This window comes from Spea bombifrons, chromosome 1 (genome assembly GCF_027358695.1).
Source record: "Spea bombifrons isolate aSpeBom1 chromosome 1, aSpeBom1.2.pri, whole genome shotgun sequence".
Taxonomy (NCBI): Eukaryota; Metazoa; Chordata; class Amphibia; order Anura; family Pelobatidae; genus Spea; species Spea bombifrons.
The window spans coordinates 100,585,814-100,647,680 of record NC_071087.1 but is presented as its reverse complement, the minus strand read 5'-3'; the positions used below and the strand labels follow the sequence as shown (position 1 = coordinate 100,647,680).

Below are 61,867 nucleotides of genomic sequence, written 5' to 3'. Positions count from 1 at the left end.
TAACGCTAAATCCTGCCTACAGAGGTACTAAATTAACCAAACATCAAATCCAAACACACATCAAAGAGACATACCTGTAGACTGCTGACTGAGACAAATAGAACACACGGGTGGGGGACACCTTTTAAAGGAAACAGAGCTGAAGCAAAGAGCAAGACTAGAATCAAGGAATCAGAGGTTCACGACAGAACATACAGAAATCCAGAAATGGACCACAGAAAGACAGGGAAACAAAAGACATGCAGCTCCGCAGCCTGGGTAGAGCGTGACAAAGTACATGTGTGGGAAGCAGGAACCTGGGCGGGAAAAATAAACATTTTTATGCACAGTGTGCGAGCTCCAACGTGGCCCACCGGGAAATCTGCAGCACCAAGAATATTGCACAATTCATCACCCAGAGTATGACAACCCAAGGGAGACCTTAAAAACATTATAAAATAGACTTTTAACCTGTTTCGTTTTTGGTCCCTGGGGTCAAGCGATAGCAGAGAAGGGTGGGCCTCTTACTCCACTCCATATATTCTTGGCAGCCGTACAAATAGTAATCTAGTTCAGGATTACTACTGGCCACTGGCTTTACTCACCTGCTCTGCTAATTAATAACTCATAATATAACTTAATAACAGGTGCCACTAACCCTAGGCTCACCCTTGCTCTCATAAGGTGCTTATCGAGGCATCATAAGGCAGGGATGGGCATAGGGCGAGTTGATGGGAGGGGCATAATGGCCAAGACTTTCAAGTAGAAAATGTTATTTTTAATGGGGGATGGTCTTCATAAATAAACATAGGAATAAATCTTATTTTTTTATTATTCCTTACATATTCTAAGAAAAAAATAAGAGAAAATAAAATATCAAGTACAGCCTGTAGGTGGTGCAAAGAGACCAAGTAAATATGTAGCATTAGTTTGACAATTTTGTTCTACGCAATATTTTCATGCCGTACCTATGTGTCACTTAAACATATTTAGAGAATGTATTTCTTTATTTTTACCTAGACGTTTTATAAGATTTTTACACTTTACAGCTCTAGTGCATAAGTATTTATCTTTCAATAAATATATTTACACTACATGAAAACTGGGCAACATTTTGCCAATGTACCCTACAACTCTTCCTACAATAATATACTGTATATAGACAACGGTTTCCAAAATATTTTAATAATTTATCTTTATCAATTAACAAAATACAGTGAATAAGTGAATGAAAAGAAGAAAAATCAAATCAATATTTGGTGTGTCCACCCTTCAAAACAGTATCAATTTTGTAGGCTTATAGTTAGGTTTATGATTAAACAATTATACCTAACAGGTAAATAATTTACTATGTAGGTTCAAGCACAATAAATAACCCCTTTGTGACCGGACTAGTTTTCAATTAATGTTTTAACATTTCTGTGTGTTTGTGTTTATCTGTGATTTTCTTCTTTCTCATTTACTCTACTCGCACAAATTATATATCGGGGGTTTTTTTCAGGACAAGAAGATTTTTCATCAAATTTACCATAAAAAATGTACAAAAAACTCCACTTTTTCTGACTTTTAAAAAAATGTACTAATGAAAAAACCTACTTAATAGATTTTAATATTTGTCCTGAGTTTAGAATTACCCAATGTTTTTATGTTTTGTAAGTGAAAAGGCAATAAATACAGGTAGTTATTGCTTCTTTTTTTTTAAACCATCTGGTAATCCTGCGCCTATGTCCTGTTTGGGAAATTTTTGAAGCTGTCTAGTTGATTTACCTCCACCAAACCGTATATTTTTGAAAACTAGACACCCCAGGGACCCAGTCCCTGACAACATTCACAGCTACTTCCATGTGAATGTTTTATCCATTCATATTTTTCATTTTCGTCCTAATATTTGACACACAAAATGTTGATTAGACATAGAGCCCGAGATTCCTCAATGGAAGATATAGATCTGAGGCCTGGCAATAGCAATATAGGTTATCCCTAAAGTTGTTGGGGGTTGGGCTGGCATGACAGAACTGTTACAGCAGCCATCCAATGCCCAGGACTCTGTCCAGTAGTAAACCTATATGTTTTTAATTTGCCCTATTTTCTTGTAAACTAATGGTGAAAGCACAATTGGTGCATTGTTATCTGTGATCCCACAATGTATTTTTCAAAGATAGACATAAATGCATTGTGCTCCCTCAAACCTGTACTATTTTGGTGTTCCAAATTATGAAAATGGCAGGGCTGCACCATCCCCCCAAAATGCTTACTCTTGAGTTATGCCCACATAGTGTGTATTTCACCACCTAAATCTATTGTTTTATTTTGGAAACATCAGGACATCTACATCTTTCAGAAACAATAGGACAATAGGGAATCTGATATATACTACATGACCAAAAGTATATGGACATGGACACCCTCCTAATTATTGAGTTTAGGTGTTTTAGCCACATCAATTGCTGAGAGGTGTATCAAATCAAACACATAGCCATGCCATCTCCATAGACAAACATTAGCAGTAGAGTGGGTTGTACTGAAGAAGGCATTAAACTTTCAGTTCGTGAAACGTCTGCCCTCCTAGATCCACCCTGGTACACTGTAAGTGATTTTATTGTGAAGTGGAAGCATCTAGGAGAAAGAACATGTCAGCCACAAAGTGGTAGACCCCTAACACTGACAGAGAGCATCTTCTAGGTCAGTGATGGGCAACCTTTTTGGCGTGGTGTGTCAAAAATCGGCAAAAAATCGAGCATAACTCGCGTGGTGTGTCACTTCGACAAAAAAACATAATTTTGCGCAATTTATAGTTTAAACTACAAAAATGTATAATTGCAATATATAATTGTATTTAATAAACCAAAAACAAATTATTTAACATACCTGCTTAGTAACTACTTACCTTTCAGGAGTCCTGCGGTGGGGGTGCAAGGCCTCTGTCTCCCAGCTCTGCCACTGTATGGAACAGTATAGAGTGATGGGAGTTATGATGTACTTTAGAGCATAATTATATAATGGAAAATACATTGGAAATGGTACAGCATAACACCCATCACTCTCACACAGTTACCAATCCACACGCATACCAATCCACACGCATACCAATCCACACATATACCAATCCACACACATATACCAATCCACACATATACACCAATCCACACACATATACCAATCCACACGCATACCAATCCACAAACACATACCAATCCACACACATACACACCAATCCACACATATATACCAATCCACACGCATACCAATCCACAAACACATACCAATCCACAAACACATACCAATCCACACATATATACCAATCCACACGTATATACTAATCCACACACATACACCAATCCACACACATACCAATCCACACATATATACCAATCCACACACATACCAATCCACACGTATATACTAATCCACACACATACACCAATCCACACACATACACCAATCCACACACATCCACCAATCCACACATACACCAATCCACACACATACCAATCCACACACATACCAATCCACACACATACCAATCCACACACATACCAATCCACACACATACCAATCCACACACATACCAATCCACACACACATACCAATCCACACACACACATACCAATCCACACACACACATACCAATCCACACACACACATACCAATCCACACACACATACCAATCCACACACATACACCAATCCACATGCATACACCAATCCACATGCATACACCAATCCACACACATACCAATCCACACACACATACCAATCCACACACATACACCAATCCCCACACATACACCAATCCCCACACATACACCAATCCACACACATACACCAATCCACACACACATACCAATCCACTCTCACTGTATGCTTTCTTACCTTTCCTCTTTTCTCCTTACAGCTCCTTTTCCTGATCTTCGCTCCTCTTCTTCTTCAGTTCTTCTTCCGAGGGCACGGGGTTCAGAGGGCACGGACAGCGGTGGGCGCGGCTTCAGTGTTGTGCGCCGGGATCTAACAACAAACCCCGGCGCACAACAGCTGTTGCCGCGCGGATCGCAAGGGAGCGGTATCGGAGGTCTTTAACAGACCTCCGGCTCCCTTGAGTGATTTTAAGCCGGGTTCAAGGGAGATCCTTGAACCGGCTTAAAATCACTCAAGGGAGCCGGTGGTCTGTTAAAGTCCTCCGATACCGCTCCCTTGCGAGCCTGCTCCTCCACCGCCCCGCCCCCCGCTAGTTACGCTAACGCACGTCCCGCCCCCCCCCCCTTTTTGGGGGGGGGGTGACACGCGCAGGATTTCCTGCGATTCATCCTCGGCTCCTGCACGGCCGCCGAGGATGAAAGAATCTGTGCTGGAGGAACGGGTCCTCCAGCGCAGATTCTTTCATCCTCGGCGGCCGTGCAGGAGCCGAGGATGAATCGCAGGAAATCCTGCGCGTGTCACCCCAAATGGCTACGCGTGTCACCACTGACACGCGTGTCATAGGTTCGCCATCACTGTTCTAGGTGCTGAATCACACATATAAATTGTCTGTCCTCTGTAGCATCACTCACTACTGAGTTCCAAACTGCTTCTGGGAGCAACATACGTTAGTATCTTATATTTCTAAAAGCAGGTCCTGTGTTGCTTTTGTTCTACAGAAGTAGTAAAATGTAGCATCCTCGATCTGCATTTTCTCAAACCTATTACTGTAAAATGAGGGGGATTAATTCAGGCTGTGCAGTACACACAGACTAATTGTGCTCTAATATTTACCTGCACTATAAAACCAAAAAGGTTTAATATGCAGTACAAGAACTGAAAAAGTTGGGTCTCAATTAACTGAAAAGCAGCAGCTTAGCTCTTAGATCTAGGACTTCTTTTTTAGCACTTGGTCTAATAATGTATTTTCAGAGAACTCTTTTGCCTAAAACATTTCATACAAAACACCCAATTTGGATTTAATTTTGTCCTTCCCCTTTCACAGTGATTTAAGTTGGCATAAAGTGTTTTTTCCCCAAAATGGTCATGAAGAGAGCCAAACAAGCATTTGAGGATGTAAACATCGTGATGATTATACAGTACATACATGCATCAGCTAACATATCAGGAGAACAGTAAAGAGAATAAACAAATGCTCACAAAACACAATTTAGATATTTTATTGTGAATTTTGTGGGGTTCCAACAGTATCAAAAACATTACAAAATTAACAATGAAACCACGCAATAATAAAATAGCAAAAGAACATACATTTATATATGTTTTGTATTGCTATACAGTGGATTTCTTATTGCAATCTGCAACACAGCACACACATCCTTTATAGTCATTGCAAAAATACCATTGTTACACAAATCTAGGCCTGAGTAGGTTTTTATATGACGGCGAACACAAGTGCTCTGAGTTTGTGCTATGTATCCGTAAATATTTTTTCCGAAGCAATCTTCGGAATTCTCTATAAAATATAATGTTCTGTGCAGTTTCACAAGAGACCAAAGTCTAGTTTGATACATTGTTTTTCAGTAAGCTCAAGAGCTAGAGATCAATTTCATTGAAGTCATCTGAATAACCCGAAGACTGCAGAGTCAAGGAATCGTTTGTATCTGTGGAAATAAAGATCTCAGGTTTAGTAGGAATTACCTGGTTATCAGAGTTTTACACTATGACTTGCCCTAAGACCTTCTTTTAACATCTCTGAAGTCTCTTTAAACTTTGGTCACTGTTGCCTGTACTGGAGTAGAGAGAAACTGTGTGGGTTATTAATAAAATCTGAAGTTTCCTTCACTGTTCTTGGATTGTATTGACTGACAGCTGTGAAACAGTTGTCTGAGGGTTTTGCGTGCTGAAAGGAGCGGTTATCCCCAAAACTTTTTTTAAAATATATATTTATACATTATTTATATACTTAAGAAGGATACTGAAGACCCAAAGCCTTTGTGTGCTCTAAAGAGCGTTTTATGATGAACTGTCTTACTGCTAAGCCCCTCATTTATCACACCAACACACCAGCCTGTTTAATATACACCTGCACTGCTGGGTCCATTTTTGAACCCAGCAAGGATGGAAAGCATAGTGGGACATGGGGATGTTCTCAGTAGAGGCACATGCGTAGCAGCCAGCACTGAGCTATGTCACTAGGTAGCAGCCAGAAGCAATCCAAGAATGATATGAGGGAAGTCAAGAAAACATAGCTTGAATGGCTGGTTAGATGATCCTGTCAATTCCAAAAAGATCTATCTGTGTTTCACTAGCAATTTCTGTTATAAAAATAAAAAAGTAAGACTCCCATTACAAGATTTCATTGTAACTGATATAGAAGTTTATGAGGACCCTGACCCCAATCGTAAAAGTCTGGTGAGGCAGGGAAGTTGGTGGGGTGAAAGTGATGATTTACTACTAGCAATCTGCTACATATCTTTACATAGATATGATTCTTAGCTCCAAGAGATATTACCTTTGCAGGGTCCATTTTGAAACATGACATCATCAATTGCAACATCACTTCTTATTGAAACTCCTCGAATAGCTTCAAAGATAATCTGAAAAAGGCCAAATAAATGATGCTCAATTGTTAAATTTGGACTAGAAATGTATTATCCCCAAGATACTATATTATAGCCATAAATAAATAATGGGGTACATGTTCCATTTGATTAATTGCATTTTACCATAAAACATGTTGTGTAGTATACACTGCCATCGTTTTCATGAACACAATTGCATAGTTCTCATTTCAGCTAGCATACTAAAATAAATATACAAGGAAAAGTTTTCTATTTACAAGTTTTGCTACATGAAATTCCTCATTTCTTTTTACAATGCAGTAATAGCATCTATGATTACTAAGTTGAAGATGTTTTGTTCATTAAACTGACATTTAAGCTGAACATTTAGTGGTAGCGGTTGCTTCAGATGGCATGCCTGGACTTCATGTCAAATAATTCTAGTTATACAAGGATTCCATCTCTAAAATATAGCCCAGTCATTTTAAGTCACCGTTTATTTGTATCATACTTTGTAGTGTTCATGTCGCTCCGTCATTCTGATGACACATCATTTGTGCATTATCTACTGCTGTGTGAAATGCGTCAGTAATGCAGTTACAGCTATAGTTTTGGAAAAATGCAAAGTGGTTTTATCACACTGAATCAGGAAAGAAACTGGATAATTGGATTACTGAAGCATGGAATCAAAACATATGTTTAGCGGTCATTAACATTTCTCGCTGTGTCCTAAAAAATACACTAGTGAAATGGCAGTAGCCTTCATTACTGCTTTAATTGTTGGAAACTAAAGAAGACCTAGTGATGGCATTATCACAATGAATGTGAGACAATTTAGCACATTGTTAACAAATATTGTAAATAATAGAAGCTGTGTAGTTATTTTGGAAATGTGAAGGTACATCTACATTTGCTTTGTTACCCCAGATTCTTTGCTCATTATTTATTTTCTTTTTTCTGTTATAAAAGAACTTTTATATAAAACAATGAGTATTTGCTGTATAGATGTAACATCATTCATCGATAGTTACCCATTATCAACACAAATGCCATTTCAAGGTACATTTCGAGTTCTGCTTAATATATGGGGACCACAGTGCCAAAGCAACTGGAAGGAAAATAAATCATTCACTTGATGTATGTTGATGATAAAATCCCATTAAGTGTGTTTTACCTGATGCTGTTTATTGCTCTCATATTCCACATGAGCCTTCATCCAGCTAATGCTTTGTTCACCTTTCTTTGTCCAGAGCAGAGTATCCTTGTGTCTCTCACTTTCTTTTCTCAAGTAAACATTAAGGAGTCCAGTACCAGCTCCATACATATGATAAAAAAAAGTCAAGCACTGCTTCCCAGGGATGGCCCAAAGTGGTCTTGATAGTAATCTTGCTTTCTGCCCATAGACCATATGGGTTGCTTCAATGTACATATAGTAGCCTTTAAGTGAAAATGCACCAAATAAAAATAATTAACTTTACAGGTAAAAGCTAGGCATCTGTGGCTTGTGCAGTCACGCCTTTTCATTCAGTGTTTTTAACTGATTGCTTAAAGTGTAAGCGTTCAATATAACAATCACAGCATGAGATGGAATATGATCCTGATCACATTAGAAGATCTGTAACATATCTAAAATTATATATTCCTCCATTATGGAAATACACAACAAGTAACTTGTGGATGTTATAGTTGGGTCAGTGATGAGTGTTGTGTACCTTAAGTATTTGGGAACCATGCTCAGCAATTTGCTAGTGACAGAGGGAAAACGAGAGCTGTTATATATAAAAAAGTGGTGCTGAGACAAAAAAACTTTGAGTAGTTGAGTGCAAACTCAAGGTAATGTAACATATACACCAGGCAATTATTCATAACAACTATGTGCATCAAACAGTTGTAGATTATTCCTCGACTCACCTACCCCAGAAGTGTGGTCACCCCTTGGTCCAGTGTATGATGTTGGAGTACTTCCTCGTATCCTGTGCCACATGCCTCTCCTTTGCCATTCCTGCTGAAATCCACAATCATTCTTTTCAAATGTACACTTGCCAGGTGGTGGAGGAAGTCTATCTGCAGTTAAAAATGCCTTTATATCATCTTACGTAACAACATGGCTGTTTTTTATTTAGGAAATGTTATTATAACAGGTTTCTAGAAAATCTCATAAGCAAAAGTCTTTCTGAAAATGTGATTAATACAAAATATAAACCTAATGGTTTTAGCCACAAAGACTACGGATAGACAACCTTTGTAAAAAAAAAAAAAAAAAAAAAAGTTACACATTTCCCAGTGTCAGCTTTGTTGGAGAGGCACTGCATATCTTACAGAAGCTAAAATTTAGGACACATGTGTTTTATAGCTTCATCATGGGTCAAAAGATGTTTATGTAGCACCAGTTGTGGAATAATTTAGTTCTGGTAATTTGTCTAGTCCCTTCCCAACAGTCACTTGCTGCCTTGTTTGTTGCGACAGCAGTGCAAGTATCTTGGGAGACCCCCACCTGCTGTGTACTCGACTGGAATGACTAGTCATGGTGCATGTACTTCCCTAGGAAAAACATTTGTTATTGGACCAACATAGGAGAGATGAAGAGCAACATAAGCTTTTAGGACCTCACATGTCTCTTCTTCAGATGGAATGCAGAAAAATCCTTTGAGGTCCTAAAAGCGTATGTGACTCTACATCGCTTCTTGCTTTGGCCAGATAATAAGTCTAACTTCAACTTAAGACTTCCTCACGTTTGAACCAATACATCTATATCCATTTGTACAGTGTTGACAGTGGAGTTTGTACAAAGCCAGCCCGCTGAAATTGCTTTGCAGTAGGCTTCCCTGATCTTGATCTGTTTACAAACGTCCTAGCCACCACTCATCTTTAATAGTCATGGATAAATATCTGCCTATTATGATGAAAGCTGAGTATAACAAAACCATGTATTCCATAAGTGTTACTCTTTTTCTTTATCCTTTAAAAGAAAAAAATCAGATCTTATTATGCCTCACCAGCTGTTTGGCAGTTTCCAACGCTCACTGAAACATCATCGAGTGCTGTAAGGCCACAATCCCAAAAGCTCTTACACCAGCTCACAAACACAACCTGAAATACAGAAGAATGGTATGCAAGATACAACAGCTACAGCTCAGTTTACTTGTGAATGTATTGTATTCTAAGAGACTACTACCCTTGATCAGTGTATCACTGATTTATCACAAAAGTCTCCAATGACCTCAGAAAACCTAGCATAAAGCCACACCCAATGTGTGTTACGATATAGAGTCGAACCACACTCTAGAAAATGTGAAGAGTCCAGTGGAACAAGTAGGTTTGCATTATTTCATCCTGAAATGTAAGTCTGTGCTTTATGAAAGAAATCACAGTGAGGATTATTATCATTGAATTCTAGAGCACCAACAGATCTTTAACGTAGCGTAAAACGGGCAGCTGCCCTGGGTCCATTCGTTCATGGGGGATTGAAAGCAGCTACCCGTAGAGCCTAGGAGTCAGCAAGGTGTCTGTACATGGACACCGGTGTCCGCCACCACAATTTGTTCTGTCCGCCACCCTGCAAGCTTTTTCTAGAGACGAACTCGCAGGAGGAGCAGGGCTGGTTGGGGAGGTCATGGATCTCCCTGCAACAAAATAAAGGGCGCATGAGGTCTTTTCGTACAGACCTCTATTTCACTGCTCCCCTGCAAAGCGTGCGAGTTTTTGATGCTGCGCGATTTGATATCTCAGAGCTCAGCATTATATTACATTTATTTATATAGCGTCAACAGATTCTGAAGAATTGTTACAAGAGAGTCAAAAACATAACTTAAAACGTATAACATATGTGAAACCCGAAAAAAGAGGTAATGATAGTAGAAGAGAGACGCAGTTTATAAGGGGAACGAAAAGGACAGTTAGGGATGTATTTGGATAGGAGGGCAGAGATATAGGGGAGGGCAGAGTTGTTAAGGGCTCTGTAGGTCAGGGTAAACAATTCGACTTTGATTCTGGGGGTATGGGGAGCCAATGGAGCAATTGGCACAATGGAGCAGCAGATGAGGAATAGTGACAGAGAAAGATTAGTCTAGCTGCATTCTTGAGGATGGATTGAAGTGGTGAAAGGTGGGAGAGGGGGAGACCGGTTAGTAGGGAGCAATAATCCAGACGGGCTATCACAAGGGAACGGATCCATATTTTGGTTGTTTCAGGTAGTGCGATGCCATCCATTATACAATTCCAGAAAGACAGTAGGTAAGGGGAGTTAGAAAAGAGGGTGAAAGGTCAGGAAAGGAAATTTAGATTAGGGTGCCATCCACATATAGGTAGTATTGGAAGCCAAAGGAAGATATGAGCTGTGCAAATGATGAGGTGTAAATGGAGAATAGTAGAGGCCCAAGAATTGAACCTGCAGGAACACCAACAGATGGCGGTAGGGGAGAGGAACAAATTCCAGTGAAGGAGACACTAGGTATGGTCGAAGAGCTCTGTCACAGATGCCACAAGCATGAAGGGTTTATAGAAGGAGGAAGTGGTCAACTATATCAAAGGCTGCAGACAGGTCCAAGAGTATAAGTAGTGAGAATTATTTTCGCAGTGATGTGGACAAACTAAAATGTGGGAATGGAAGCAAAAAACTATGGCTTAAGCATCTAAATTAAATACATTTGATTTTGTTTCTGTTTAAAAATAGAGATTTTGAACCACGGTGACCAGAAAGCTCCATTAACACTTAATATATATGAAATGGGACAGTGCTGAAGAAGCCATCTAATTACTTTATAATAGCCAGAGAACCCCACAGTGAGGTACAAAGAAACTATTCCAACAAAAATTCACCCTAATTATATTATTGACTTCTGAATAATTTATACTGCGAGAAACCTTTTTTATAAAGGTGAAAACTGATGGCGTTTGAACATACTGACATTGTTTTAGTCCTTTAAAAAAACAAAACATGCACTTATTAGATGCAGCTGCAATATATTTTACTCCAACCTTAAGTAAAATGTTACATTCTCTGTCGATCATTTACATTTTGGTAATTGGGACAACTATATCTGAACATTGGAATTCTGTATCTACTTTGCGGCTGTGTCAACTGAAAGGGGACTATTATTAGACATAAAAGCTATTTCCCTGGACTTCAAATCCTCCTATGATGTGAAGTATCCCCTGGAGAGAAGTCAGAGTATGATTATATGAGTTCAACCATTTAAAATTATGGAAAAATGGAGATCAAAAAGCACACAAGCTATAAAGTTGGAAGTGTTCTCAGAGGACTATATAACATCGCATTGATTAGTGTGGTTTGATATAAGCTTTCCTTCCAGGGGCTAAGATCAGCAAGCATAAAAGCAATAAAATGAACAATAAACAATCTAAGGTCCAATGAATAAAGAACCCAATATTGCCAGAGGACTAAACAGATATACAATATTGAGGATCATTATAGGAAAGCAAACATTTTAATGTAGATTGAATACATGTATTTGCCAAAGCTTTTTGTACATTTTGATTGTTTTTAAAAATAGAGATTCATATTCCTATAAGTGATGCAAATATTTTTTAGGAACATTTCTTGCAGTTCGTTCTGCACAGTTCCTTCTGTTCTTTTTGACAACTATCTACAAGCAGTTTCATTACATGCAAATTTACAGACGAAGGCTGCCACAGTAGCCCTGAAATCTCCAATAAATATATATATATATATAACATCCAAAAACTGTTGGTATTCTGCTTCCTTGCTGAACTTAAATTTGAAGGCCTGAGAAATACTTTTACCTAATATGAGCTTGACAAGAAACGTAAGAGGACTTCTCCCAGTCGTAATAAATTATGTATATGAAAAGGAACAATGAATAATTTATCCTTTCAAGTGCATTTTTCATGTTAGTCTTGGCCTAACCTGAGGTAACGTGCAGAAAATGTTATGTACCTTGCAAGGCATTGGCTTGTTTATGTTGATTTCGGCTTGTAACCAAACTCCTTTAGGTGACTCCTGAACAGACCAGATTTTTTCTTGGACAACATGGTTCTCTTCAAATAAATACACAGCCAGGGCGTCATTCATTTTAGAGAAGCCATAAAATGCATAAAAGAAACGCAGACAATATTGCATGTTTCCTGGCAAAGAAGGACCATAAAGACGTCCAAAGTAACCCGGCTGAGAGGTAAACCTTGTGTTAGCCAACATGAAATGGCCTGCAAAACAAAAGAGCTAGTTATCATGGGGAACAACCTGCATTGTCAAAGAAGGCAATAAGTAGCTTCATTAGTTATGGAAGATACACATTTAGCTGGCATTGTAGTCACTGAGTACCCAGCTCTTAAAAATAACAATAAACAGCCCAGTCCACAGAAAATTAATAACAACCTGGTAAGATGCCAGGTCAAAATGTTTCCCTGACGGCATGCACCATAATAGCCTTATTATTTGGCTGTATTTTTTTCAAAATAACTCGTGATACCTTGTAAATTTGCAATCCTCCTACAGGTTGGCTGACATGATTTTTTTTATAATTGTTAATACTTTTCCTTGTGGTTTGCAGGGGGTGTAATTTTTACACCCCGTGCAATTGATTCTGTACGTACATGAATACGTTTGATCTCATGTTTGTTATTTTACAGCAAATATGTTTCAGCACAAATTTTAATAAAAAGGGTCATTAATTTATTCCAGAAATGTATTTTTATAGGATGTTTCTGAAAATGAATACCATCTGGTGACAGCTGCCTCTTCCAGGAGGCTGTTTCCTTATTACAAGGGTATTCTTGGTCACTATCTAGAACACTCTTTCATGGAACCTGTTTTCAAATCAAGTTGCCTCTTGTGCTATGTGAATACTTTTTAAATACCCCCAAACAACTTGAAATATCCATTGTGACAAAATAGAAATAGTTACTGACAATGCTGCCCTAAGGATATACGCAATCCCTGTAGCTCCCATAAACCTTCTACTATCAGGAACCATTACATTCCTTAATAGAACATTAAGCTCCAACAAACAGGCCATAAACATGCTTCATTTATGCAAAAAGACTTAATGTAATGGGTTGTACAATTGTCCACAGTGTACTGTAACTCCATTATGTGATCTTGAAGAATTAAAAAGTACTGGTGGTCCATAAACAAATTACTAGTGTAATACAAATGAAGGCATCTAATATCACTGCCTGGATATATCAACTTCAAGCTGAACACAGCTAAGCAATATAAAAGTGTAGCAAATAAAAATAAATACCTGAACCAGTGGTATGATCTCCTATTCTGTATGCATTTGGTTTTATTTTCACTCTGTTCCACCCAGCACCGTCTCTACCGTCTTGATGGAAGCGGCACATATCTTTCTCAAAGTCACACCCAGCCTCCTCTACATTAAAAACGGGTTCTGGAAAAAAAGAAAAACAACAATGTTCAGCCTTCCTTAGCATGTACATCAGATGACATACAAGACATGAAAATCATAAGCTGATGCCCCATATTTTGCTTTCTTGGTAGGTATTACAGAAAGAAAATTTCATATCAACTGCACAAGACCAAGAGACAAAGAGTGGTACAACTTACAATTTACAGAATTGCATATGGCCCCTTACATATAAGTAAAGAACACGAGTCAAGCAAAAAGTGAATCCTCATGCATTCCATTAAGTGGTGAAAAGTAGCTTCGAAGTTAAATACCATTAGATTACTTTTGTTGATATTATTTATCATACAATCAGTATATCCAATTATTGTTATATTATCTCCATGAAAGAATATATTGTACACATTTCATAGCTATTGGTTTTCTTTATGAACATGTATGAACATTTAAGTGTTATTTAAATCTAACCAAATAAACAGTTTAAAATACAAACACATTATACAACAGTACACTAAATAATTATACAAAACAATTAACTGTTTTGTAAGCACATAAGACTTATGACTTGCTTTATTTTGTTGTAGTTTTCAGATAAATACCAGAAATATACACCCCCATCATGACAAGTGGGCTCTCAGGTGTGGATGGGTTTTTAAAGAACTATTATTAGTTCAGCACTCTAGCCGTGAGAATTACACCTATAGCCATTTTTGGTGGGGTAACCCCAAATCTGTCCTGCACCCCTATAATAATTATCCACTCCCAACTCGCAGCTGAGAGTACACTTCACCAGTAGTGCCAGGTAGGCAGATCACCCAAAATCACACAGAGACTACTCTCAGCCACAGACACCTTCCTCAGCCATACACACCACTCTTGGGCACACAGATCACACTGTTCCACACATACACACCATAAAGATTAGACAGAAAGAGGAGGCGTAATGAGAGTGAGTGAATAAGAGTAACCCATCCCAGGGTCAGCTTTGGACAGCCATATATTATAGAGGTTGAACTAGGCTGCCTGTGCCAATCGCCCTAGGATAATGTGGTGAAAGCGGGAGCTTCTCCTATTGGTTGCTCTCCTTCTTAGAGAGACAAGGCAATTCTCCCATGAGCCACATTTTCCCAACCTCAAGGTTGTGCTATTACCTTATTGGTTGTTATTTTTTGTCCTTTTGCTTATTGGTTAATATGTTCCAAACCCTAATTTAAATTGTGGTTTAATCATCTTCCCATTCTTCTGGTGAGTATAAAAGACCTGGTATCGTCCATAATAAGTGTGTGTGTGTTCCTGTACTTCTGCCTGTCGTGTTTTGTATGTGGATCGTCCAAAGGATCCCCTTTAATTCCCATCTTCTGCTGTAGCTGGCTAACAGAGAAGGAAACTTGGCAATGACAACCTGAGACTAATCTGGTCACCTTGGTCCTGTTACATATATATGTATATGTGGCAACCTTAACCTGCATACAAGAGTATGGCATTGAGTGAATGATTGTTGATATAAGAAATGTACTAATCTCAGAACAGAAATGAATACAAAAGACCTTTGTTGGTTTCTTGCAAAAGAACATTGAACTGGCAAGTATAAACAATGCTCTAAATCATGTGAAATCTGAAATTATGTGGCGTTCTCGCTAGGATTCATAATTATTTCCTTGAATGTAATGGAAATCTTTACTTATGTCCTTCTAAAATTCATTTAAAAGGGGGAACTCCTGCACTCACAGCATGAAGCACAACTACATTTGTTAATTATGACTACCAATATATTGTGTAGGTCAATTGTTTTGCCAAAATTTAGTTTAATGTTTTTTTACAGCCTGAGCTCAGTCTTAATGTGGCACAACTAACATTTAATCAATGTCCTATCTCAAAGTTATCTTCCATCTCCTTACTCCTTTGCAAAGTAAGGGTATGGTCAGAAGGGACAACCAGTAATGCAGCTACTGAGTATATGTAACCCAATGAGGAGGAATAACCACACATATCCTGAGAAAAGCTGCTTTCATATATACAAAAAAATCTCTCTCTCGCTATAGAGAGTACGTTAACGTGGGGTATGGCTGTAATCGATGCCTGTAGCTCCCATAAGCCGCCTAACCATTAAATACCTTAATCACAAATTAAGCTCAGGTTTATAAAACAACTTAAAAAACAGGCCATAAACATTCTTCATTTATGCCAATAGATTTACAAGTGGGTCGTATAATGGGTTGTACAATTGTTAGTCTGTAGTGTAAGTCCATTATGTGATCTTGAAGAAGTAAAAAGCACTGGCGGTCCATAAAAAAATCGTAGTGTAATACAAATGAATGCATCTGATATCACTGCCTGGATATATTAAGTGCAGAGCTCCAGGAAGCAACATCAGCACAAGCACTGTGTGTTGGGGTTCATGAACAGGCTGAGTAACTGCACACAAGCCAAAGATCACTGTCTACATTGCCAAACACCAGCTGGAGTGGTGTAAAGCACATGGCTACTGAATTCTGAAGCAGTGGAAAAGTGTTCCCTGGAGTGATAAATTACCCTTCATGACCTTTAGGTCTGATGGACAAATCTGGGTGTGGTGGATGCCTACCTGAATTCTTAGTGCCTACTGTAAAGTTTAGTCGTTACTTTGTTCTAGTGAAGGGTGGTGTTAATGCTACAGCATACAGAGACATTGTGGACAATGCTATGCTTCCAACTTTCAGTTTGTGGAAGACCCTTTCCTGATCCAGCATGACTGTGCCCCTGTGCACAAAGTACAGTCCATAAAGACCTGATTTAATGAGTTTGGTGCACAGAGACCCGACCATAACCCCATTTAACTACTCTAGGATGAATTGGAACACCGATTGTGGCCAGGCCTTCTCATCCAACATCAGGGCCTGACCTCACAAATGCTGTTTTGGCTGAATGGGCACAAATTCCCACAGTAACAATCTTGTGGAAAGCCTCCCCAGTAGAGTAGAGGCTGTTATACCTACATTTACCTACATTATACCTACATTTCAACTACAGGGATACCCCAGGGTATATTAAATATTTACAAATCCATAGAAGTGACAATTGTGTTAGATAAGACTCAAACCTTCATTTCAAAGAATGACAAATAACACAGAAGCAATGAAAGTATTTATGAACAATTTCATTAAAGGACCCTATGTGATTTATTGGGACCAATAAGTCATTTGTAGACAATAGGTTATTTTTCCAGCCTGAAATATATATATATATATATATATATATATGCATAATTTTGTAATGTTTAAAACCCTAAAATACTTCATCATGACAGTCTGTTTATTTTGAAGAAACAAGTAATTTTTAAGAAGCATCAACATTTTAAGAAACAGATTTATACTTCAGAGAAAGTAGCATGTTACGTCTGATCGAACAGCTCTTTCTGTACAGTGATAAAGTAGTAAAAGTTGCTTACAGCTTCTGCAATAAGCAGATCAGTTTTGTCTTGATCAAAAGTCAAATAAAAGTAGGCCACGCTGTGGTGGTTACAGTGGGTGCACTTTTCCCAGGAGCTTGGAAGGTGAAATTACTCTCACAAAACAGAAATGTGAGCGCTGAGTTATAACATCATAGCCTGGCACTAAGAACACTAAGACAGAGAAGGATGAGGGGGACAGAGCATGCAGATCTATGCCTATGCCTAGACTATCAGTTATAAGCATCCCCTCTGGTGGTGTATAGGTCCCAGATGTCAAAGCGCCCCATAGAGCTTGGATGCTGAGTCTTGTTGTATTGTTCTCTTTGTAGCAATTATGCTTTGGACTGGTAAATTGTTGTCTTCTTAAACAAAAATACAGAAAATGCTAACTGAATATGAATATTTTATCCAAGTTATAGCCAGAACACAAATTATATGTGTTTTTTTATGGAAAATAGAAGCAATTATGAGCTGTAACCATTACAATGAGACTGTTAGTTATGTGTGCCAAATGTAAGAACTTTACAAAATACAAGAGGCACTTAGAAAATGACATAAGACAGGCATACTGTAGCTATATTAAAACATATCTAAAATAAACTTTGATGGACTTAGAAGTAAACATGGATTACTACACATTTTTTTGAGAAAAACATGTCTTTTCATATTTCATATTGCCATAACAATAAACACAGTGGAAAAAGTGACTAGGAATAATATGGATCATTTAAGAAAAGTGACATTGTAATTGTAACATACTAACATTAAAATTAAATGGTTGAGAAGGATCAAGCATTAAGTAGAAGGTGTGCACACTTTTTCCATCAACTAAAGATAAAAGCATTAGACGTGCAAATTGGCCAAAAACTTTACTAAGCCAATAAACTTTCTAAAAAGAAGACCCACTGAGTGCATCAACTTTATTTGCATGCTGTATATATATATATATACCGTATTTATCGGCGTATAACACGCACTGGTGTATAACACGCACCCCCATTTTAACAAGGAAATTTGAGTAAGAAAAAATAATTTTAACTTGGAAGCTATGAACTTAATGTTGGAATAATATTTATTACATTATAACATTTATTATAACATTTATACCACTTATAAGGCAAATATGAAAGAAAAAGCACCTCTTTGAACAAAAAAACTGAACAAAAAAAACTTCATCAGAATCACTGCTATCTGGGGAACCACACACACACACACACAGTAAGACACACACACTCAGACAGACACACAGTAAGACACACTCACACTCAGACACACACAGTAAGACACACACAGTAAGACACACACTCAGACACAGACTCAGAGACACACTCAGACACACTCAGACACACACTCCCAGACACACACTCCCTAACCCCCCTTCTCAGGATCTCCTCTCTCATTCCCTAACCCCCCTTCTCAGGATCTCCCCTCTCCCTCCCTAACCCCCCTTCTCAGGATCTCCCCTCTCCCTCCCTAACCCCCCTTCTCAGGATCTCCCCTCTCCCTCCCTAACCCCCCCCCAGGATCCCCCCCCCGGTCACTTACCTTCAACTCCTGTGTTGGAAGCGTGAGGTGTTTGTCTCGGGTGCCGGCGCTTCACTGCTGAGCGCCGGCGTCTGACGTCATATGCCGGCGCCCAGCGTGAAGCGCCGGCACCCGAGACAAACGCCTCACACTTCCAACACAGGAGTTGAAGCGCTGAGGCGGCGGCGGCTGAGGCAGGCGGCTGAGGCAGGCGGCGGCGGCGGCTGAGGCAGGCGGCGGCGGCCAGCAGAGGAGTCCTGGATTTCTGTCAGTCAGGGGGGCCCGAGAGTTGCCGAGCGGTCGTCTTCAGCAACCGCTCGGCACCCCTTGGGCCCCCCTGACTGGCAGAACTCCAGGGCCCGGTCGCAGTTGCGACCCCTGCGACCCCGCTAGTTCCGCCACTGGCTCTAGGATTTATCGGCGTATAACACGCAGGTAGGTTTTCAGCTTCATATTTTAGTTAAAAAAGTGCGTGTTATACGCCGATAAATACGGTATATATATATATATACTCACAGCAATCACACTCCTATCATGCCCAGGCAGCCAGTACATGCTGGAACCTGGGCATAAGAATGTGATTACAGCCTCCCTATGCCATGCTATCCCCCCTACACACACACGTACACATCCATGCTATCACACACACACTCATTCACAAACATTCATTCACAAACATTCAGCATTCTCCCCAACCAAGCCTGTTCCTCCTGCTGCTGACATTTTTGTCTGTCTCCGGAGGGGTGCTGGCGTGGTGGCACCCCCTGATGAGCGGCACCCGGTGCAAACTTCTAGTGCTAGAGGTTATTTAAAACTGTGCTGTTCCTATTACCACAAAATCACCTGTTTAAAATGCAATTTACCTCCAAGATGATAGCCCTAACATACCATACTAGAGAAAATGGCACAGGTCATTTTTATAGCAAAAATTATGCATTGTTGTGTAAATGTGAGAACTAGGATTAGGGATAATCTGGATTGTGCAGTCTAAATAAGAAATTGTGCATTTTTAAATAAGAAATTGTAAGCTTGCGAGCAGGGCTCTCTCCACCTAATGTATCGGTTTGTCTTAGTCTGTCTATCCTCGTCTTGTCATACCCCTTGAATATATGTATTGTATTACATACATATATTTATTAAGATTGAGAATATCCTTTTATATGGTTACCACTTGTGCTGGCTTTTACAAAGGCATTAGGTAAGTGTTATAGCATGCAAAGGCAAACATTGAGACACAGCTGCTTTTTATTTATTTCCTCAAGTATACTTAATTATAAATAAAATGTTTAGTAAATTTCTGGCATTAATGCACATAGCTTAATGGAAAAGGGGCGGGCATAAAATAAACCAGAGACTAAACTGTTTGTAAATACTTATTATGTATACAACATTGAATTGTTACACAAATAATGTCTTTGATGCCATATTTAATGTTAGAAGGATTTTAGAGAGCCACTAAAAATCTTTTTTGCCACTTTTAGTAACACAACTTAATGGTCCAAGAAAAGTTAGGCAACCAGGATTCTAGATGTTTCTTTGTTTATTATTATTATTATTATTATTGTTTTTTATTTATATAGTGCCAACAATTTACACAGCACAATACATATATTCAAGGGATATGACAAGACTAGAATTGACAGACTAAGACAAACCGATACGTTAGGTGGAGTGAGCCGTGCCCGCAACCTTACAATTTCTTATTTAGGTTCTGAAGAAGCTACCTCTGAAGTTCTGAAAGATTATTACATCGTTTTCTACCATGGTCCAATAAAAGGTGTCACATTCGACAGAAGATACTATTTTCTTTTACTAACCAATATTGCTTGTACGCAGCGGTCAGGTTGGATATAGCCTGCCACTGCTCCAGCTGAGAGTTGTTTTGTTGAGGTGTGCTATTGACTTGGAGTGAGAAGGAGGTGAGAGAAGTAGGGTGCACATCCCTCCTGAGATGTGTGCAAACCTGGTGGCCAACTACAAGAAATGCCTGACCTCTGTGATTGCAAGCAAGGGTTTTGCCACCAAGTACTAAGTCATGTTTTGCAAAGGGGCCAAATACTTATTTCACTGAGTAAAATGCAAATCAATTTATAACTTATTTGAAATGCGTTATTCTGGATTTGTTGTTATTCTGTCTCTGTCAGTGGACAAACGTACAAAATCAGCAGGGGATCAAATATTTTTTTCCTTCACTGTATGTGGCAGCAATTGGTTTGGTTGCTGTTTCTGAATTCAGGAACACACAATAATAACGTTACAGGTTCAAAGTAAAAAAAAAGATACAATTGTGGACGGTCTCTATACCTCTTTCACCAGAGCAGTGTTCTGCGGAGAATGAAATGTCATCCAGGGCAACGTATCCAGCTTGTACACCATTGAATGCAACTTCAAAGATAACCTGGAAGAAATGAACTTGACCTTAGCTGTCTTTGTACATTTAAGCTGTAATCTGAACATTTTCACTGCTATCCATTATTTATGAATGTTCCAGTGTTTTCTTTTCTGCTGTAAAATGAAGAAAACTAATTTTGTTCTGCACAAATACTTATTTCTGTAGAAAAAAATACATCCGTATTAAAAACTGAGAGAACCAATCTTATTGCACAAGGATTTTCTCGAACTTCAATTATGTGACAAAGCAAGTGCACGTATGAGGAAATATATGGCCATAACCCTGCGCAACAGGCCACAGACAAGCTACATGTGCAGGTTACCACCTTCTGTCTTTCTATATTCCTAGTAATCAAGTTGATGTTTAATTGGATATTTTTCTTCTTCAGCAAAGACACAGCTTTGACAAATCAGCTATTTTTTCTTAGCAAAGTTGGACAAAGACCCTCCTAAGTTTTTCCAGTCAATGCCACATCTTACAATGTCCTTCTGTACTTAGTTTTACCCTGGAGATATCCACAGAATCAACATTAAGCCCAATGGGGTCAGTTAGTAAAGGCGCCACCATACCTTCACCCCATGCACACTTACTAGAAGGCCAAATCAGGTCTCAATAAGAAATGACTTTCCAGGGGTGGCAAGGTAAATAATAATACAAGTGGCTGCCTCATTGTTTGTGTATGCATTCCACCCTTCATCAGCTTGGTGCCCCTGGTGATATTCACTGATCGGTATGCACTTAAGCAACCCATCAGTTACTCCCGAAAGGACTGTAACCTTTAGGTTAAAAACTCCATAAAACAATATCAAAAAAGGCTTAGCTTTGCCTACTTCTTGTTTCAAACACATTTTTAAACAAGGGTTCCATTAGAGTTAGCATTCTTTATGTAAGTATCTTCATATTGAAAAGTTTAGCATATGAGCTGTGCTCAATACAGATTTATGTTACTTTACCTCAACAGGGACATGGACATTTAAATCGACTTCTGCTAAATTCCATTCTCCTCGTCTCGTACCCTCCATTTTCCAGATTTCTTCATATGAACCATGCAAGTCTCTGGTATATACCACAAAGACATTGCTACTTTCCTTCTGAAGTTGATAATAAAAAGACATACAACCCGCAATAGGACTAATAATTAGGGGAGAGATCAGCTGAGCCACTTCTTGGAAAGCTTTGACATAAACAGAGTCAACATACATGTAGTGACCTAAGAAAAGAGAAGAAAATATTTCATGAAATACGTACCTAATCTAAAGGGTGTGCAGTACAGAATATCACACAATGATTATCTGACTATATACTCTTCACCCTCAAGTGACTTGATATGGCGACTTAGCACACTTAGATCTGATCATTTAGATGGAGAAGGTGATATGCTGCTTTACACAGTTCGCTAGGTAAAGCAGCATAATGATTCCAGTCAAAGGAATACTAAAAGACAATAACTATAAATGATTGTTAAATTCAAATTCTGACTTCATTTTGCCTAATATTACCGTATTTGCTCGATTATAAGACGAGGTTTTTTCCAGAGCAAATGCTCTGAAAAATACCCCTCGTCTTATAATCGGGGTCGTCTTCTAATCAGACCCCAAAAAAATGCTGGCGCCATGCTGCTTACCGGTCGCGAGCAGCGTCTCTTCTGTTAGAAGCAGGGCAGGAAGCTTGCAGCGTCCTCACAGAACTCTATCTCCCCCCTCCCTCCTCTGAGGGCGGGGCCAGAGAAGTTGCTACAGCCGGTCCCCTGCAGAAGTCTGCGAGTGGGAGATCTGCAGTTCAGGTGAGGGGGTGGGGGAGGGTTTTTGAGTATGTGTGAAGTGTGTGTGATTAAGGGAATGAATGAGTATTTAAATGTTTGTGAATGAGTGTGAGTGTGTGTGTGATAGCATGGATGTGTAAGGGGGGTGGGGGTTGTAGCATGGCATATGGAGGCTGTAATCCCACTGCTATCATCCCCAGGTTCCAGCATGTACTGGCTGCCTTGGCTTGATAGGAGTGTGATTGCTGTTAGCAGTTTGATATATATATATATATCAAACTGCTAACAGCAATCACACTCCTATCAAGCCAAGGCAGCCAGTACATGCTGGGTTAAAAGGCATATCATGGGGCTGAGTGGCATATAGGGGGTTAAAATGCATTTCTGGACCTCCAGAAATGCATTTTAACCCCCTATATGCCACTCAGCCCTATGATATGCCTATATACCTCCAGAAATGCTTTATACCCCCCTATATGCCACTCAGCCCCATGATATGCCTTTTAACCCCCTATATGCCAGAGTGGCATACAGGGGTATAAGGCATATCATGGGGCAGAGTGGCAAATAGGGGGGTATAAAGCATTTCTGGGGGCAGAGTGGCATAACTGGGGGGGGCAGGTTGGCAAATAAAAGGAAATTTAAAAAATATATTTTTCTCAATCATAGCTTTTATTAAACATGAAAATAATTTACATTAATTAATATTTACTGGTAAAACTTTTTCCCTATAGGGTAGTCTTATATTCAGGCTTTTTGTTTTTTTCCTAAATTAATATTTTGATTTTGGGGGGTCGTCTTATAATCGGGGTCGTCTTATAATCGAGCAAATACGGTAGTTTAGTTTGTTTATTTAGGTATTAAGTAATCACTCTCATCACAATCATATTCTATATTTTAATTTAATGTTTTCATGTTCCACATCCCCGCTTACCTAATTCGCTGTTGAGTGTGTGGTCTTTAGGCAAGATAGACGGCGTATTTCGGATATTTCCTCCACCGACAAACCAGTTTACATTTGGATTCCAGATGTTCATGTAACCACAAAGATGGTTTTCTTCAAAGTCACACTCTAAAATGACACATAATCTGTGAAATAATCATTCTAAACACTAAAGAGTAACTTGAAAAAGCAACAACAAAAGAAAACGAAATTATTCATATCTCTATATACAGGCAAAGCCAAGCAAAACGAATTGTACCCAACAAGCTGTTACATGAATTTTTCTCAGAATCACATGTATCCTCTCATCTAAAGTAAAAAATGTTCCAGAATAATTCAATCAAAAAGTGTGTATTAAAAACTGTACAATTACTAGGAAAAGATGCCAAACCCAAAGATTCTTAGAGCTAAGAGTTTAAAAACAGTGTACTTTTAATATTACTAGAAGCATATAGGGACATAAGAAGCTTAATAACTTATTTGATACGAATCTATGTTATTTTTTCCATGACAGTATTTGACGTTGCTGTTGGTTTCTTAATAATATCTGTAGGAACATATATATCTAAAGAATATTTTACTATGTCTGTACTTATTATACTGACACAGGAAATACAATATGTTAACTTACATTGTCATGTTTGATATACTGTATGTCACGGCCATTTCAAATACATGATGTGCAGTGCCGGACTGAGGCCTTAAATCGGCCCTGGCACTTTAAGGCCAGAGGCCAATAAATGCACTTGTGCAACGTGCTGACACACTTTAAAGGACATCATCTGCTACGTGTGCGCCGAGTCTGGGTCTGATCATATAGAACAAGTTTACATTGTACTTACCGATGCAGTACCCAGTAGTCATCTTGAGTTCAAAAATAGCAATGCTACTGACTTTATCTGCTCCTAAAATCCCTTCTAATATGATCTAGAAAGTGAATAAACATATGCTTGTGCTTAAAATGCTTGCAACAACAAATTATCACTGGTCAGCATACACCAGACATGTTTAACAACAGTTCTTGTGTGCTGTAGAAACAACCAAATGTACTATGCATTCGCCATGTCTTATATTCCTTTTTAAGGGTCTCGGGGCCAAGAGGAAATCATAAACTTCACTTTAAGCAAGCAGTAGGTTATTAGGTTTTTCTTTTAGTTTGAAAAATTATAACTAAGTAAAATAACATTATTTGGGGAAAATAATTGTCATTAAAGGAGCACCTTAGTCTTCTTTCTTTATGTTAAAAGCATATTCAAGTCCATTTGCATTGACTCCCCAAAAGCCTTCAAGACAGCACACTATAGTCGTCTTGTAAATATCCATTATTTTTCCCTAGCATTAGCTAATATTTAACAATACAAATCATTTACCTTGTATTTTCTTGATGTATGTCTCAAATCAATACTTGCTATTAACCAGCTGTCTGATTGTTCATCAGATGACCACAAGAGGTAATCAAAACTCTCTTCACCAGGCCGGACAAACACATTTAGCTTACTAGGACTGGCAGAGGACTCAGTGCCAGCAATCTGATAGACCAGTCTGAGACAGCTCCACTCATCGGGCTGGAGGTCTGGACTGACAAGCACAGCTTTCTGTCCGGCTGTTCCATAGGAAGTGTCCACCGAAATGAAATGACCTGAAATCATAGGTATACGCTATTGTCATTATTAATGTGAAGCCTTCATCAGAAATAAATAATTTTATAAATATGTGTATCTAATCATGTGAGCATCATTGACTTTATAATTTATAAATTCTATTAGTAATGAATCTCAGCAGTAGTGCTTTTACAATGATGGAGAATGCAAAAATAACAATACACAAAAATATAACCTATAAAGATAAAGAAGGACAATGGGGGCCTGCTCTTTTGCTAAATGTCCTTTGGGGGGATTAAGAAGGAATGAGACCAAAAGGGAGAGACATGACTGGTTGATAATGGTTTGATTGTAGGAAATGTAAAATGCAAAACTCAGTGGCTTGGAGATCTTGAAGGCGGGTGGGGAATGTTTTTTTTCCAGCATTCAGGTTATGGGGTAGCGAAAGGATAGACTGTATGGTTCTCTAACCTGGTGGGTTGTTAATAAATGTTCAGAGTAAGAGTAAAGGAGAGTTTGACAGAAGGAGGTGGGGTTGTATTGACACAGCACTGGTGAAATTGTGGACATATTCTTCTGGAGGGTATGGTGAGCCAGTTGAAGGACTAGTCAAGAGTAGGAGCAGATGAATAATAATTGAATAAGAACATTAGTCTAGCAGAGGTCTTCAGAACAAAAGTAATTTACCAAGAGAGAAAGTGTAGTAGAAGCCCAAGACTGAGGTGGTCAAATACCACAGAAACACATGCTATAGGTATGGTCAGAGAGGTAGGATTTAAGCCAGGGTTTTCAGCTGCCTTGTCACCCCAGGTTTGTCTCTGCACCCCTCACTTTTCCTTCTGCTGCATTTGAGACCTGACATCTCGAGTCTGCATCATGTCTAAATTGCTGCTTTACAAGATGGTTGTGATAATAGCTTTATGGAAATGATATTAGCACTGCAACAATATTAATACTAGATTAATGATTAATACTAATCATAGAAAATAATAGAAAATTGCATTAGAACAGCTGGCACGTTACCAAAACCTTACCTTACTTTTTATAAAGAAAAAAGCTGTGATTTCAGAAATTTCAATGTATTGCCTAAGATGTTTCATGGTAAATATTTTATTCATTTGGATTCCTGGCCATCTGAAAACCCTAGATTCATGAAATATTCTTAATAATGTCAGATTGAACTACTGCGTGATTAGTCCCCCCACTGCATGCAACCAAGCTAAAATATGATTGAACATCGGCATTACTGGATGCTTAAAATACAAAAAAGGTACATTGTGTTTGTGTAAATATTATACACAATTCAGATGATAAACATAAGCATTTTGATTTTCTACATAAACTTTAAAAATATTGATGATTTGGCAATCAATGTGTCTATCCTTCTCAAACCTATACCGGTAGTTTGTTTCATCAAATCTGGTTTATCTTTGCTTATTAACATTGAGCTGAAGACACTGGCTCACGCTTGGCATATAGACAAAGAACTTGACGGCGGTTAAGAACCATCTTAACGAGCTGTTGTTTGACTTCTCCAAGCTGTTGTGGTCAAGAGGTGTCTGCCCGAGCATAGTACTGGGATATTAGTGAGTGGTTGCAAATGATGTGGTACAGACAGTGTTTTATGATTTTGCTATTACGATTTGTTTGTTGAGTTGGAATTTATATAACAAGGATTCTCACTGGAAGGAAATCTGTATGGAGAACATATCCCAGCAACTTCCTAAACAACAAAACCTTGTAATTAGTGAGGACAATACACAGTTTACTATAATAATATTCAATTAACATGTAAACTAGCATTTTCAGAAGCAGATGGCAGACTTTTTCACTCTGATTTATTATACCACCTTAAAAAGTAATGGTTTTGTACGGAAATAGAAATAGCGTGGATATGTATCATATGTTGGAAGGCTTGCACCAGTTCCAAAAATATATTTAAATACAGGGTGTAAGCCTTGCAAAGATCTGTTTTAATCTGCCCCTCTTTAATTACGTGAGATGATGCCTGTGTTTTAAAATCTAAAATACATAGACTCTACATAAAAATCCTTAGTCCATAACCATGAGAATTTCTAAATAGGTAAAGTCCAAGTCAATACCTGTATATATTATTTATTTTTAGTTTGGTATTTCAGATTGCGTACTTTTCTATATTTTGGCATCATTTTAAATGATTGTTAGCATTCTTTCACTGACAAGTTAAAATATTTTTAATCAAATGACTGCAATATCGGGGTTAAACCTAAGGACTGGTTGAACCCTTCTTCCCAGACATGGGTAAGACTATTTCTAATGGGGACTAGGTCGTAAAGGGACACTCCAGCATTCAAATGTACTTTAATGTATATCTATATATATTTTCTTGGTGTCCTCCTTGCAAATGTTTGGAGAGTTTCTGCAGAATATATGCCCTGGGCAATGGGTCTAAAGTGGCCCCCATGCCCAATGAGAGGGCTTTCCTGGCACTAATTGGCAAGCAGCCCTCACTAGCTAGAATTGTTGCACCACAGAGGAGGAGGGCAGCTACGGGGCTGGTGTTTCCAAGAATTCATAATAAGTACTTACAGAGTAGAATAATATGTATTATTCTTCAGTGGGGCTGTCAAGGTCCCTTACATGGACTTTTACATAAAATAACAATAAAATAACTATATCAGTAACCTAGTGCTTATATTTTGCTAGATACATTTCTAGCAAATGCATTGCGCACACAATGTCTCAGACAACATTTCCCACACATTTTAGGATGATTAACTTTGTTGCACTCCTTAGTCCTTGAGGGCTGCAAACACACAATGTTTTCAATGCAATACATAACAAATTCCTCCTTAATTAAATTTTAAAATTGTATAAGATTATGATAAAGAAAATATAAGCACTAAAAATGGTTCATAGTTTCATAATACTATACACATTTGAGGTGAGTAGTGCCTCATACACATTGTGTACTACAGGTTCTCCATGGACAATTGTGGCGGGATTAGGTCCCTTGTCACCTCAGCATCACACACATTAGTTTAATCCAATACTGTGTCCAACATGTTCATATTTTTAAGGAATCTTTTGCTTGTTGAATGGAAGTAACCATTCCGATTGTGAATAAAAACAGGGTTTTTAGTTTGCCTAGCATTTTCATCTCGGAGTATTAGTGAATTAGAAATCACTTTGTTGCTTTGACAATCCACTGGCCACCGTAATAGGATTTTGCATACTTTCACAAAAATCCTTCACTATAATCTCTATCAACACTGCATATACTATACATATCTAAACAAACCGTCTAAACAGCAGAAACTAGGAAATACACCATCTGGAATTATTATCTGATAATGAATAAAACACAGACTTCAATGGTTCATATTTTAGGAACTGATGATTAGTCTTGGGATAAGATCCAAATTGTATTAATATTGAACGAAAATCTCATGGTTTCTTTTTTTCCTTTAATGGCTAATGTCTGTACAGTACCAACCTCCTCGAGAACTGCCACTGTGGCCTTCAAACCTGAATCTGAATGAAACATTTAAAAAGGACAGGAGGAGAGATGGGTGCTGGCTCGTATCCATACTTTCCAGAATTCATGGCAAAATCATAAACTCTGTGGTAAATGTATTGTTCATGGTTAAATACAAGTTATGGATATTAGATTAATAGGGACAGAACTTTGATCCAGGGATTTATTCTGATATTTGGAGTCGGGAAGGAATTTTCCCCCTGGTATGGGGCAATTGGCATCTGCTTCATATGGGTTTTTTTGCCTTCCTCTGGATCAACACAGTAGGGACACAATATGTATATAGGTTGAACTTGATGGACCTTGGTCTTTTTTCAACCTTATGAACTATGTAACTATGTAAATATGGCATCTACAGGGGGTTATGGTTTCACTATTTTGAGTTACACAGCTTTAGGAACCTCTGAGACCTTGTCTTCACCAGCTGATGAGACCAGCTAGATCACAAATGCTTATGGAACTGTGCATCTTTTCTATGTTGGTCCATTAAAAGGTACCACTTATTAGTTAGACCTCTCACCTTTCATACAAACGGTTTGCTTTCTAGTCTGTACGAATTTAAGCCTTGGCTAATCGTACACATGCTTTAACATGGACATATTTTTTTCCGTAGGAACAGGGGGCAAGAGTAGCTTCCCTGACCCTTTAATTGGGATTGTATGATTGTAAAGGTGTTAATCATCAGTATTTAACATCAGGCAGCTATGATTAACACACTGAACTAGATGACCCATAATTCATTTAACCCTAAATTGACATGACCATAAATAAAAAGTATAGAACAAAACGTGTGACATGTTCACCATATACAGTATTTAAATTACCCATAAATCACACTTGTAGTTTTTCCTCCGGGCTTCTTTCTATTTTAATGCTTTTCTGATGAGCCCTACACAGTCGGTAGTACACCATCCCTTCCAAAACAATAAGGAGAAAGCACATAAGCCTCTCGCATACCAAGCAGTTTCTAATTTCTGGCCTTTTTTATAGTAGTAACCTTTTTCTATTAAAGAAGCTGCCTTAGGTCATTGTTTTCCTGTATACTGGTAAAGCAGCGGAAGAAAAAAAGTATATTAGTTCAAAACAAAAGTGTTTTAGATTTGTTAGTTACTGAAACAGGCCATTCCCTTTGTTTCCTTTAAAGAACCTTTTAGTTTGCGTAACTCGATGACTAATAAGGCCTGTTTTTTGAGGACAAAACTATAACAACTTCCATGGCCAATGTTTTAATGAACAACTAATGCTAATGGAATTTATCCTGGCAATTCAGCAGTATATTAGAAAAGACACTAAAAAACAGTAATACTAGCTCTAATGCACTTCGTGATCAGTTTGGCTGTGGGCTTTCAGTATTGTAAGTGGAACAACATTTCCACTAATGCTTCCTGACCATAAATATGACATAAATATGACATGCACATTACAGTTCTTTTTTTTATTTCGCAAAGTTAATTACAACAACAGCAATCAACAACATAACGATAGAGCAAGAATATGTTAATGAGAAGGAATAATCAATTAAAAGATTACATAAGTTTATACAAATATATTAAAAAAGGAAGAAAGATGACAAGCATCTTAGAAGCCATACCCCAGTAAAGCGGATGTGTCATATTACAGAACATTTGCATTTTCTCCCTAGGCGGTTTTCAGTAGTATATCATTATAGTATAACTATGTGCCTTTCCTAACATACCAGTATGTTGTTTTTACATGGGCTTGGTGTGTAATTCAGAAGTTTGCTTATTTGGCATAAAAAGGGAAAGATATGTTTTTTTTATTTTTTTATATTTTATACCATATCTCGGGGCTCTTACGTTATGTGCCTCCTATAGGGTACTCTTTTATCTCACACTGGCCTATTTTTAGGTTGCTAATTAACCCCCGTATGCCACTGAACACAAGAGTTATTTCTTTAATTAAACCTCACCCACCACACATTTTGAAGGGGTCAGTAGTTGTCTGGGCAAATATTTTTAAATATTTTAAAATATTTAATGCCAGAATTTTTCATGTATGCCCACGCGTGCAACAAAATGTAAACATCGCATGCACTACACACCTCTTGAATGAAGACCATAAATTAATTAACACAAAGTATTCTGAAATTGTCATCCAGTCCAGGGTAAACTTTTGGTAAGTAGACAGGCAGTATTTAATCCAGTGCAATAAATGTTTTACATTTAATACCAAACACAAATATTGTATTTATTCCCTTGTTTATTAGTTTGGTGTCAAGAGAATCCTAAGTGACACATCTGAATCATTGCGCCATCCTTCAGTACATTAACTTTCACAGCTCATAATGTGACTAATCGAAAAGCAAACCAGCCGAGGCAGAGAGAAAACAATAAGGACAAAACCATATTTTATCATAGCACAATAAATGACAGTAATGAAACCATATACCGGTTCTAACTTGTTTTAAAATCAACTTTGTTTACAAAGACAATAGGAATTATACTTATGTATATACAGTGCCCTCCACTAATATTGACATCTTTGGTAAATATGAGCAAAGAATGCTGTGAAAAATTGTCTTTATTGTTTAACCCTTTGATCTTTTTTCAAACAAATACACAAAAAATACTATGCTCTCTTATATATCAAACAATTGCAAACACAACACAGGTTTATCCCCAAAAAATGTGAAACAAATGTATTTCACTAATTTTGACACCCTTTTAATCAATACAGTGTGCTAACTCCCTTTGCCAAGATAACAGCTCTGGGTCTTCTCCTATAATGCCTGATGAGGTTGGAAAATACATGACAAGAGATCTGAGACCATTCCTCCATACAGAATCTCTCCAGAGCCTTTAAAGTTCAAGCTCGATGCTGGTGGACTCTTCTCTCCCCACAGGTTTTCTATGGGGTTCAAGTCAGGGGACTGGGATGGCCATTGTTGGACCTTGACTTTATGGTCAGTAAACCATTTTTCTGTTAATTTGGATATATGTTTTGGATCACAGCCCATTTTAAGCTTTCTGGCAGAGAGAGAGTCAGGTGTTCATTAAATATCTGTTGATATTTGATAGAGTCCATGAGCTTAATTGAGCTCATTAACGAGCCACCACCATATTAAACCGTGGGTATGAGGTACTTTTCCAAATGGCTACCTCTCTGTGTGTATGCCAAACCTACCTCTGGTGTTTATTGCCAAAAAGCTCTATATATCTGACCATGCGAAACCCAATCCCATTTGAAGTTCTAGAAGTTTCTGTAGAGGCTTTTTTTTAAAAACCCTTCCAAACAACGTGTGGTGATGTAGGTGATGTAGGTGATGTCGGATTGTAGTTGTGGAGACTCTCACCCCAAGACGCAACTCATTTTTACAATTCTCCAGCTGTGGTCCATGGGAGATTTTCTGATCACTCCAACCATCCTCTTCACAGTGTGTTGAGACAATATAGACACACGTCCAGGTTGATTCATAACATTTCCAGTTGACTGGAACATCATAATGATTGCCCTGATAGTTGAATGGGCTGTTTCAATGCTTTTGCTATTTTCTTACAGTCACTTCCCATTTTATGAAGCTCAGCAACCTTATGCCACAGATCACAGCTATAATCCTTGGTGTTACCCATTGTGAAAAATTACAAAGGGAATCTGACCTATATGTTACCTAATATTTATACCCCTGTGAAACAGAAAGTAATGGTTGAACAATTTCCTGTACCTAGTCACCAAACCGTGCTAAAAATGTAAACTATCAATGAGAATATGCTTCAAATATATTTTTCTCATAAGGGTGCTGATAATTGCGCCACACATATATTTCACTTTTTTGGTATAAACCTGTGTTGCGTTTGCAATTGTTTGATATCCATGAGAGCAGAGTATTGTTCTGTATTTTTTTTAAGACCAGATCAAAGGGTTTTTTACAGCATTCTTTGCCTATATTTACAAAGGGTGTCAATATTAATGGAGGGCACTGTACATTTATCCAGTAGAGCTTTTGTGAGGTTAGGCACTGATGTTGGACGAGAAGGCCTGAATCTCAATCTTCGTTCCAGTTCACCCCAAAGGTATTTGATGGGGTTTATGTCAGGGTTTTGTGTTGGCCAGTCAAGTTCTTTCACGCCAAATTTATTCAACCATGCCTTTATAGACCATGCTTCGTACTGGGGCACAGTAATGCTGGAAAAGAAAGGGGTCTTCCCCAAACTGTTCCCACATAGCATTGTCCAAAATGTCTTTGTATGTCCCTTTCAGCGTATCAAGACATTTTGGACAATAAAGCGTCCCCTTAATCACTAGTTGTTCCTTATTTTATGCATACACATGGAAATATTCTTAATATATTTGGCTCAGAGTGTTATACAATAATAGAATCCCATTATTTACTATGAGACAGGGAGCTTACAAGTTTTCCATTACTGAAACTTAATAAGTTATGGTTTTGTCATAATATTTCAGTACATACAAAACAATTAGATTAGAATAGACTATTTTTAGAATAAAAATTAAAACAAACCATCTGCTATCATAATCTGATCTTGTTGTCCAATACCTTCTGGACACTTAACTCACTGCACACCTTAATATGACAAGAGCAATCACATTATCAAATACTGAGAAAGGACAGAGAATACAATTTTGGATCAATCCCAAACTATTTCTAAACCTTATTGTGTGTGTGTGTGTGTGAGCAGCTACAAAGAAGGCTTTGGGAAGGTAAAGGGGTGAGGGAGAAAGGGAAGGAAGATTTGAGAGCGAGGTTAAGGAAGAAAGAGTAAGGAAATGAGACAGTAAGGGAGAGAGGGTAAGAGAGTGAGAGGATAAGGAAGTTAGGTACTGAGTGAGTATATACAAATATATTTGTAAGTGTGTGTTAACATGAGTGTATAAGTGAAAGTGCGTTGGTTAGTATGATTGCATATTGTGACGGAAACACCATCAGAAGCAGCTCATTAAGCCCAGGACAGGAACTCAAGATCCAGCATATAAAGGGTTAAAAGAATACAGCTCATTGCATATTACCCTAAGCACCAGACAGGACTATTGTTGAGGTAAAACATGGACTGGGTTTTATTGAAAACACACCAACAAATATATACACAATAAGAGCATGATGCCATTAGCAAACAATGCCCTGCCCAGACAGCCCGAAGGCACAGTCTGGACACTACAGCCAGCAATTGCCGCAAAACACAAAGTCACTGATTTTGGGGTGTCCTGGGGGAGTGGCGGCAATCCCGGGGTACAGATGGAAAGCTTGGAGTCCCAGACTCCCAGGGGGTCTCTGTTCAAGAAGCGCCCTGATCTAAGGGCATTGCTCCGAGCAACTGTGATGGAATGTTACCCGGGCGCAGTCGGAAATGTAGACGGACCAGAGTTTTATGGCCGCGGCTACAGAACTCCGGTCTTCAGGTGAGGAGGGAAAACCAGGGTTCCAGAATGAGTTCCCGACCTGTGCCCCATTGTGAGTCCAAAATATCCCCAAAGGGCCCTCGCATAAGGCGACAGGCAGCCATAGCGACTATCCAAAAAATTCAGCAGGAATTCCCTGCCGTCCAGGAAATCGCAGGGAAACAACAAGGAATGTATGGGACATAATATCATGCTCTTATCTTGATAAATTCACATTAAAAAAAACACTTTAAATAGATTCAACAAAATTGTCTTTGCAGCCCTATATCCATGACATATATGTGTTAGCATAAGTGCTTATGTGTAATTGTATCTTAGCATGAGTGTGTGTGCTGTCATGAGTATATGTGTAAGTGTGTGTTAGCATGGGTGTGTATGTGTGTTAGAGTGTGAATGTGTAAGTGCACTAGCATAATGGTGTGGGTTAGAGTGTGTGTAAGTATAAGTATATGGGTGTGTAGCACGTGTGTGCATGTTTGTGTAAGTGTGTTCGTGTGAGAGTGTGTGTAAATATGCGTGGCAGTGCGTATGTTGATCTTATCAGCCTCCTAGGCCACAAGGTGCCAGCCCTCCTCTGCTTCTGTAGGCATTTTATACATTTGAATAATACTTTCTGCTTCAAATGTATCATATGCCTGAAGAAGAGACCTAGATAGTATCGAAAGTCTGCAATCTATTATTCTTCAGTTAGATAACGAATGTAATATCTTTACCAAATTTGCATTTTTCATGATAAGGGAAGAAAATGAAAAATTGATGCTTCATTACCCATCAGTTAGAATGCAACAATCTTTATTATATCAAACCGTGAAATTGAGCTCTTAATACCCATTAAATACAGACACTTTCTAGATTCTAGAGCATTCTTAGATGCCAACAGAATTTTAAAAATGGTGTGGCATCTTTAGTCCAAGGTGATACCTTTCATTGTGCCAACATTGGAAAAGATATAGCTGCCTAATATTTTGGAACAATTCAGGTCCCTTCTCTGGGAGAAATAAGAAGTCTCATTCCATCTGAAGAAAAGACATCAGAGGTCCTAAAAGTTTATGTAATTTTACATATTTTTTAATAAACGGTATTAGCTTTTGACTAAAGCCTCCATTTTATCTTGGGCTAATACAGCTTTATATGTTATTCTTACAAAGTATGTGTAGTGCATATTAATGCTGATACGATTCCCTGTGCCATTTGACAGAATGATCTATGTCACATTTGTTCTGAAACATAAAATCAGTAGTCTATATGGAGTTTCCTGAAACGCATGAATTTCTATGGTCTGTTAAATTTAAGCTTAAAAGAAGAGGTTATAAAGAGTTTATGGGAGTATCCAGATGGAAAGGTCAGAATTAGGTGACTTAGATTAGTTTTGCTAAAGGTCTGAATATAAAAATGGAACTGAAAAACCATGACGGAAAATATTTCATACTAATGCTTTGTTCAGAAATGGCTTTGAAGATAAAATTGTGACTGGAATCGAGATTAACTATATAAATCAAGAGGAATAAATGGTCTCTGAGGTAGGATGGCCAAGCTGTGTTTGTGAGCAGCAACCATATATGAGAGATACTGTGTAAGAGTCGATGACAAGACTGAAATAATACCTATTTACAAATAATGCCCGTGGGAATATAATGTAAGATTCCATCATCATTGTTAAAACAGTAATAAAATGCTTGGAGATCTTGTTAAGGACATCATACAAAACATTTCATTTAAATAAATTCAACAGAAGAGTTTAGGCTTATTCATTAAACTCTCACCTTGTCTTGGCAGATTTCTCCCACAAGTAACTGTGAGCTGCCCCTGCATAATGCATAGTTTAATTGGCGAGGTGGCTCACAAAATCTCATTGATTTAACTATGCATTATAAGCTTATAGGTTCAGAGTTGAATTATTCCTACTCACTGCAACTCACTTGCAAAAGTCTTCCTGTAGCGAATATACCCCTGAAAACAGTCATTGGAGTAATACGCTCAATAGGGTTGAGGTGTAGAGAAGTGAGCAGTGATGTCACTGGACACAGAGTGTTGGGTAGAAGGAAGTCGTTAGACAACTGGTAAGAATGATCATGAGGCAGCTGCAGTAATGGGGATGACAAGAGACAGATGGAATAGGTGCATGAATGAGCCTGAAGCCTGGTTGAGGAGGGGGCAGTGTAAAGGATATAGTTCTAATAATGCTGGGAAGAGACATAAAATGGCTAATGAATGCCAAATGAAGCAAGAAGCAATGCTCTTCGCCTGTGCTACTACTGATGCCTGTGATGTCTATGCAAATAAATATACGTCATCCTTGGTTGTCATTAGAAACATTAAATACACCGCATGTTTCCCCAAATGTGGAGGGAATTCTAATGTGGTATGTTATGTGCACATGAAAATATGGAAACATCTGTGTTACATTTGGTGGACACATGTAGAAGAAAGAAAACCGGAATATACTGGGACACTGTTATTAACCGAGATTTGTCTCAAAATACATCACCCTTTTTATGCAGATTATTTCATTGCTATGGGAATTGTGGGGTCTTCCTTTTTTTAAATAAACCAGATATATTCAGATGATATAAGCCATAAGTATCAGTAAATTGCAAGTTTTTATAACGTACATACATTTGTATGTAATCTAATGATCCCAACAATAATATTGCAACTGGCCTACATTATAAACTGAAATAATGTATTCACAGTTTCAATTGATTAAGTAGAATATTCCTTCTCCTCAATCAAGATACCTTAACCTTAAGACATGAAATGTTGATTCCACGCCACTCTCTGCAAAAGTATCAATAAAAGATTAAGGATCAGATTCAACTGTAAAGTCATCCTATAAATATTTCTGACAAATCTCGCTTTTTTGTACTATTCTATTTCCAATCCTGTTTCATTGGCATTTTTGGCATTTTGTCCCCAAAAATCTAGGCCATTGCTTGGCAAACTCTATATGTATGAAGTAAAAAGTTTGGCTTTCATCCAAATGTCATAACTTCAAGTAATCATTTAACAAAGAGCACATCTTCCACAGCTATGGAGATGAACACAATATGGATGTTTACTTACTTTGTAATAACAAACCGTATTTTTGTGTTGAAATCTTTTTATTTAGCTTTTGCAATATAAATATTATACAGGTTTGGTGTATCATAGGTCGACAGCTTTATAATGTTGTTTTACATGCTTGAATGTATTATTTTAAAACCAAAGTTTGTCTAATGCTTTTTTTTATATGAAAAAGACACGAGCAGATGCAATATTTGCTCTACATAGCATTTAGCCTAAGTACCGCAAATGCTTTAAATAAAATTACATGTAGCCAGTGGTCTCGCCCCCCTAAACTCACCTCCATCCTTCCTACTGACGGCTGGGATAGGACATCTTAAGGATGCACGACACAGATACTGCATGTTATGAAGGCCGTGCCTAATGTTACAATTACTCTGTAAAGCTTGTGCTTCAATGTAATACTTTTGGAGATATTTTCTTTATAGTAAGAAATAGCGGTATCTCAGTGCTCCTTTAGCTATGTCTCTTCGCTCACCCTTGGTTGTTGGTGTCACATTCAACAACCAAGCGTTGTCTCCTCATCCCTTGTTAGGGTAAAATAAGTTAGCAGTTGGAATCAGCCTCTATGTAAGGCCAGCTTCTATCACATCAATCTTGGCCATTTTGTAAACACCATTAAAGTTTATTAAGTGTAATTAACTTTTAAAAAGAAAAAAAAAAGATTTTTATGCAACATAAGCACACAGCAACTTAAACAGTTGTTTCCAATTATTCACAATTTAATGTATCTGGACACCTGGATAACAAATTGTCAAACTACAATAAAACATTCTGAATCACTTCAAACCTTCTGATAGTTTTAGCATCATCATAATTCACTTTTATAAGTTCACCATACATAATTGCCAAGAGCTGACAACTTGTGTGCTACAACTCTCAAAGCAACTATGATATCAAGGAGGAAATTGGGCCAGTGAGTGCCTCATACGCCAATACTTTTCCCAGCTGAATGGGAAGGCTAAATATAATAAAAAGCCATGTTAGAAGAAATTTAACCAACACAAGCCTCCTCCATTGAAATTTATTTTCTTTACCACTGATGGCATGATAGCAAGCAGCCACATTAGGCTGATTGCTCCATGCACCGATCATTGCTTTAGTTACTCAACATTTCTTTTATACATTGAACTTCCTGTAGTAATCTGTGGTACAGCTATGATTTCAGTTATCACTTTCATTAAACACCTACATTTACCCGTTAAGTTGTTGTTCCCTAAAAGTAGCCATCTTATGCACCTGAAGCATAGAATGCATGCCACTTTTCCGTGACATTCTGTGAGCTGAGGTTTAAAACTAACTGTATTTCATGAAGTTAGCAGGTAGCACTGTTCTACTCTGTCTTTTTCTGTAAATAGAGGGTTAGAAGAATTTCATGCTGATCCAACATTAATCACCCTACACTGAACAGTATGCATTGTCAGTTTTGTGTCCACCAGATACACTGCCCTCATGACAAATTCCCCAGCTCCAGACTAATGTGTGGCCTCAGGTTAACAAAGTTTCTTGTAGCGTGCATAGCAGTATTTTCCAATTGTATTGCCTTTTTGCCTCTTTTAGAGGCAAAATGTTTGATTGTTTGGTTGTATGTGGGTATAATTTATTCAGGATTTGGTCATTAAACCTTTTTGATTAGGTTGGTGAGGTCAATTTGTTACTACTTTACTCTGTAATATTTTTTTAAGTATGTTATATTTTATTGTTCACCTGGATCCCTTTTTCTTTAACTCTTCACAATGAAGGAATTTAACTATTGTGTATAAAGCATTCGTAACAAAATGTCAGCGCGAGATTCCATTTTATACAAAAAAACCACATGTATATTCATTGGTTGAGAAAACGTCAATGCAGGCTTTCTTTTTTTATATATTTTGAACTGACATGAACAGGTGTAGAAGTAAAATCAGTTTAAATTTATTACCTTCAGAATTAACGGTCCATGGAAGAAACGTAAAAGCTGACTTGTAGGAGCATGTACTGTTTTCAAAGGTACAGGATCCAGAAGAGACTTCGGCTCCATTAGTAAACAACACAACTGCCAACAAAAAGAAAGCTCAGTTACTTACAGTTGATAACTGGCATGGACCTTGCAGTAATGAAGTGAGTGAAAGTACTGCCAACGTCTCCGCCACTGAGAAAACCTTAGATCCCTAACTCTGGAAATCTTCACAAAAGGCCCAATGTGGCACAGTACCGTGCCATGCCATAAACAGCTTGTTATAGCATGGCACCACGTAACATATCCAGATGGCCAGATGACACAGAAAGCCACAGAAAGGGGAAGTCATAATTTATAAAAGTAAGTTACAAATTAAAATCACAAAGTTAGGATTTGAAATGTGAAAATGAGCAGCCGATCAGAATGGTCATCCAGGTGCCCCCCCCCCTGGAATATATTATTTTCCACGCACAAGAAGCTAGTAAGGGAAATGAAAGTTACAAGTTGATCATTTATACAAATTGTTCACATTAGGGGTGGCGCTACCATTTAAATAGATTAAATAGCGTCTTCAGACCCCCAGCGGATGTGGGAGAGGTGAGGCACAGGTTTCTCTTAAATGTATTTCACTATTCTTAATTCTGTTTATGAATTGACTATACATATTATTCTCTGTTTATGTATAATTAAGAATGGGGGGCCCCAAAAGTTTTTCACTTGGGGCCACCCCTGGTTAATATATACACTAAACTAAGCTTTTATGCCATCAGTTTTGATATACTGTAAATCCTGAATACAGACACAGCAGGCAGTGAAGCTGCAGTTAAAGCACACTTTGCTTTAGGTATACTTACCAGAGGGTATAGTTTGTGTTTCTGCTTGCCAAGAGTAGCAGTGAATATAATATGCCCTGTCTTCTATTTTGACAGTGAAAACGTTGTGAAAAACGTCTGGCATAATAGTCATGGATCTACCAGTCAAGTTCAACTTTACTAGCTTTCCAGGGAAATATTTAGCTTTCACTACCACCGTGTGCTCTGAATAAAACATTTTCACCGGTATCAAAGAAGATTTTGATCATTTATAACCACAGCCGGCAACTCTTTGGATCTCCTCCAGTGGCTGTGAGTATACAGTAGTAGTAGATGCCAAGCCACCAGGGCAGTTCTTTTGATATTCAGGTGAGGGGTTGTTAGTTCAGGCCACTCATGGCCAATTACAGCTACTGTGCCACAAACTTGCAACTAACTATGCCCCTCTGCTGTCCTCCTGGCATCATTACAGAGAGGAAATGGGAGACCTCTAGGCCAGTCTCCTTGGGAAGTTCTTAGGTCTGCTTCCAATATACCCAAACAAACGTCCTAGAAGGAGCAGCTGCTAGGTTTAAACCCAAATATAAACCCATTCACTGTGTAAACAACACTTTTTGTAACAGAATAAGACACTTCCATCACTCAAGTAGTAACAGGCAGTGCTACCTCCACCAAGTGAAGTGTCCATTCAAAATAGCCAAACAAGGGCACATTTTGTGGACCCTACATAAATATATTTATCTATACATTTGTCATGAAATCGGCTGGCACAATGTAGAGGTAAAGTCTGTAAAGCAACTCAAGGACACAATGCGATCTGCTCTAAAGACAATATTAAGGATATTGTTGTATTCTATTAGCATACCCCAATATTGGCATGTGGCATGCCTTCATTAGTGGGATGGGGCTGGAGGTGGGGTGGGGTTAGAGTCATTTGCAGGACTTTCGGACTACCTTATCCATCCAGCAAGGTGGATATATGGAAGCTGCAATTAACCGCATTCAGTGCCACAGCTTGCTGGGCCTCTTAGGGAATATGAACAGCACAGAGGGGAAGTTTGGCAGGAAAATGCCCCAAACTCATAAGTGTATTGGAATGAATGGGAGGAATGCATTGGCCAAATATGCTTTGTGTGCCATATTACTGTGCCGCAGCGATATAGGATTACCGCACAGGTTAAACTACTACTAGCATCAGCCGGAACTACTGGTTTTCTGTATAGTAAAGTATGAATCTATTCCAAGATCCACGCGGAGACTCAAAACACAGTACATTTAATCACAGGCTGTGCTTTTTGAAGTTCAAAAGTAGAATCTTGTTCCTTTGGTGGTTGACCTAATGAAGTATTGGGATGAACGTGAATTTCCACAAATTCCAAACCTGTGAAATAATAGGTGAAGGCCGTATGGGTTTAATTTAAAAAAAAATGAAATATGAAGTGATCCAGACTCACATTGCTGTTTAGGATGATGTTGTTTCCTGATAAATGGAACAGTGATTTAGATTAATGTTAATACAGGTCAGTATAATGTGGGGTGGCATGCTCATGCTTCACTACACCATTTACATTAAACTTCTCCTTATATTACATATCATGTTATACATCATACTACATGCAGGACCATACCACCAATATAAGAGGAGCCCCTTCAGAAAATATAAATATTTTATTACAGTATAATTTATACTTTGTATAGCTTTAGTACAGCAATGTTTGCTTTTAAAGAACATTACTTAATTGTTAACCTCACAATCAATTATGTGTTTGTTCATCTGAAAAGAGATTAAAAAAAGGTCTGCCCCAAATTCCTGTGCCTACCTGTTGGCCTCTCTCAGGCAATATGGGCACAATGGGAGTCAGTTAATGCCATAAAAAAATTAGTAAACAAGCCAAATTTATATAGTAGTTTCAGCTTTATTTTTTGTTTAAATGTTGTCTTTCTGATCTAATAAAAAATAAAGCAATTAACTATATATATATTTATATATATACATATTATACATAATATATTTAGATTAAATATATATATATATAATCTACATATATATATATTTTTTTTTATTTTTTTAAAAAAAATATTATTTTTATTTCGTTTTTTTTCCTTTATCAATCTACACAGTTTATTTGAAGGTGGACTTCTAGCCAAATGGAATAAATGAGACCTTCTCAAGAATGAACCTCAGCCCCCCAGTGTTATCTGCACAATACCCCAGACCATGCACTGTGTGCAACTTGATTAATAGTTTGTGATAAGCTTTCTAACCCTCTTTTTTATCTTCACCTCCACTGAATTAACCCTTGATGTGCCATCTTGCCATCCAGGGTTCCTTTCTGTCGTGTAAATTGACTTTGATGGTTTCGTTTAGATCCAATCTAAAGGACCACAGAGGTTAGAGTCAAAAGCGCACAGCAGATTAACCCTTACTTGCGCTGCACCCATTCCCTGAATGTTCTCTATTGGCGAGCGCCCTCGTTAACCCTTCCATGGCTCTACTCAGAATACAGCACTTGTAGCCTTAATACCGACACGTTTGCACTAGTTGTGTGTTGATGCTTTTCGATCACTTCCCTCAATGTTCTACGTTTACAAAGTAATAGCCCCCCCCCACATGCTGTATATGTTTAACCCGTTAGTGCCGTCCTGCAGCCCTCCCAGTTCCTACCTTTCAATGACAGCAGCAGTGCACAGGGTCCCAGCAGCAGGAGACACATAGCCCGGGTGTATGGAGGTACCGCTGGGGGCACCGGCCAGCGCTGTCTGCACTTTACTTTAGGATGGGATGTGCATGGAGTACAGCTGTCCCCCCTTGCAGGGGCGGGATAGGGGGAAGGTGGGGAGAGAGACACAAAGACCACAAAGGGAGGAGAGAATCCCCCCTCTGCTGCTTCTGACAATCTCCAGCCACGCAGGGATCATGCAATACCTGCTCATATTGTATATACTGGCCATATAATAATCCCACTGAGAGTGAGTGAGGCTGTGCAGACACCTCAAGCAGCCTGGGTATTCTCAGATGGCCTTTTAATTCAGACCCTGCATTCAGATGTATATCCCTGGGTGATATATCATCAGCAGATATGCTTTTCATGCACAGCCTGGCCTCATGCGGATCCTAGCCAGAGGAGAATGCAGTCACCCCAGCAGACCCAACATAAAGCATCTGCAATCCTGGATTGAATACTAGAAGGAATTAGCCAAGGAACTGACAATAGTAGCCCCTTTTTTAGCATTTAACCCATAATAGCCTGCATTGAATGGCACATTTTAATTGAAACTTGCTTGCCACCTGGTAAGGACCAGAAGGGGCATGCCAAGCAGAAAATCCATTTATGTGATGGCCCAAAACAGATTGACTACTTCAACACACACTAGCCACACTTCTAAGAAAATAAAAAAAAAGATCACAGAAAGGATCAGGATATGGTAGAGGGCAATCGCTTAACTAACCGCCTTGACATAACTGCTCTGCTTGTCATCTCACAAATGCAGCCTTGATTTAAAGTATTTCGGCCACCTACGTTACAATCTAAAAAAGTAGTACATTATGTAAACTATGCAATATGACTTTATAACTTCTAACTGGTCTTAGTCAGTATTCTAGATTGTAAGCTCATTTGAACAGGGCCCTCCTCAATTTTTGTTTCTGTAAATCCTAATTTTTAAGCGATGCAATATTGTTATGTCCTATTTACCTATTGTACAGCACTGTGATATATGATGGTGCTATATAATTTAATCAACTAATAATATGAACATTAATTATCACCGCAATGTGAAAACAACGGCAACAAGTTAAAAAAAAGTCTCCCAGTCAAAATATTACTAGTAAACCAAGGAAAAGTTTGCTGCGTCATTACATAATGAAACAGACAGTTTGTGGCGTGTTCTGGAAATAATCTTATTTTTCCAGGTTGCAAGCTGGTTTTATAGTATTTACATGCTCCATTTCATACATGGCCACTTTGGCTTTTCCAATACAGTAAAAATAATTATAGCTACTACAGTAACTTGAGAAGTCATGTGTGTGTATTTTTCTCTTAAAAACAGTGAGATATATTGAAAAACTACAGTATTTTTACTTAAAATGTTATCTAGTCTGATTTTTGGTTGGATATCATTCTAAAGCCCTTAAGATTGCTCCTCATGTCTAAATAAGATGTTATTATTATTGTTATTACAGATTTATATAGTATCAATGGGTTCACACTATAAATGTAATGAGATAATTAAATAAAAATATTACAGAGTTGCTGGAAATCGTATTAAGTGGTTTTAAGCATTCCATAAACAATATGCGACTCTATACTGAATAACTTGTTGGGCTATAAGTCATTTTCTTTTAAATAACCACATTTGGGTGTGGGGTTTGGTCAAGCATCTGTTGGAAGATGTCAGTGCTAAAAAGTAGAAAAGTAGTGCAATTTGTGTTACTGTAGCACACTAGTGTATTGACTTTTGAACTTCATGTTGAAAAAAAAAAAGTCACACCGTGACAAAATATGCAAAAACCCTATTTCATAAGTGGTGGTGAGTACAGGCCTGAAGTAACCGTAGAGCATACAGAACAGGGGGCTGAAGGGTTAATGGACCTGGACCTGGTTTGCGAAATGCAAATGTAGACCAGAGAATAAGAAGTCTTGGAGATTTCAGAAACAAAGCTAGATGTTGAATGATGCCAATTGGTGTTGTTAAGATGTGTTCTTCTTCTTATTATTTATTGTTTTATATAGCACCATCATATTCCGTGGCGCGGTACAATGGGGTTCTTTAGTGCACATGTCATGGATAAAAATATCCTTAAACTTCACTGCAGATGTCTCTCTTGGAGGCCATTCATACTCCCATTGCAACCACATGCTAAAAGTAAGACATGTTGTGTGACTAAACAGGGGAAGGGAAAAAAAACCAACATCAGGAGGTAGTTTAAACTGAGAAAGGAAATTGCAATATTATTTTAACGCTGTCGGTGCTAAACTGTGTGCCAAACATAGCTCTCCATCTAAAACATCATATTAACAATATAGCAGGAGCATCATAATAATTATTATCCTTAATATGATTATGAAGACACATTGGTTAAAAGGGTCTCTTTTTAATAATGTTGTTTGGAAAACAGAATATATATTGTCAGAATCTTGCAATATTTTGGTTGAAATGTAAAATGAATGGACAAAATCTAAAACTATGCAATTTCGGAGAATTTCATTACCAATCCCTTTGTATTGCTCGAGTTGATGAAGTGCATGTCTGTTTAATGCCAGGCCAAGTCTACGGCTTTATTAAGCCAGTTCTATTTATCTGCAAACCAGTTGTGCATTTTTGATTAACGATCAAATTGCTTCTTTTTTATATGCTGTACCAAACTGATGCAAAGTATTCATTTACTAGCTTAAAGAAGAGCTTTGAAGACTCACGTCTAGAGGGTAGACCAATGCCTCATAACACAAGAACTCTGCTGGAAGCTTGTATTTTCTTCCAAAACAAAGGCAGTTTATTGTACTCCAGATTTTTCTTGGCAACGAGTTTTATGTAGCATTTGTTGTACAGAAATATCTGCTTGATAAGGTACCGTGGACACGAAACAAGCAAGCAATTCCCTGTAATGAAATCTGCTTACATAACATTTTAGAAATTGCCAAGACTGTTCCATAAACCAAGGACATATATATACTAGACTCTAGTCTAAAATGTACAATAAAATAACAGTTATCAGCAAAATTGTGTACTTAATGTGTAGAGGATATATCCCGGCAGCCAAAGTGATAAAAGAAAAGAGGCTTCCCAAGAACACAAATGAATTATTTAGTACAGACACAAGCACAATGGGGCACTTTAAAGGAACAAATGTTTCATTTCTATATACCCCATAAATCAAATACCCAAAAATATTTGATTCTGCAGTCTTAGATTAGTGGCTGCTCCTTGAAAAGCAGAACGCCTTCCAATGCTTCACCCAACCTCATGGATAGAACTTTGCCTAATGGCACAACAACATTTTGTCTCTGCACAGATGCTTTTCAAGGATCAGTAAAGAAAACTGTTGGTTTACACAGTGCTAAATGCCTATGTTTCACTTATGTGACGGATTTAGGGGTCCGGCAAGCTCGCCTATTCATTAATTTATTTATTTATTTATTTGCATTTCTTTTCCTCTGGAACGCCATTTGCAGGAAAGATGCTCATTCCTTTTCCTACTTATACTGTCTAACTCTCTCCCACTGATTGTTGATATGACAGTTTATGTGTTGTGGCTTGTGTGCGTTATATGACACTGATACATGTATATTGTATTTACGTACCATCTCTTGGTTTGCCTATACTGTGTACTCAATATGTGCCATTATCCTCTTTGAATAAAAAAAGTGTTTTAAAAAAAAGCACCAATCATATATTATATGACTCTCTGCTGAACCTACCCGATAAGCAACACTACCCATCACTATTCATCTATTACCCATCTATTCTGTAGAACACCCAAATGTGTACATTATAATGTGTGGATCTGTCCACAGTATGATCTGAAACTTGTCTGGCGTGATATTATTTGGCCTTAAGAAGCCTAAAATTTAAACAGTCTTAAAATAGCCGTACTGTTTTACTAATAGTCACAAGACGAGAAAGGAAATAAATCATTACAGATTATGTCAACAGAGGATACCTTAAGTGCTGACATCATAAGCTATTGCATGCTATGTGGTTTCGGAGAAAATTCATTACAAACATAAGGAGACATTAAATAAATAGAACATAAAAAGGGCAGAATATTGCCTTCCCCCAAAAAATAAACATAACTTAGTTTTGGTTGTTTTTCGCTAATGGAAAACAATCACTTATGAAACATAAACATGCCTCCGATACATGTGTGTTCTTTTGTGAGATATATGTAGCATATAAAATGACCGAGATACAATATAAATTTGACTTCTGGCTTCTTGGCATAAACGGATTGGATCATGTTATTGCAGACAAAAGCCTTGGCTTTCTTTGCCAATTCTTTTCACAAACTGTATGCTTTTAGGGCACTCTTCTAGTCCTTGCTTTCCTTCTACACTGTGAATAAGCTAGCGAAAAAAGAGAGGTCAGCAATCTATTGGTAGTCACCATAGAAGCAAAAAGGGGTTAAAACACAAAGACAACATGAAGCCAAGTTGGCAAAGATGGAGCAAGAACAACTGTTGTTTCAACGGCTGGAATTTCCCTCTCCAAGAATATCACAAGTGGCACATTTTGAGTGTAAATTGCCAGCCGCTAAGGAAATTATATTGCAACAGACAGGATGGAGTCACAATCACGATTTGCTCATTTGTACTGATGTGGATTTTTTTTTATATAAATGCTAAATTTAGAACTGAAGGTCTAGTAGCATTTTATATATTGGTCATGTTATTATAAATGTATCAAAAATAAAAATGTAGTTTAAAAATTGTGTGCCAGCAAGTGAGCCCTTTGTATAACTGAATTTTAAACAAAACAATTCTAGCATTTATATAATATAATGTGCAGGGGCAGGAGTATAGTAGTACATTGTATGTGTTCTAAATGTATAATTGTAAGTAGACTTGGGCGCCGGCCAACTCTTCGTGTTCGTTTTTATGTTCATCTTCGTGGGGAAAAAAATCTTCGTATTCCACAAATATTCGTCCGTTCCTGTGTTCGGTTCGGGGGAATATTCGTGTACATTCTTCGTGTTCAATTTTTTTTTTTTTTGTAGAAGGGGTTAATAAGGGGTTAACGCAGTACGCACTATGCAGCAGCTTTGGCGCCAGCATTTTAAAAGTCCGTACAAGCAACTATATTGGTCGCCGGCAGGGGCCTTCTCTGCCATCAACCAATGAAGTGCAAGTCGCACCAATAGAGTCGCTCGTACAGACTTTTAAAATCCTGGTGCTGCAACTTGGCCAGGGGAGACCACCGGTCTCCTCGCTCCAATAGTTAAAGGTCTGTAATAGTTAAAGGTTATGTCCTGTCTACCCATTGTACAGCGCTACAGAATTTGATGGCGCTATATAAAACAATAAATAATAATAATATAGGTTTTGAACTGTGTGGGGGAAAAACCCTGTCCCAATGATGATATTCTCCATGTTAACAGAAACAGCTCTAAGCTCACAAAGTTATGAGGCAAAAGAAGGAAGAATACTGGAAAGAGTCAAAAGAGGATAACATTATAAGCAACTATTTCATCATATCATGTGTGCTGGAGGAAATGAATACATGTACATTAAGTAATCCTTAGCAATCATGGGTGATATTTATACTTAGAGAAAATAAATGGAAACATTTCATGTTATTTTGCAGTTTGTGGCATTCATCCTCACTTGAACCTTTCTCTGGTGGGACAATCTGCTACACATTCTTTAAACTCTCTTAGTTGAGATACAGTGAAATACTTAGTTTGCTCTATCAAAGATGCTGATTTCTCTCTTTTCTTTAGCATTCAGTAAGTCGCTTTTTACAAGTAAAGCTGGGTAAAATCAGAGTAGTTTTTCTGCGGATGGCTCTTTCCATGCTGATTGTCTTTGTGATCTGACAGAGCTTTGTGTCTATCAGACCATGAACAAAGGCAAAGAAATCTGAGGTAAAACTGGATACCGTATGTCTCATAGCGCTAGACTTAAGAGTATGCCTGCTTTGCGGGATGTCTTGTGTGTACTAATTCAGGTGGGTTATTGGGGCAGTTAAAGTGTCTTATTAGTAATGTATTTAATACCTTCCTGAGTTGATATTCCCACCTTTTAGCAGTGTGCACATGATAAAGGTATGTGGGGAATAGGTGAGTGTATAAAAATCAAGCACATATACAGCCATCTTTATAGACAAGCACTGGCAGTAGAACAGGTCCTACTGGAGAGATCAGTAAGTTTAAACTTCATAGGATGCCACCTTTACCACAAGTCAGTTAATTTTATCTCTGCCATACTAAATCTGCCCTGGTCCAGCTGTACACAAGTCAAACATCACTATAGCTAATGCCAAGCATCAACTGGAATGGCGTAAAGCAGTGGAAATATATTCTCTGGAGCAATCATGCTTTAGTACCTGGAAGTCTGGTGGACGTATCTAAGTTTGGTGGATGTCAGGAGAGCTCTGCCTACTGGAATGCGTAGTGAAACTATAAAGTTTGGTGGAGAAGGGATAATGGTAATCCTAGTTTTTAGGCTTTGGGCTAGGCCTCTTCCAGTGTAGTGTAAAGTTTATGCTACGGCCTACAAAGACATTTGAGTGTGCCCCTGTGCACAAAGTAATATCCATACAGATTAGGTTTGACGAGTTTGGCTTGGGGGCCTGCACTTAACAAATGGTCTTTTGGCTGAATGGGCACAAATTCCCACAGATACACTCCAAAAACTTGTGGAGAGCCTGCTATAGCTGCAAAGGGGGAACAACTACACATTCATTAGTGTACAGTACTTGCATAAGTATTCAAAGTTTCTCACTTGCCGTAATATACAGCCACCTTATCATTAGTCTCCACCTGTGAAAATGTGAATATATTTGATATATTTGATAGCTTCCTAGCTCGGTTTTATATTGTAAATATACGAGTCCACCATTGAATGTCTCATTTCAATGACAATGTATCATACAAATGTAACAATTGTTACATTACTGATAGCCTGTTGATTTTCTATTAACCTCAATAAAATACTCCTACTATAACAAGCCACTCAGCAACAATGCTAAAGATACAATACATTTAAAAACCCTAGCATATGTACTTTTTATTCTTAAAATGGATAATTTGACCTGGCATTTAAGTGGTGCAAATGAGTCTAAGCCCCAAACTGAACTATCCACAAAAGTCATTATGTATGCAGCATGAGAGATATGCAGAGGTTTTTTATATCTTTTATCTTGTTCTTTGTTTATAACAGATGACATATACTAAGCTGTTATAAGATGGGAAAAAGCTCTGAAGGCAGATACATTCATCTAGCGATGTTATTCTTTTGGAGGCTGTGGGGGAGAATTGTTGCTCATTTAAGTAAAAAGATTGTATTAACACCTACATGTTCTCCTTCTGATCCTGCTGGCAAGGGAAAGTCCAGCTGTTAAGACAAGTGTGATCTTGTTCCAGCATTCCCAAACTGGCAGCTTGTCTCACTGTTCCAGTACCTAAGGGGACACTCCAGCCTGATGTACACTAACCCTTTGAATTCATGGGATTGGGACACATTTTTCACTGTGAGAGTTCAGGTCTATTCTTGTATTTTTACTAGAGGTTAATTCATATGATAGCTGAGTGGCCCCCTTAAAGTTTTGTGTGGACCACTTGTAAATGCATAGGGCATTATGTAGAATCCCTCCATATACCAGTCAGCTCTAGTGCTGGCTCGGTGAGAGTTCTGGGGGGATCTAGCAAGTGCAGATGCCATTCGTTTCAATGGGAGCGGATTCCTACAATTGATTGGCTGCTTCAAGCAGAAACTCAGTGGTGCAGAAAACGTTCAACAGAGGGGGTACTGTGCTGGGCTTTGGAGCTGTAGCTTCTCCTAAAGGTAAGTGTTTGAACAATGCATATTAAAGTACTCACAGAGTACTTTGCTATGCATTCTACTTTGGTAAGGCTACATGAGACACAGAGGTGTCAATTTAACACAAGTTAAGAAAGACTTACTGGTACCTCTGTCAATCCGCTGGCATTGGATATATATATATATTGGAGTACTATTTGTAAAATATTTATAAAATATCAACATATTCGGTGTAGCTGTGCTCTACCATATGGCTACAAACCAACAAGGGCCTTTCACATAACGCTTACAAATCACCACTTCAAGAAGACCCGTGTATTCATATTCATGTGACCCTTGAACACAGTAGATGTTATGTATAGACATTGATTCTGGTGCAAAGTTCAAAAAGTGCTCCTTCTGATGGGATCATTCAATTGGTTGCTGTAGTAAATAGTTACGTTAAGATATGTGAACAGTTACTTACTCATTCAACTACTGATAGCAGATGAAAACGTCAATGCCACAGACCATATTATTTTTTTTACTTTTAACTGTAATTTTAGTATTAATGCAATTAATCTTTCACTCATGCTCATGTGTAGTTACTGAGAAAACCTGTGCATTATTGCAGCTGTAATGCTATGGGTATATAATTGTTTGATTGTGTGGATTCAGTAGAAATAAAGTCAAAGAATTATTTATGATGCTATATCGTGGACAATATTCAAATTATTTCCATAAATCATAAGAACCAATTAATGTCACTGAGACTAAAGGCTTTCAGAATGTTCCACAAAACATGGACCATAAAAATACAATTAAACAGTGTTTTTTGCGGTTTCTTTTAACAAATGGAAAAACTGGAAGCTTGGTTTCCTTGGGCAATTAACGGTATCATAATTCATGTCGGGCAGCAAGTATGTGCTTAGCCAGGATTCCATCAGCAGCACAATATGATACGGCTCGGATCACGATGCCAAATGTGAGCATTGCTTTGTGCAGGGAGAATTCGGGATACCAGATGCAGAAAGCTACACTCCTTTTTCTCCAGTTTCAAGTAAATTCCCTAGAGGACACACAAGTGATGCTGAGAAGCCATAAAACAGTCTTTGAAAATTATCTCATAGCTGGACAACATCTAAGAAAAAGTTACTTAATTCTGCTGTTGATGAGAGATATACAATGTAAAATAGATTTCTTCCAATACATATATATATTCTTACAAGGTTTTACAAGATTAAATGTCTGACTTTGGTAATTAGCAATAACTTTATTAGAATGTTTTATTATTAAAGACTCTTGTATGGTCCACATGGTTGTTTGTGATACGCATTAATGCAGTATGTTTCAAAAAGGAGTTTAATGCCTTGATTTTGATTCCATTTTATAGGCTTTAAGTAACAACAGGAGGCACATTAAGCGGTAATAAATTCCTTCAGTGAGAGACTGCCATCCTAGTCCCTTTTTCTCAGGTTAACGGAGCCAATAGCGGGAAGGAGCACACCAAGAAGGAAAAAAGAAGACAGTAGAACTAGAAGAGACAAGACAAGAAGCAGTGCTGTGGAAAAGGAGAAGGGGACATGAAAGCGGTTGGCAGGGAAAGTAGGGAGACTCTAAGAGAGAGTGAAAGAGTGTGTGTGAGAGAGAGTGAAAGAGTGTGTGTGAGAGAGAGTGAAAGAGTGTGTGTGAGAGAGAGTGAAAGAGTGTGTGTGTGTGTGTGAGAGAGTGAAAAGTGTATGTGAGAGAGAGTGAGAGTACATGATCAAGACTGTGAGTGAAAATACTAATGAAATGTAAGCAAAAATTCAGAGCTCTTTGCTTCATTTTCATTTGTTTCATTTGGGGTCCTTCCTCATTTTTGGACATTCATACGGGTTAACAATATGGGCAAATGTTGTTAAAAAATGAAATTCATACTAATCTGAATGTACAAGTTTAAAAAAAAAAAAAAAAACTGTTCTATGTAAATAGGGCATTCCATGTCCATGTAAGTATTAGGATTTTTTAGACATTGTGTGAATGAGATCAATGTACTCTTACTTTACAGCTGGTTCTGATGTACCAAACAAACAGATGAGCCATATATTTTTCTTTAGATTAAAGGATGATCACGAGGGGGAAAAAACACACTTCAATGACTTCCATGTGTAGATGTCTTTATCTGAAACAAAAGCCAACTCTAATTTAATAATAGTATATGAAGCAGACATTTAGGAAGATGTTATGGCAAGTATCCAGGAAAACAGCAGTATAGTAATTTCTTTTCACATTCTAATGATTTCTAAAGATGTTATAGTCCTCCTTTTTCCGTTGTCACATACCTTGACTTAAACAACCTATTGTCTGCTTAAGGAATGTTTTCTTCTGTCTTTGGAGAGCACGCTTGTGCTGACTTTGTAGAAACTCCCCTGATCGCTGACAGATGAATTATAACAGCTTCTAATGGACAAGCTAACCCCCCAAAATCACATTACTCAACTGAACGTGAAAACATATATGGGATAAATTAATTAGGCAGTCAGGCTTTGTTTTATCATCTCTACAGCTCCAGGAACATGGATTTTGTTTCCAAATTTTGACAGCACACAGCTTCAGTTTGGTTCATCAGACACCATTTATAGCCAATGACCTATGACGTCCATTGCGTGAGACCAAGTGTTGCAAAAAATAATGCTACAAATTGTGGCCTTTTAGGCAACAAGTGGCCTCCTTATTTATGCAATGATGTTGAATGCAAACTTAACTCATAAAGCAACCAGTATATTCACTAATAAACCATTTGCTTGCAAATATGTGCGAATAAATGGGACAAACTAACTTGCATGTCCATGCCTGCAACTTGCAAAATGTTGTAACCTTATAAAAGGAAACAACTTAAATAAAAAATAAATTAAACTAGAAATAGATATGAGTGAAATTATGTTCTTTATCGATGAAGTCTTATCTTATCGCCTGTCATTTTAGCTGTATGAAAAAAGTGCAAAAACGAGTAAAAGAAACCGTATGAAAAGAAAAAAATATCTGGCTATTTTACCGAGCCCTAGAAATGTTATATTTAACAAAAAGGCAACTGTCTCATCTTCCATATATGAAATATAAAGCTAATTCCTAGCACAACTGCATATAATAAAACCAGACTGAGAACTTGTAATGAACATGTATATTAATGTTTTTCTGTCAGCACTCTGTTTTGCATGTGGTAGAATTATTTATACGTGGAATGATTTCCCACTCAAAAGCTTGCAAGATCAACATGCAGAGGACTGGAAGCTGTGTAATTATATTTCTTTGTCCTAGCAGAACAGCGGCTCACAGCATACACCATTAAACTGAAACACTGTTTCGGTTTTCTTTGTTTTCTTGATTATGTTTAGTCACAAATAATAGAAAATATAATAGTTATTATTTTCACAGAACACAGCCTCTTCTTAAAAACATATTACACTATAATTAACATAATACATTTACCATGCATGACATGTCAAGTTAATGCCATTTATGTATGTATTTTGATTTATTCGGCACTAACAGATATACTTTATAGTAAAAGTAAAAGGGTTGGTAAAATTGATCCATGGAGAATAATAGTGGTGTTCTAGCAAACTAAGAGGCCAAAAGTTTAAGCAGGATAGGAGATATCTGTAGTTAAGGTAGTCTGCCCAAGAAAGATACTTTCTTCACACGTGAACCGGCACAGGGATAGAAAAAGCATGTTTGTGAGTTTAACTATGGACGTGGTTTCAGGGGGCAGTTGTGTCAATGCTTGAGGGGATGGTTACTGTAGTATTCAATAGTAAGAGAAGTAAGAGAGTTGAAGGAGGAGATATTGGCATACACTGTAGGTTCGAGGACAGATGTGTTAAAGATGGATATCACAGGCAGAATGGAGTATATTTGCAAGAGAGGGACAGGGTACAAGTATTGTAAAGGAGGTTATGAGGTGGTGGTCAGAAAGTGGGAGAGGTAATAAATATACACCTAATAAGGTGGAATGCATAGTAAAGACAAAGCCAAGACAATGAGAATTTTGTGTGTACTAGACTCAGTCTGCTGATGAAGGCTAAAATAGATGAAGAATCTAAGAGTTCCAAGGGAATCAAAGTATCTCAAGTATAAGAGAGGCAGAGTCAAGAACGGATGTATGGGTATGTTCTGAAAGTGATAGAAGGAAAACACACACACACACACCACTACCACCTCTGCGTACTGGGTGAGCTGTGTGTATGGACATGTTTCCACGTAAGACTGTAGCTCCCACATCCAATTGATGTTGAGAGAGCCTGGTGTCAGTAACAGCAAGAAGCTGTAGTGAGGTCACCTATGGTAGTAGATTTGTTGGAGAGGGAGCAGATTTTGAGTAGATTCCAATAGAAAGATTTGGAAATAGGAAAATGTTTCATTTGATAACGGTGAAGAAATAAATCCATGGACAAAGTATCCTCCTACTTAGACAAGCATCTTGGAGTTTCTTCAAGATGTATTTATAACTCGAAAATACTGCACTGATTCATTTCTTGGCATTGCCGATTTGCTGGAGTGTTTATTGTATAAACTTTCCATTCTTTTATTTACACCTGATGGCCCAAGTTGTCCATCACCTTCCTTAAGCCTTCACCACCTAATTGGGGTTATTTCTAAAGTACTACTTTCTAGCGGCTGCTCTGTTTAGACATAATAATATCACAAGTGCTTTGGCATGTCAGGAAAAGAAACATAGACTAATGTCAGTCTAATGCCAAAAATGTCATGACCCTAGTAAGCAGGTTGGGTAGGAGCCCTGTCGCAGGGGATACAAGGGGTTCTGAAACACAGCACAGGCAGAATACTACATAAGGTACTGTATTAATGAAGGTAACAGGTACAACAAGTACAGGCAGTAAGTCTCTAGGCAGGATGCCCACTGGCAGGGCGGATGGCAGGAAGCCCACTGGCAGGGCGGATGGCAGGAAGCCCACTGGCAGGGCGGACGGCAGGAAGCCCACTGGCAGGGCGGACGGCAGGAAGCCCACTGGCAGGGCAGTCGGCAGGAAGCTGATTACTTGTACCATAACATTTTACTTGCTGCTGATTAATTTGTTTGACGTGCAGAACTAATTTTTTTCCCAAAACTTTAATATCACCCTTTTGTCATATTTTATTTCAATTGCATATCTTCTATCATTAAAAACTTCTATACATGGCAACTGCTCATTTCAAGCATGTGTGAATAGTGTATGAGTAAAACACTCCACTGTCCTGTGTTTTATTGGTCTCAAATGCCAAGACAATGAAGTCTAGACACACCACTACATTTGAAAGTCCCTTTTCATATAACAAATTTAGCAATAAATAACACGTTTCATGGAAAAACTGGAGCCCAAAATTAGAAATGCCACCTAGGGAAATGCATGATAAAACCACATAATATATAGTCTCTGCATGTTGGTCATGAAGACCACCCAATACAGAACACCCTTTATTAAACTAGCCCCAGGTGGACATCCAACACGTGGTCCCAGATCATTGTACTTACAGATTTCCCGAGAGTTCCTAGGTATTGTGATATGAGAGTTGTGGGGTTGTCATTGCACTTTAGTCCCAAGAAGCTTTTATGTTGTGAAAAAGGCTATCTAGTTATCACTTTATTCTCAAAATGTATGGCATTACTGGACTTTAATCCAAATCTTTATCCATACAATACCGCTTTTGTTTTATGCTTTGAAATTATATATTTCAATGATACTGAATACATACAGTACTTGGACTAGGTGTGTGTGCCATAAATGTAAAATAATCTATTCATTATTGTATTAATAAGCACTGTTGGCCACTGCATGTTTTAATAAAAAAAAACTACTGTAAAAAATGCTGAAGATAAATGTCTGATAATTCCCTACTATTTCATACTTCCACGTATTTAGTATTATACCTTTTTGTATAGTACAATGTATTTGTTTTACGTTCTCCACGCATTTTTGCACAGTCTGAAACACACTTCATATGTAGCGCATCAGATATATTTTTTCCATGGATGGAGCACAAAAGAGAGGGTCCTTCTGAGTTCACCGGACAGCTGCAGAGCAAATGATCTCAACTAAAATGAATAGAAAAAGCTTTCAAGCACTTTGCTTCCATTACATTCAGTCCAAGAGGTGGGTGAGTCATAACGGAAGACATCAACACTCAAATTCACTGAGAGGCCATCAGCTCCACTTTAACGGCTGCATATTTTGTTTGGGGGGGGGTTGTTGGGGGCAGAATATTACCACTATACAAGGGTGGGGCATAGAATAGGGTGACCCAGTCAGGGAATTACCAGAGATGGCAACCTAGGAATATAAGTATGCCCCCAACACTGTCAGACGTAAAAGAGCATGAATAGAAGAATTAATAATCTGCTGCAATTTTCTTTGTAAATGTCTTACAACTGAGTGCTTTTCTGCAACTCACTTGTGTTTGTGAATGCACACTTGCCTACATTGGGTAGCAGAACCACAGAGAATGGAATTCATCAGTACTAAACGTTAGAGCTGGTAAATTATTATTATTATTAGTATTATCTTTTATTTATATAGTGCCAACAATTTACGCAGCGCTTAATACAATACATATATTCAAGGGGTATGACAAGACGAGAATGGACAGACTAAGACAAACCGATACATTAGGTGTAGAGAGCCCTCCTCGCAAGCTTACAATCTTGAGAATGTTGACAACCTGTTAATCTGGGCCTACAGTAACAACTAGGGGTTTAACTAGTGGAATGTTAATTACCAACATTATTTGGCCAAATATTCTTACTTCCTACTCTTTGGGGACTTTTTATTTATTATTTTCACTGCTTGGGTTTAACCCAAAAGGAAATCGCAAGATACACTGACCCGTTTTGAACTCAAAATCACGTTTGCTTTGTAGGATCTTGAAAGATGTCTAAATAGGTGAAAATTGTTTGAAAAACTGAAATGTAAGATTGTAAAGAAGGTTTAAACCTTTTCTCAGTTATGTTTATGATCAGTTAGGGCATCTCTTCATTTAGCCTAAAGTAGCCCAAATCCTACAAATATCCCTAGCTGTATATCTTTTATTCATTGTACATGAGGAAAGTAAAAGATGTAATTTTAATATGCATTTAATTTCCTCCTTCTGCTTACCCTCCAATTTAATTTCTTACTGCATTAACAATCCAAATTACAGCCACCCTTACTACCACCTTCCAAATGATAGGTCCCAGTTGTACCAGGGGGTTAAACATCTTCTACAAAATTAGTGTTTTAAACCCAAAACACTAGGCATTTGTAGATGTGTTTAAGTGGGACAGTTGTAACTGATGATTTAAAAGGCTAAATACAGTGTTTAAAAATAAACTTTAATCACTACCATATTTGCCAGACATGCAAATTTGATTATAGTTTAGTGGTTTAATGTTGGATGCTTAAACTCTGCAGCGCTATGTTATCACTGACAACATTTTGTTTTTATATTGCTATGGAACATACGTGAAGCCGATTTTGGAAAGTGTTGTGAAAATTATGATTTAAAAAAAAATGTTTTTTATAGTAGGTGAAATGTATTCAGTTTTAATTTAGTTATATACAATAGTAATATCAATGTAAGGACAATATGTCATGACTGCTTAGGCCTATAGCATCCATACAGATATCAGCAGAATACCTTTACGCTTCCTCAGTAAGACACCAGACACAAGTATGAGGGCAAGGGCTTGGGCATAGCTTTAGTGAACATCTATCCACCGCCAGGCCAACTTGAGGACATTAACCATCTGCCCCTACTGTCTTGGTCTCTCACAATTTCCACAGTTGTGGATATCATATAGTCCTCCTAGGCGTTGGCAAAGTGACCACAAACCGCAAAGAAATTTAGTAATTAACCACTGGCAGTTGACAGCCAAGATAGCACTTCTAGCATCATATTCACCAAGAGCTTCAAACTGGCCACCACTGGCTTGGTCTTTTCCAATTTCCACTGCTGAGGATACCAAAATGAGTCTTCTTAGCAATCCATTCCAGGCAGGAGGGTGGAAAAGTTGAAGATCTTCTCCCTGCCTGAGCCTGGTTGAAAAGGACATGAGGAAGTGCCACCTCTCCTTAGACACAGCATCCCAGGAGTGTAATGCAGTGAGACAATGTAAACATCCATGGGACAAACATAAGCTGATTCAGAACAGATTAACATCTTGGTCGGTTAAAATGTGTAGACTTAATGGCCCGATAAATCATTAACTAACTACAAATGAAAGCTAGTTTTTTAAAGTTATTAACCCAGTGCTAATTAATGGTCAAGTGGTAATTAAACAGACACAATTTCATTTGTTTAAAAAAGCCATCTCCTTTACTGATGGTTGTATAGCAGGAACATCAGAATTTAGCTTGGAACGGCTGGTTCCTGTTACTGGGTGAAATAAACACTGCATGAACAATTATGTTTGGGCCATGAATTCACTTCTTCTGGAAAGTAATTAATATCACACAGGGAGCTTAAGTAGAATTTAATTCTCAAAAACTTCAGTTTGTTAGCCATTTAAGGTCAATGATAGTTTCGATTAGGTGAATTTGCTCTGTATGGATATATACACCTCCAAATTGAATTTTCCATCTATTAACCCTTTCATGCTGGGAATAGAGAGCGCTCCAATCTGATATAGACAACCTCCCTCACTTTGCCACACTATATTGACATCATGTTTTAAACACAGGTTTGGTTTAGTAATATATATATATATTGTAGTTATGTGGTACACATTACATAAATTTGAGACTCAGGACTCCTTGTGGAGTATTTTCATGTAAATCCAGTTTTCAATTTTATCTCCGCAGACATATTCATGTAGATTCACTTTATTATAATTGAAAGAAAACCAAGGTAACCTTAGTCTTCTATTTAAGAAATGATGTGGATCTCTTCAGGGACAACTCTAAGAAAAATCGCAGTGCATGTAGGAAACATTTAAGGTACAATTGTCTCTTATTTTATTTAACTCCTTTGTAACCAGGGCCGGCTGAAGACTTCACGCCGCCTGGGGCGAAGTTTAAAACGCCGCCCCCCCCGACGTCGGGGGGGGCATTTTAAACTTCGCCGACGCCATAATCTACGACTCCTCCCCGCCCCCGGTACTTACCTTTAAACAGTCCTGCGGCGAGTCTCCCTGCTCTGCCACGGTGCCGGCTTGTAATGCTGAGCGCCGGAAATTGACGTCACTTCCGGCGCTCTGCATTACAAGCCGGCACTGGGACCGAACAGGGAGACTCGCCGCAGAGGAGAGAGAGGGGCGCCGAGCGGGTAAGCGAAAACCACTCGGTGCCCCTCTCTCTCTCCTCCGCTTCAAAAAAAAAAAAAAAAAAGCGCTTGGGGCGGCAAAGTGCCACCCCTTCTAAAGTGCCGCCTGGGGCAATTGCCCCAGTCTGCCCCATTATAGGGCCGGCCCTGTTTGTGACAATGGCTGATTTTATTTTTTGTTCCTTTCGAGACAATAGCTGCAGTGCTTGTGGTTAGATGTTACTTTCTTCTCTCTCATTTACTGAAGCCACATAAGTTATATATTGGTTTTTTTTCTGGACAAGATACCATTATTTTGATCATCTAATTTTCTATAAAACCAGTCTTTTACTCATTTACAAAAGCTGATGATAAAATGGATTCTACTATTTGTCCTGAGTTTTGAAATAGCCAATGTTTTCATTTTTTTGCTTTTTTTTGCCAGTTATGGGATAATAAGTAAAAGAAACATATTGTATTTCAAAACCATTTTTTTAAAACCTGGTCATTCTATCCCATGTGCCATTTGGGCCATCTTTGAGCCATTCAGTTCAATTTACACCTAGCAAACCATATATTTTCGAAAACTAGACACCCAAGGGTATTTCAAATGCTAGTATTTTAACTCTTTCTATTCACCAATTCTGCCACCAGCCTGTGTCAAACTTTGTGGCAGTACCTTTTTTGTGGGTTTTTCCACACACATTTTACTTCAGGTATGAATTTACCACTCCTGGTATATTTCACTTAAAAAAACACCCCAATATGTGTTCATCATTTCCCAAGTACAGTGATACCACCCAAGCATAAGTGTGTTTGGTTGTTTGGGGGCACATTTTTTTAAAAAATTTCAACATCTAGTCAGTTTGCGCCTATGCCCTATTTGTGACATCTTTGAAAACAGCCAATTCATTTTACCCCATCAAACCATATATTTTTGAAAACTAGACACCTCAGGGTATTTCAAATGCTGGTATTTTAACACTCTTCATGCCAAGATTTTGGGAAGATACAGCACCAATTTCATTTTTCTAAAAAACAATTTGGACACATTTTCTGGCCTCCATTGACCTGAAGGTTGGCTGCAGTACCTGTGGCCCTCTGGGAACTCTTTAATTTTGAAAGAGGAAGCATGTCTCTATCAAGTGGCCATTTGAAATGCTCCTAGGAGCGATCAAACAGGGCCCCTGACTTTTTTGCGTCGCTGAATGCCTCTAGATAGAGGCACTTCAGGAACACTGGCTAAGCTTAGGAGTTGATCAAGTACTTTTTTTAGCCGCCAGGCGCCACCATACATGTAGCCTTTCATTATGGTGAGTATGACCTCTCCTAGAAGCGATCATATGGGGCCACTGCATTTTTTCGTTGGTGTTGGTGGATGCCTAGATGTTGAGGCAGTGCAGCAACACCAGCTGAGTGAAGAAAGCAATTGTTGATTGCTTTTTACGCTCGTTTAACCCCATAACGTGGTAGGCATGTCAATTATCGTTAAGGGGATGCATTTTTGTGATGTGTGTTACTGTCCTAACAATGCTGAATATGTAAATGATATAATAATAATACTACATGTTATCCTCCATTGAATAGGTCAATATGCATTAATACTTTGGTCGAAAAATTGGGACATTTCAGATTATTATTATTACTATTATTAAACATAGAAATATAGAACTTGACATCAGCAAAGAACCAATCAGCCCATCTAGTCTTCCTTTTTTTCCTGTTGTAAGACTCGATACACAAAATCAAAGGGTATGAACAAGAATTGACAAAACTGATATATTAGGTAAAGGGGATTTGCTTTCACGATTAGCCTGATAATTATTTACTTCCACTCATGCAACAGATCTGATCATTCAGTGTGTGGCTACAGGCTGGATACATAGTGTTTGGCCGCTCCTACTTAGCAGGGAGTCACACATATGTAATTTATCAACTGCTGATGTTAGTCTGTATATATATATACTCACACATCCCTCACACATCCCTATAC

General features: G+C 38.1%; 1 protein-coding gene across 1 annotated transcript; it reads right to left on the bottom strand.

Moving 5' to 3' along the window:
* Nucleotides 1–5,098: 5,098 nt before the first annotated feature.
* On the bottom strand, nucleotides 5,099–42,927 carry MAMDC2 (MAM domain containing 2). The gene is made up of 14 exons (XM_053466571.1): nucleotides 42,828–42,927; nucleotides 39,333–39,446; nucleotides 25,225–25,493; nucleotides 24,697–24,781; nucleotides 23,846–23,983; nucleotides 22,103–22,359; nucleotides 21,062–21,155; nucleotides 13,681–13,827; nucleotides 12,375–12,640; nucleotides 9,454–9,547; nucleotides 8,369–8,521; nucleotides 7,632–7,894; nucleotides 6,409–6,493; nucleotides 5,099–5,557 (listed from the first exon to the last, which is right to left on the bottom strand). The coding sequence occupies exons 1-14, from the start codon at nucleotides 42,874–42,876 to the stop codon at nucleotides 5,490–5,492; spliced, it is 2,082 nt and encodes a 693-aa protein (XP_053322546.1). The 5' UTR covers nucleotides 42,877–42,927; the 3' UTR covers nucleotides 5,099–5,489.
* Nucleotides 42,928–61,867: the final 18,940 nt, after the last annotated feature.

Excerpts from the sequence above, each read along its gene's own strand:
- MAMDC2 (XM_053466571.1), bottom strand. The coding sequence starts at position 42,876 with ATGTGTCTCCTGCTGCTGGGACCCTGTGCACTGCTGCTGTCATTGAAA. Across the intron at positions 9,548-12,374 it reads ACAAGCCAATGCCTTGCAAG|GTTGTGTTTGTGAGCTGGTG; the intron begins GTACATAACATT and ends TCTGTATTTCAG. Across the intron at positions 7,895-8,368 it reads TGACCACACTTCTGGGGTAG|GCTACTATATGTACATTGAA; the intron begins GTGAGTCGAGGA and ends TTTCACTTAAAG.